General features: G+C 38.8%; 3 protein-coding genes across 9 annotated transcripts; 1 reads left to right on the plus strand and 2 right to left on the minus strand.

Annotated features, from left to right (window-relative positions):
* The first annotated feature begins 24,158 nt into the window (after window positions 1–24,158).
* Window positions 24,159–27,535, plus strand: LOC107813596 (heat shock cognate protein 80). The gene is made up of 3 exons (XM_016638883.2): window positions 24,159–24,402; window positions 25,288–25,429; window positions 25,509–27,535. Exons 1-3 carry the CDS (start codon window positions 24,280–24,282, stop codon window positions 27,341–27,343), a joined length of 2,100 nt encoding a protein of 699 aa, XP_016494369.1. The 5' UTR covers window positions 24,159–24,279; the 3' UTR covers window positions 27,344–27,535.
* A 4,331-nt stretch (window positions 27,536–31,866) lies between these two features.
* On the minus strand, window positions 31,867–37,385 carry LOC107813595 (calcineurin B-like protein 3). The gene is given in 10 exon segments (NM_001325910.1): window positions 31,867–31,935; window positions 32,025–32,137; window positions 32,807–32,887; window positions 33,582–33,634; window positions 33,704–33,812; window positions 34,842–34,901; window positions 35,074–35,156; window positions 35,682–35,815; window positions 35,915–35,996; window positions 37,329–37,385. Coding segments are annotated over 8 exon segments (660 nt in total). The 5' UTR covers window positions 35,785–35,815; window positions 35,915–35,996; window positions 37,329–37,385; the 3' UTR covers window positions 31,867–31,877.
* A 5,211-nt stretch (window positions 37,386–42,596) lies between these two features.
* On the minus strand, window positions 42,597–50,811 carry LOC107813593 (uncharacterized). Of its 7 annotated transcripts, XM_016638874.2 has the most exons (7): window positions 49,289–50,595; window positions 46,204–46,307; window positions 46,064–46,108; window positions 45,796–45,837; window positions 43,442–43,539; window positions 43,188–43,264; window positions 42,597–43,072 (listed from the first exon to the last, which is right to left on the minus strand). In XM_016638874.2, exons 1-6 carry the CDS (start codon window positions 49,323–49,325, stop codon window positions 43,234–43,236), a joined length of 357 nt encoding a protein of 118 aa, XP_016494360.1. In that variant the 5' UTR covers window positions 49,326–50,595; the 3' UTR covers window positions 42,597–43,072; window positions 43,188–43,233. The 7 variants fall into 7 exon arrangements, with proteins under 7 accessions (XP_016494360.1, XP_016494363.1, XP_016494362.1 ...); XM_016638877.2 differs by lacking the exons at window positions 43,188–43,264; window positions 49,289–50,595 and adding an exon at window positions 50,663–50,811 and having other exon boundaries at window positions 42,704–43,072; XM_016638876.2 differs by lacking the exons at window positions 43,188–43,264; window positions 49,289–50,595 and adding an exon at window positions 50,612–50,722 and having other exon boundaries at window positions 42,704–43,072.
* Between the last annotated feature and the right edge of the window lie 21,278 nt (window positions 50,812–72,089).

Raw genomic sequence — 72,089 nt, forward strand, 5'->3', positions numbered from 1 at the left:
ATTTCCCATATTGATTGGGTACCCCACCATAATCAAAGCCACCAAAACTGCCCGGTGAAGAGGGAGAGAGTTTTCATGAGTCGTGGGGTCCAACCTACTGCATACAAATGTTTCCCACCCCCTTGCCTCGAAATTCCAACTACGTCTCAAAATCTTGACGCCCGCAGTCAACCAATCGGGGGTGGTACTCGGGATTTCCAAGTACTGTGTCAACCAGGGACGAACCTCCTCGCCCAGTTCCATCTTTGCCATGTATAGGGTCTCATCCTCTTCATCAAAGCCAAGGTAGTCATTTATTGTTTTCCCATCAAACAACACCTTCTGATTTCGCACCTTGGTCACTTTTGTGCCCTTTTTGATGTGGGCAACATTGGTGTAGAATTCCTTGACCAAGTGCTTGTTGGCATCTACACATTCACCCAAAAAGTACTCCCAGTTAATTCTTTCCCTAAACTACCTCCTCACATTGGGGTCGTGAGGCAGTAGATATCTATCAACAAAACTCCGCTCCAGGATTAACTTCCTAATCAGATACCATTCTCGAAATTTATGATACGCTACCTCGCTCACGAACCGGTCTTGACATGCCTCCGGTTTCCTAGTTCTAGCAACACCGCCAACCTGAGGTTCACCCCCTTCTCCAACTACTTCTTCACCTCCTACTTCCTCATCATCACCTACTGCACCCTCTCTGGATAATGAAGTTGTGGGAGAGGTGGAGTATTCATCCCCACCGCCTTCAGATGACCCAAAAGACACATTTACTGATGCTTGGGTAGCGAGTGAAGTGGGAGGAGTGTCTCGTAGTCTATGCCTCTTCATCCAGTCAGGGATTTATTCTGGGATTGAGTCTGAAGATATCTCCCGGGAGGGCTCGTACTCACTCCCCGACATGTCAATGGCCCTATCAGCAGCTTTAATCATCTTCCTCATGTTTTTCATGTTTTGTCGGGCTTGAACAGTCAATCTTACCATTTTCTGTTTCCCACCCCGGGAGGATTCTCCTCTGCCTGGTTGTTTAGAACCTTTACCTCATTGTTTCACCATTGTCTGCAGACACAATCCAATAAGCTTGTTAGTATCAATAAAAGCAGTTAAGAAATAGAGTTGCAGAACAGGAAGGAAAAGTTGCAGGCAGTTCTCAGAAGTCACACAGTGCGGGCCGCACAAAATGGTGTGCGGCCGCACAAAATGGTGTGCGGCCGCACAGGGGTCAATGCGGACCACACAGAAAGGCCATGCGGTCTGCACAGAGGTGGGTTCAGACTAACCACTCTTTGTATCTAGGCAACGGACCGCACAAAATGTAGTGCGGCCGCACAGGGACCAATATGGACTGCACAAAATGTAGTGCGGTCGTAGTCCCCAAAGTTCAGCTTTCAAGACCTTCATCAATGCGGTCCGCACAAAATATTACTACGGACCGCATAAAGGCACCACGGATCGCACAGAAACAACCGTGGTTTGCACTAAGTGCCCCAGCTATGGCACTAAGTTAGCGTTCAAGGTATTTTTGATTTTAAGCCCAAAATTGCACCTAAGTAATGTCCCTAAGTGATTGCCCATTGATTTTAACTACCTATGTCTATTTTAATCAAAAGATTAACTACCCTAACTTAATCTATGAAAGAAAATAAAGGAAGAAAAGAATAATAGCCAAGTAAAACAAAAAGAAAAAAAAATAACAAAATTTAAAGCAATTAAATTGATATTTAGTTACCAGATGTGAGATGAGATGAAGATTAACAAGTCCAAGCTATGAATGACGAGTAACAGGCAAGATGAACAGTGCTTTTAATATTTCTGAGTGTAAAGGATCGAAAAGTGTAACTGTTAGGCCTCAGGTACTATTTATAGAAAAAGTCCTGGGCCCAGCTTACCTACCCTAGTGCAGACCGCACAAAATGGACCGCGGTCCGCACTACATAGCCTTTTTCAAGTTTACACAGGCAACCCACTACGATCCTCACAAAATGCCATGCGGCCGCAGTGGTCCACCGCGAACCGCACAAAATGTAGTGCGGCCGCATAACAAAGTTCAGAGGCCTGAACACTTTTTCCACTATGACCTGCACTGCACCAACACAATCCTGTAACATCTCACAACCAGTTAGTCCAAAAATAAATCCTATCGTACAATGAAAATCAAAATAAAATAAGAAGAAAAACACATGGGTTGCCTCCCAAGAAGCGCCTAGACAAACATTTAGGGCAAGTTCTAGACTCATTGGCACGGGACTTGGAATTGCAAATCAATACCTCACCACACAAGCTATAGGATTGCTAAGGAAACAGAGTCGGAGGCCCACAACAACCTTAGCTAATATTTGAGCAACACAAATGGTTCTGAGAAACCACTCGATGATTGTTTAGCCAAAAAAAGAGTCTCAAGGTCACAACTATCACCATCCTATACACACAAATTTGTTTTTAACTATAAGGTCAAAGGTAAATGTGTTAAGCCCAAGTGAAGCTTTTCCTGAGGCACCATTGCTCAGTAACTACTATTTACACAAAAACAAAAAGAAAAACAGACTCAAACCCTTAAGAAGGTTGTCATGCCATCCATCATCGGGAAGAGCCACCCAGTTCACATAAACTCCACCTTTGGAAAGAACCGTGGCCTTAAGAAAATCAAAGGCCTATTGATCACACAAAATTATAAAATAAGAAGCTACGAACTGAAAAAGAAGCTATTAAATGAGATAAGAAACTATACTATTAAGGTAAATTGCAAAAGAAGTTATGAAGTGAAATGTGGAAAGTAAACTGAATATGTACAAAAGGGAATTTAGATGAATATACATAAGATGGAATGAATATATACATGAGAGAGTAACTTTATATACACACCAAGATAGAAAAATAACGAAAAAGTGAATTAAAGGGTAAAGTTATATACATACCAAAAGTGAAAAATAAGCATAAAGAAAGAAAATAGTGTCATATTTACAAACCAACTACCAAATCAAAGTAGGGTCACCCCCTCAAATGAAAGATAGCATTGTCGTCAATGCTAACTAACCAAAAATAAGCTCAAAAGGAAAGATAGAGAGTGAAGAAAACTCCCTGTGGATCCTCCGTCTGCATGAGGTCCTATGGTAGCACGGGGTCCTGTGACTGGATGAGGTCCTGTGGTTGGGAACCTGAATCATCTGTCTCGGGGGACTGTGGCTGGACAGAAGCAATACCCTCTGTCTCCTCAAGCTCAATCTTCATATCATCCACCTAGGGAATCATTCTCCTCCTTTTTGGAGCTCTCTCAATCCCCTGCTCCAGAACCTGCTCTGTTTGAGCTGCTGGAGACTGATCATGCAATAGTAGCTCCAAAGACAAGTGGTCAGCTGCCTTCATCTTCTCCACTTCACCCTCTATTCCTTAACCGACTCCTTCGAGGCCCGCGTCTTCTTAAGCTTCTTTGTGTACTTGCTCAACTCCTTAAGTGTTTTCCCTTGATTAACAAGAGCATCCATTATCAGCTTTTGGTTATCAAGGAGCTCCTTCTAGTTGTCCAGAAGCTCCTTGAGAGTCTCCTCTACCGAAGCTGGCACCTGTGGCTGTGAGGGAACTGACTGGGCTGCCACTGAACTAGATAGCACAGACAACTTAGAAGTTGTTGCCTGCATCCAGTTGTTGATACTGTAGAGTGTTTGGCTCAATCTGTGGGCAGTCAATAGGTATGCTGAAGAGGATGGAATATCTGGAGGAGTGGAAGTAGATGGTCCGGGGGCAGGCTCTGGTATGGCAGTGGGAGGCTGAAAATAAGAGACTACTACTACTGGCTCTTCAGACTGGCCAGCAGAAGTAGTGACTTTGCCCTTGGATTCTTTAGCTTTGGGGTTTTCCGGACCCTTGAGGCTGTACCATGAAAAGAGCATCTTCGGTTTCACCATCACATTAAAGTTTCTTTTCTCCACTTCCTGATCTTCCAAGTACATGGTAAGGAAGTTCAGGAAAGGGTATGATTTGTCACCCTTATTGACCACCCTAGTGATCACCCTAGACATGACATTTCCGACATTGATCGGGAACCCCACCATAATAGCCGCCACTAATATCACCCGGGAAACCGGCATGGTGCTTTCATGGGTAGTGGGGATCTAGTCTGCTGCATACAAAAGTCTCCTACCTCTTCACCTCAAAGTTTAGGGTTTTCCTCAAGATAGGAACCCTTGTTTTCAACCATGCTGGGGTGGTGTCCGGGATAGCCAGGTATGATGCCAACCACGGGCGGGCTGCCTCATCAAGCGTCACCTTCTCCAAGTACAATGTTTCATCTTCCTCATTAAAGCCCAGGTATTAATTTATTATCTTCCCATCAAACTTCACTTTCAAGTTCTGCACTTTAGTCACTTTTGTATCCTTCTTGATGTGGGAGGCATTAGCGTAGAACTCCTTGACTAAGTGCTCATTTGCATCTGACACCCTACTAGTGAAGTAATCCCACCCTACTCGTGCATTGAATTGCTGCTTTATGTTGGGGTTATGAGGTAGAAGATCTCTCTCTATGAACTGGCACTCATGAATAAGTGACCTTAGAGGCCACCATTCCCCGAACTTGTGATAAGACAGCTCACTGACGAGCCACTTTTGCCACACCTCGGGGTTTCTAGTTCTTTCCACACCCTCGATTTGGGGCTCACCCCCTCCCTCTTCATTTGGTGCCCCAATATCTACATCCTGTCTAGGTGATGAATGCGTAGGTGAGATTGAAGCTGAACTATCACTGCTCTCTGTTGAGCCCTCAGACGATTCAAAAGAAATATGAACTGAAGCACGAGCAGTATGAGAGTTTGGAGGTGTAGGTACATCTCTCAACCTGTGCCTCTTCGGGAAGTCAGGTATATATTTGGGCACTGAATCATCCTCTAATGTATCTCGGGAGGGCAAGTACTCACTTTCCTCAGAATGGGAAGCAACTCTTTCTGCAGCTCTGATGTTTTTTCTGGTTTCCCCAATTGCTTTCCAAACCGCTGGGGTCAATTTAATATGCCTCGTCCCCTACCCTGGGAGGACTCTGCTCTACCCTTTTGTTTGTCACTACGTCCTCTAAATTTAACCATTGTCTGCAAGTACAATCAACTGAAATTTGTTAGTGCAAATATTAGAAGAAGCAGTGCAGAATATCAGTTGACAATGTAAGAACAAGGCAGCTGACCGTGGATCGCAAAAAATGTATTGCGGTCGTGAAAGTGTGGGACTCAGACTACTCACTCTTTGATTCAATAGCACCGCGGACCACAAAAAAAGGAGTGCGGCCACGGTAAGTGCACCGCGGACCGCAAAAAATCAACCACGACTGTAGACCCTCAAATGTACTTTTTTGAACTTTATCATCGCGAACCGCGGAAAAACCATCGCGACCGCGGAGAGGCACCACTATCAGCGGAAAATGCCACCGCTGACCGCGGTTATCAGGACTTAAAAATCTCACAAAACAAAGATGATCGCGGACCGTGGAAAAACAACTGCGGACCGCGGAGGTCAAATTAAGGCTCGGCTCCTATGGTTTCTAATTTTTCATGCATTTTAGCATTAACAACACAGTGTCAATCCCACTAGGTAGTTAATAAACATTTCTAACTAATTGAAACATAATCTAATTAACACTATGGAACCCTAAGTCAAAATTAAACGAAAAAGGAAGAAGAAAAAGTAAGAACTATCAATTTAAAAGAAAATAAGAACAAAATTAAAGACTAAGGGTTGATTGGAATTACCAGATGTAAAATGTGAAACAAATGAAGCTCAGTTATTGTGTTTGTGCAAATTAGGTCGTGGATGAACAATGTGTTGTGTTGTTTCAGAGTAAAATGGGCGAAAAGTGTAAAAGGTTCTAGGACTGCCTATTTATAGAAACGAGCCAGGGCCTACACAGTCTTACCTACCACAGCCGCGGTAAATGCACCACGGACCACGGTTGTGAAGTTCAGAAGGGTTGTTGCTTTGAGACCACCACAGACTGCGAAAAATGCTCCGCAACAACGGTAAGCCACCACTAACCGCGAAAAATGCACCGCGCCAGCGGTTGAAACTTCAGAGAACCTCCATTTTGGACCTTTTAGAACCACTGACCGCGATCAACTTCTGCCTCCGCGGTAAGTCCATCACGACCGCAAAAAATAGAGCGCGACAACGGTCCAAACTTCAGAGAGTGCCAATGTTTTCCAGATTAGTCCTATACTGTATCCAACATCCCTATACACATCTCACAACCCGTTAGTCTAAAAACAAATCCTACACTAAGAAGAAAATCAAAGAAAAACAAGAAGAAAAACACATGGGTTGCCTCCCAAGAAGCGCATGATTTAACATCGTGGCACGATGCAGGTTACCATCAATCACTTGAGATGGATCATTGCCACCACGTGGCTGTCATCAAACTTGCCAAGATAGTGCTTGACTCTGTGCCCATTAACTCTGAAGATCTCTCCATTTTTGTTTTTCAAATCAAGAGCACCAAACGGAGTCACAAGCACCACCTCAAAAGGTCCACTCCATTTTGATTTAAGCTTTTCCGGGAACAGTCGTAACCGGGAATTGAACAAGAGAACCAAATCACCCACTTTGAACTCCTTGCCACGAGCATACTTGTCATGAAGGTGCTTTATCTTATTCTTATACAAGGACGAACTGGAGTAGGCATGAAACCGGAACTCATCAAGCTCATTAAGCTGCTCCACCCGAAGATTTGCTGCCACATCCCATTCAAGATTTAACTTCCTCAAAGCCCACATGGCCTTGTTCTCTAACTCAACCTGTATATGGAAAGCTTTCCCAAACACCAACCAGTACAGAGACATATCAATCGGAGTCTTGTAAGCAGTCCTATAAGCCCTCAGATCATCATCCAATTTCTTTGACCAATCGGTCCTATTTGCATTGACCGTCTTTGACAATATGCTTTTGATCTCCCTGTTAGAGACCTTAACTTGCCCACTAGCTTGAGAATGTAAAGGGTAGAGACCTTGTGATTGACACCATACTTTGCAAGCAAAGTGTCAAATGCCTTATTGCAAAAATGAGACCTCCGTCACTAATGATTTCTCTAGGAGTGCCAAACCAAGTAAAGATACTCTTCTTGAGAAAAGCCACAACACTTCGGGCCTCATTATTGGGTAAAGCCATGGCCCCAACCTACTTTGAAATATAATCAACGACCACCAAAATGTACGTGTTACCATAAGAACTTACAAACGGACCCATGAAATCAATTTCCCACACATCAAATAAGTCAACCTCAAGAATGGTGATGAGAGGCATCTCATCCTTCTTTGAAATTCCACCTGCTCTTTGACACTCATCACATTTCTTCACAAGTTCACTTGCATCCTTGTACAATGTCGGCCAATAAAAAACCACAACTAAGCACTTTTGAAGTTGTCCTCGCCCAACCATGATGACCACCATAGGGAGAGGAATGACAAGCATCTAGAATACTCATTTGCTCCTCCTCCGGAACACATCTCTGGATCACACCATCATTGCAGATTTTGAACAAGTAAGGCTCATCCCAATAGTAGTCCAAGTTATTCCGTTTAATCTTCTTCATTTGGTTAGAAGAGAGCTCATATGAAATAATACCGGTTACAAGGAAATTAGCAACATCCGCAAACCAAGGCATGCTATTCATAGACACAGAGAGGAGTTGCTCATCAGGGAATAAATCATTAATCTCGAGGCCATCACGGAGCCTCCCCTCCTCCTCCAAGCGGGACAAGTGGTTCGCCACTTGGTTTTCACACCCTTTCCGGTGCACAATCTCAAGATCAAACTCTTGAAGTAATAAGAGCCATCTCATCAACCGAGCTTTGGAATCCTTCTTCGTCATCAAATAGCGGAGTGCTGCATGGTCGATATGAACTATCACCTTGGCACCCATGAGATAAGGCCTAAACTTCTCCATTGCGAACACAATTGCCAAAAACTCTTTTTCTATCACCGTGTAATTCACTTGAGCATCATTTATTGTTTTGCTTGCATAATACACTGGGTGAAACATCTTATTCACTCTTTGACCTAAGACAGCTCCTACCGCAACATCGCTTGCATCACACATGAGCTCAAAAGGTAAGCTCCTATTGGATGTGGTAATAATGGGAGTGGTTGTCAATTTGTACTTTAGGAGTTCAAAAGCTTTCATACATTCCTCATTGAACACGAACTTGGCATCCTTTTCCAATAACTTGCACAAGGGATTCACTGCCTTAGAAAAGTTTTTGATGAATCTTTGGTAGAACCCCGCATGCCCAAGAAAACTCCTAACCCCCTTGACTGAAGTAGGAGGAGGAATCTTTAAGATCACTTCAACTTTAGCCTTGTCTACTTCTATTCCATGCTTTGAGATCTTATGGCCGAGTACAATTCCCTCCTCGACCAAAAAGTGGCATTTTTCCCAGTTGAGCACAAGATTGGTCTCTTCACACCGGGCCAACACTTTGTCAAAATTCTTCAAACATTCATCAAATGAGTCACCCACAACACTGAAGTCATCCAAGAACACCTCCAAAATATCCTCCATCATGTCGGTAAATATGGCCATCATACATCGCTGGAATGTAGCTGGTGCATAACACAACCCAAATGGCATCCTAGAAAAGGCAAAGGTACCATACAGACACGTGAAGGTGGTTTTCTCCTGATCTTCCAGAGAATTCAAAATCTGATTGTACCCAGAGTACCCATCCAAGAAATAGTAGAAGACACACCCAACAAGTCTATCTAGCATTTGGTCAAGAAAGGGCAATGGAAAGTGATCCTTGCGGGTCACTTTATTTAGCTTACGGTAGTCCATGCACACCCTCCATCCGGTGACAGTCCTGGTGGAAATCAACTAATTTTGCGCATTAGTAACCACAGTCATACCACCTTTCTTCGGTGCACATTGCACTGGCGAAGTCCAAGAACTATCCGAGATGGGGTACACAACCCCTGCGTCCAATCACTTAATCACCTCTTTTTTGACAACCTCTTACATAGCCTCATTCAACCTCCTTTGATGTTCCACGAAGGGCTTGGCATCATCTTCAAGAATAATCTTGTGCATGCAAAAGGTGGGGCTTATCCCCTGGATATCAGCTAGAGTCTATCCAATTGCTTTCTTCCTTTTTTGGAGCACCGCCAATATGGCATCTACCTGTATATTAGTAGGACAAGAGGAAAGGATAACTGGAAAAGTTGAACTAGGGCCTAAGAATTCATACTTGAGGTGTGGAGGCAAAGGCTTCAACTCCAACACAGGAGGCTCCTCGATTGAGGGCTTTGTTGGTGGAGTTTTTCTATTCTCAATATCCAAAGAGAGCTTTCGAGGCTCATAAGAGTAAGAGCTTATTCCATGCAATGCATTGACACACTCCACCCGTCCTTCATCCTCATTAACATCAAGGTTCAACAATACCGCTTCTAGAGGGTCCTCCACATTGATCGTTGCACTAGTATCATCAACTATCACTTCCGTGACAAGATCCACAAAAGAGCACACTTCAGTACTGTTGGGCTGCTTCATTGACTTGCACACATAAAAGACCACCTTTTCATCACCCACCCGGAAGGTGAGTTCCCCATCTTCCACATCAACTAAGGCCTTCCCAGTTGCAAGGAAATGTCTTCCCAATATGATCGGAACCTCATAATCAACCTTACAGTCCAAGATCATAAAGTCAGCGGGCAAAATGAACTTGTCCACCCAAACAAATACATCATCTATAATACCAAGAAGCCTCTTCATAATTCTATCCGCCATTTGCAACCTCATTGAAGTATCCCTCAGTTGACCAATACCCAAAGTTTTGAACACGGAGTAAGGCATCAAATTGATACTTGCACCCAAATCGCACTGCCTTTGCAAAATCTGCGCTCCCAATGGTACATGGGATGGTGCAAGCGCCGGGATCTTCAAGATTTGGAGCCATCGAGTGCACAATTGCACTTACTTGGTGAGTCATTTTGATGGTCTCATAGTCCATGGATCTCTTTTTAGTCACCAATTCTTTCATGAACTTGGTGTAACCCGGCATTTGCTCAAGAGCTTCCACCAAAGGGACATTGATTGATAAGCTCTTCATTATGCCAATAAATTTCCTAAATTGGTTCTCATTCTTTTGTTTCGCAAGCCTTTGAGGGTAAGGTGGAGGAGGCCTTGGCAAGGGAGCCTTAGCCTTGGGCACTACCATTTTCGGTATGTCTATTACATGTTCCCTAGACGGGTTCACATCATGTTGGGTCTCCACCTCATCATCATGAACATCAATCTTCACTTTTGCATTCACATTCTCTTCTCTCACTTGCTCATCAACTAAAGGAACATCATCATCTTGCACTTGAATCTCATCACTCACAATTTCCTTTTACTTGGAGGTATTCACCTCACCACCTCGACCACTTCTAGTAATCACCGCCATTGCATGACCGGTGTTGTTCCCACCCTTTGGGTTTACTACCGTATCACTAGGTAGATCCCCCTTAGGGTGAGTATTCAAAGACTGTGAAATCTGGCCAAGTTGAACCTCCAAATTCCGGATTGAAGTATTGTAGGATGCCAATTGGGCATCAGAGTCGGTGTTCTTCTTCATTATTTGTTCAAACATCATCTCGATCCTTCCCATCTCATTGTTTGATGAGCTAGGACCTTGGGATGGAAATGGAGGTGGGTTGTTTGGTTGTTGATACATTGGAGGCCTTTGAAAGCCTTGCCCCCGATTCCCTTGATTGCCATTGTTCCAACCCCCTTGGTTGTTGTTTCCTCCCCAATTGTTGTTGTTGCCACTCCAATTGCCCTGATTGTTCTGGTTGCCCCAATTTTGATTGTTGTTCCCTCAGTTGCTATTGCCTTGTTGGTTTTGATTCCCCCAATTTCCTTGGGATCTCTATCGTTGTTGTTGGTTAGGAGCATTACCCCTCTGTCCTTGGTAATTGTTCATATACTGAACTTCTTTATTTTGCTTATCATAGCCCTCATCTTGATTGAAACCACCACTAACTTGGTCATATTGATACGGACTACCTTGACCTTGTTGACCTCTTTGTCGACTCTTGTTGACCAACATGTTGACACCTTCCATAGCATTTACTTGTCTATGAGCTTGAACTTGTTGCAATTGAGCTTTTGCCAACTGGTTCATTGTAGTGGTTAACTCTTCTATTGCCTGAACATGATCATGGAGCTCTTTGTTCAAGTGGATGACAGTGGGGTCACCCTTTGGCACATTGGCTTAACTTTGCCAAGCTGAAGAAGTATCTACTATCTCATCCAATATCCCACACGCTTGATCATAAGGTGTGTTCATAAAATTTCCTCCTGCTAACTGGTTCACTACATACTGATTGGTCGTGTCAATGCCACGGTAGAATGTCTGTTGAATCATTGCTTCGGTCATGTCATTGTTCCGACATTCTTTCACCATTGTCCGATATCTCTCCTAGATCTCATGAAGTGGTTCATTAGGTTCCTGTTTGAAGGCCAAAATTGTCACTACCCAAACCGATATGCCATGACAAGCACCCGGTACCTTACTCAACCGAGTACCAACATAACGTATCTTTTCGTATCATACTATCATAGGTAAATGAGCCATAGAGGATATTGTGAGATAAGTAGAATAAGACATGGAGAAATACTCAACATTGGATGATCCAACATGTAATCCAAACTTATACATTTGACATACGGGCCTATAAGGCCGGCATGATCCTTTATATACTCAAAACATAGGCCGACAAGGTCATACAAGAATCTATATACATGACGTCTGTCTACAAGCCTCTAAGAATATATAATATCGTAAAGGTCGGGACAGAGCCCCACTATACCAAGCAATACACATCTAAATTATACTGACCAAACAAGCAACTCCGGAGAAAATGGAGTGCACCAACATCTTTCGCTAAGTTGATCGCCTACTTGGAGGACTCTCGACCTGTCCACCGGGACCTGCGGGCATGAAACGCAGCGCCCCCAAGCAAAAGGAATGTCAGTATAAATAATGTACCGAGTATGTAAGGAATGAAAATCAGTAGATAATAGACATGAGAGAAACATGGAGTAAAAGACTCAACATGTAAATCTGAATAGCTCTGTGAAATCCTTTAATATTTAAAATGTCATGCATATACGTATAAATGTCATGTCATGCATATGTACATGTGTTCATAATATCATCAAGCCTCTGAGGGCATCCCATCATATCATCTCGGCCATTGTGGGCAAAATCATCAACGTATACCAGCTGATCGGGTGGTGGTGCGTATATAACGCTGTAACCTTTTCCCATATCCCATATCCATATAATATACATATATACACGTATATAATTCCATCTGGTCATGGTTCAATGTATATGTATAAATGCATGATTGTGCATGTATAAATGCATGAAATGCATATGAAATATATTAATAAAATCTCTCGGTACGTCATAAGACCATTATGCCTCTGATTAATATCATGAAATATAAACATTATCAACTTACGTATTTTCTGAGACCCACGAACAATTGATAGAATAAAAGGACACAGGGGAATCAAGAACATAAGCATCTCTAGCATTTCTATGAATAGAGTCATTTATGGAAGTTGTGCATTTTCTCGTTTTGTTTGTATCGTATGGATCATGCCAAAAAGAAAGAAGGAATAACCTTAACATACCTAAGTCGATTCTCTTGACAATCCCTCTAACACACGTTAATTGCAACAAAACACTTGACGACAAGATCGGAGTAGGAAAAAAATCCGTATGAAATTCTTGGAAAAGATTGCACCGTACTTCGTTAGAATTGTAAATTTTCACGCTTTGAATTGTTAAAGATGCTATGAAATGTCATGTTTTGAAAGAAATATTGAAGCAATGATAAGGAATTATCTTGGTTGAATTTTTTGAGTCTCATCCGTAAGCTAGCATCCAAAATGAAGCTTGGCACTTTAAAGTGAAGTCTTCAAAAATGTTAGTTGGTAGGCCCCACTAATTTTTATGACTTACCCTCTTAATCTTCCAAATGTGCCATGTTGCTTATTAATTCAATAGTCATTCTTGTAGCTCTTATTGGCTGCCACGTTAAGGGCTTCAACCTTATCCATAGATTTTTAATTAAAATCCCACTTGTATGGTACTAGTCCATAAATACTGGGTATTATAGCTCGGACCGTATTTTATCCCAAATTGACAAACTTCGACGAAATCATTTTCTTCGATTCACTTATCCTCTCACCTTCATGAATTTACTTATCACTTATTTAAAATAGCTCAATACTTATAATCCCAAAATAATCTCATTCCCAAAATCATGTTAATTAACTTACGACGAGCTTTAACGTACGAAAAGACGGGATGTAATATCTCATCTCCGAGCTTTCATCAATTTTTTATGGCGTACTTTCACGTACAAAATAAATATGTGGTGCAACAAAAATCTCATCTCTCAAAGTCGCCATATGCCCCGGCGAGAAAACTTGGCTATAAACTTGTCCGCCAACTCATCCCACGTAGTGATGAAATAGTTGGGAAGCCTTTCAAACCAGTCCAAAGCTTTCCCTCTAAGTGAGAAAGGGAACAATCTCAACTGAAGTGCATCCTCTAACACATTTGTTTGCTTGCTACCTCAATAGGTATCCACAAAGCCTTTAAGATGTTTATAAGCATTCTGATGGGGAGCACCTGTGAAATACCCTTGCTGCTCCAACAAAGTCAACATTACATTTGTAATTTGAAAATTGCCCGCCCGGATCCGGGGTGGACAATTACACTAGCATATCCTTCGTTTGGAGGCACCCGAGAAGCCGCTCTTAGAGGTGGCGAGGGAGGGTCTGGAACATTATCATTAGCCTGACAGCCTCTCCTTTGAGCTTGAGGCACTATAGCTACCTCATCATCAATATTGTTATCTACCTCCTTCTCCGGAATAGCATTTCCAAGAGGGTCATTGTTATTGTTCGCCATTTTGTACCAGAATTGGTACACACACAAATTAGTATACAGAAGGAAAGAAAAACAATGCACAAAACTATTTAGATAGATAGCCAAAACCGTTAGCTCCCCGGCAACGACTCCAAAAAGTGATCGGGTCCAACCCTACACCACTACAAAGTGGTAAGAGCGGTCGATGCAGCTTTTACCCGATAAGGTCGGGATCGAATCGACAGGGAGCTAGAATGTTGTTTGGAGTTGGATTCCTATTTAATCTAGCAGTGTGTAGTGATCTTGATTACACTTCCAATCATTCATGTTTGTTTGTTACTTCTAAGTTTTATACTAATGATGCACGAAATTAAGCTAAGTAGATATTTTTGTCGGGTTTTCTAAATGGGTAAAGAAGCACTAGGGAAGTGACTTACTCCTAGGTGAGTATCTAACGGGATCTAGAAATTAGGGCAATAATGTTATAGTTGGGATCGTGATATAGCCAATGCACGAAGCTAGTCACTCTACACCTCTCGGTAGTAAGAATGACTTTGCCCAAATTGGCTTTCTCAAGTCCAATTGGGTGTTCAATTTGTGCAAGCAATATTGGCTCAAGTTGGATAGTACTATCTTTAGGTTTAATCCTTTAATTGGGGTTATCAATCTCTTGAATACACCTCAATTCCTTGTTGGCCTGAAAGTCCTAGACTTAGTCTCTCTTTCTCAAGAAGAGCCTAAGTCAAAAAGGCACAAATTAGTATTTGCAACCACTAATTCAACATAGAAAGCATAAATCAGGCCAAATATCAACCACCCATAAACATCTAAGCCCTAAAATAAAAGATCCATTAAATACCCACACTAGGGTTGAGCCACAACCCTAGCTAATGAGTTAGCTACTTATAATTGAAGAAGAAATTATAGATTGAGATAACGAATAATCCATAAATTGTAATTACAAGATAAGAAACTAAGATTAATTGGTAAACTAGCTACAAAGTTACTCAAAATAGGTAAAAGTCGCCGTTCACATGCTCACTACTGATAAGATGACCTAAAAATCTGAAAAAGTAGTATTTATACACAGCTAAATTTTTCAGACAAAAATGTCCCTTACGGAGGTACCACTGACAGCGAAAAATGGACTGCTGCAGTGGTGAGGTTACCGCGGCCGCGTAAAATCAACCGCGGACCGCGGTCTTCAACTTTAGCTCAATCTCTAGGCTCTCTGAATCCATTCTCCACGGACCGCAGTAAAAAAACCATTGTCGCGGTAGAGGTACCGCGGTCACATAAAATCACTGCGGATTGTGGTAGCTTACAATCCCAGAAAATCATCTCTCTGAACCTTGACATTACGGACCGCGATAAGAGGAGCGTGATCACGGTGAGTCTTCTGCATCCGCGGTGGATTTTTCGTTGTAGCGCTACTTTGACTTGGCTCTGAACTTGTGCAGGTTTCACTCCTTTTTGAGTTGGTTATGACATCTTTGTCTCTTCTTAACCAAATACTGCAAACAAGTACAACAAGTTAGCTTTTGGAATACTTGTACACGTTTTTAATCCAAAACTCAAGCAAAAATGAGCATAAAATAGACTAGAATCCCTAGTTATCACCATCTCGGCATGCTCATCACGAGCCGTTACTAAATCGGCCTGAAGCTTCTCACTAAGATGCTTGTAGGTATCACATTTCTCAGTGAGGTCCTAGACCTCGCCTCGTGGTGAGTTAATTCCTCCCAGTATCGTAGGAAAGCCTCGTGATGCAGCACCAAAGCCTGCAAGCATAAGGCAAGATGTTATGGTTATTTACAACTTTAAAAGTTAGAATATATAGAAGAAAGATACGCAAAATTACCCGATTTAATACATGTTGGGATTCATTGAATAGGCAGGGGGTATCTACCTTATCCATCACTGGTTGATCCTCTTCGGTTACCAACCACCGAAGATAACTAGCAACCCCCACGGGGAAAGAGAAAACCCGAGCATCCTCCAGGACAGAGAAAGCTATTGACCGTCTTTGGTCAGGATTAACACTTGGAGCCGAGAATCGATCCACTAGTTTTGGGCTCGATGAAGACTCGGCGGCACCGGGTAGCAGTACCTTCCTTGGCACTGGCAGGTCACCAAGCCCGATTACGTCTTCCAAACAGCTGACTCAAATCCATACAAGAAGCCGCGGATATCAGTTGCCTCATAAGGCCCCTCGTAAGAACAACTTTCTAACATACCGGCCTCGCAAATCATGGCATCTGAAATCTGAAGGGACCCGGTAATGTCGATGGCCCCAAGTTCATCTCTTGGGACACTTTCCTCTGCTCGAGAAGCGTCACCTCTGGTCTCTCTCTAGAACCCTCTAGCTTGGGGCTGGACAACCTCTACCTTTTCTAGTTCGGGAGCTTCGGCTAAGACTCCCCCATAGACCTCTTCGCGTGGGCATAGTCTGATTTCGGCATCCGCCGGTTTAGAGGGCCCTTGTACCACCACACCTACCCACACACGGTCCACCAACTAGGATTTCTCTTCTTCTTATTCTTCTTCTTCGGAGTCGTCCCTTAATCGGCAGGTTGAGTCCGAGGACATAGCACCGGTGTTTCCCGGGGCCTGCACGACCTCTTTTTTGATTTCTTCTTTTCCGAGCCCGGGGAACTTGGAGCCTCTTTCCTTTTCTTCTCTTTGGTCTGCTTCGAAGTAGGTGGTTGGGGAAGGACTTCTTTGCCACCAGATAGGGGCCTCATTGCAACATCCTTCCCGAGGCCTACAAAGGAAAAAAGATGAGTAAGCTCGAGAAGAAGCCCGAACGATAACCATTCTAAGAAAGAAACTTACCATGATTGCGGGCCTCCCATTAGCCCTTTGATAACTCCATCCAAGAACACTCAGAGTATGGTCTTTGTGACACTAGGCCCTCGACCCATTGCTTGAGTTCGGGAATGACTTCCGGCACCTGGGCCACAGCTGAAACACCAAGAACATCAATAAGGAAGAAGATAAGAGGAAGAATAACAAGATTAAGCATTCAAGGCGAAGTACTACTTACGATTTGTGTTCCATTTCTCAGGAAATGATATGTCTTCGGGAAGGATCAGGTCCGAAGTCTTTATTCGAACAAATTGGCCCATCCAACCACAGGCCCCAACCTCGTCTATACTCGAGAACGAGTCATTGCTGGCCCCACGAGCAAGCTTGATCAACCCTTCTCGATAGACTCAGGGACTGTAAAGGCGCATAAGGTGATCGAGGGTGAAGGGACATCCCTCAATTTTACTTACGAAAAATCGAATGAGAATTACTATTTTCCAGAAGGAAGGGTGGATTTGGCCAAGGGTCACGTCGTACTTCTTGCAGAAGGCAACGATGATAGGATCTGAGGGATCCAACGTGAAAGGGTAAGTGTAAACACTTAGAAAACCCTCTACATGGGTAGTGATTGATTCCTCAGGCGAAGGTACCACCACATGCTTATCAACCCAGTTACAATCATCCTTAACCTTGGTAAGGAGATCATCGATGATTGTACATATGTACCTCAAGACCGGTTTGCATCGACCCAGTACCAAGGAGGTCTTTTCAATCTTAAAATCAGCAAAAGTAGGGCACCCTACCGGAATGAAATTCTCAAGGGTATATTCCACCACAGCTCTGTCACTAGCGGGCTGTGATGAAAAGGCGACCTCCTTTTGCGATACAGTTTTAGAAGTTTTTTCCGTTGTAGAGAAGAAGAAAAGGGAATTAGGATGGTATGTGGTTTGCTAAAAGTTCAAGAAATTTGGGTACAAGAATTGCAAAGCAAAGAGATTTTTTAAGAGAAGCAAGAATATGAGAAGCTTTGAATGTTGTAAAGTCTGAATAGAGGAAGGTTACAGTACTTATAGCTTGCCGGTGACGGTTCAGAACTCATGGTGGCTGACCAGCAACTGACATGCATATACCTTGGTAACTGGATCAACAAGACATTTCAAGTTACTACATACATCATGATCGGGTGTATCATTGACGTCCATTGCTTACGTCATGGCCCATTGAGACGGAGCTCAAAAATTCATATCATTTCTCTTTATCTTCTTTTCGAGAAACGAGGGGACTATTTGTATACGGTCAAAACTAGGCTTTCCCTTTGTATGACTAATCGAGACCGGAACATGATGGGCCAAGGTTCAACCTCGTGTTATATCGAATCATGGTGCAAAGTTAGATCGCCGAGCTCGTGACCCAGAGACCGATCAAGATCGAGATCGAGATCGGCCAAGATCGAGACCGAGCAAGACAGAGATCTAGGGATATTGAGGGAATCTTACCGAGCCAAATAACGAAAAGCCAAAATATCTACAATCGGGCGAGGATCACGGCGGAAATCCTGGCATGTATCAAGAAGAGGCCGATCAATTAGCTAATCATGATATTTCTTACCTCATATAGAATTATATCAAGAGTAGGACTCCCCTACTATATAAAGGGGTTCTGATCATTTGTAAAAGATATCATTCTTACACAATACAAAGCAATATACTGTCATTTTCTAGCTTTCATTATCTTATTACTCTGTTCAGAAGTCAGTTGAAACATCTTTTGGTTCAAGGGTGACTGAACTCGAGGGCCAAGGCTATTCAATTTGTATAGTTTGCATTTATTCTTTCATCATCAATTTCAATATTAATTTATTCTTCTTAATTTGTACTAAGTGATATCACGTATCCTTAAAACCGCGTATAAATTCAATTGTTATCTGATTTTAGAGTAAATATATATATAGATATAAGTTTGTTGTATGATTTACAGAAGTGATTAATAGTCATGTTTCATTGTGAATCTTTTTATATATAGATTCTTAAATAGATAATAGATTGTATCTTTAGTTTTGTCAAATTAACAAAAAAATATCACCTCTATTTGGTTTGTTTTATAAGAACAAGAGAAAACACAAAAAAGCTGATATGTTTATTGAATCAAAGCAACCTTTAAATACAAGAGTGAAAAACTAATTCCCTAAACTAACTACCCTGGAAGAGGAGGACTAAACTACTTGCTAAACAAACTCCTTGGTGAAAAACTAATTCCCTAAACTAACTACCCTGGAAGAGGAGGACTAAACTACTTGCTAAACAAACTCCTTGAATAAGGAGATTTATTTGAGAAAATAAAGGACTAACAAAATCCTAACTACTAGCTAAAGAATTGGTCAAAGCAGTAAAGTAGTTGGTGGTTAACTTATGCTCTAATACGCCCCCCTCAAGTTAGGTAGTGTGTAACTATGCCTAGCTTGAATAAGTGTCTGTCAAAGGCTGGCTTTGGTAGCGGTTTGGTGAGAGTATCCGCGAGCTGATATGCAATATAAATATGAATAATGCGAACTTGATTCTGTTGGACTTGCTTGTGAACAAAGTGAAAGTCCACCACAATGTGTTTCATGCGGCTATGGAAGACTGGATTTTCGCACAAATAAGTTGCACCAAAATTGTCACAGTAAATGGTTGGTGCTTGTGGAAGTGAAACATGTAGTTCATTTAGCAAATTCGTCACCCAATTTGTTTCAGCAAGTGCACTTGCAACCACTCGATACTCTGCTTCAGTTGATGAGCGAGCAATTGTTTTGTGTTTCCTGGATGACCAACTCACATGATTTTGGCCAAAAACAGTATGTAACCAGTAGTAGAGACTCGATCACTCACATCTCCAGCCTAATCCGCATCAGAATATATGTGTAGCTTGAAATCATTATCTCTTTGAATGGGAAGGCCAAACTGAATCGTTCCTTGAAGATACCTGAGTACTCGTTTGAGTGCTTTCCAGAGTATTTCAGATGGAAAGTGCATAAATTGAGACAATTTGTTCAAAGAGAAACTTATGTTTGGACGAGTGAATGACAAGTACTATAGTTTTCCAAGAACTCTCCTATAGCGAGTGGCCTCATTTTGTTGAAGTACTTCACTGGAACTCATTGAAGTTTTTGCGGAATTGCAGTCTTTCATATTTTCTTCAGAGTGGATTTCACTGATGTAATTGGATTGTGATAGAGTAATTCCATCTGCAACACAAAGCACCTCAACTCCAAGAAAAAAGTTAAGGTTTCCGAGATCCTTAATGGAATAACAGCCAGCAATACAATATATAGCCTAATTTACATATGAGCTATGGCTCTTGGTGATGATGATATCGTCGACATAAACCAGCACATACAACACATTGCTCGACACTTTGCGAATGAAAAGTGATGCATTAGATTCGGACTTGCCAAATCCCAAATAAGGAAGAAACGTTTTAAGTTCATTGTACCAAGCCCAAGGAGCTTGCTTGAGTCTGAATATAGCTTTTTTTAGGCGACATATATGTGAGAGGAACTGCTCATCTTCAAAACCCGGAGGTTGGACCATGTAGACTTCTTCTTCTAGGTGACCCTACAAGAACGCGTTATTGACATCATGCTAATGTATGGGCCAATTTTGCTGGACAACAATCGAAAGCACCAATCGCATAGTAGTCGGTTTGATACCGGACTAAATGTAGCGTGAAAGTCAATTCCAGGGCGTTGTGTAAACCCCTTTGAAACAAGACGAGCCTTGTAGAGATCGATTGTCCCATCAATTTTTCTCTTTAACATGTATAACCACTTGCAAGAAACAATATTTTTATGGGGTCATGTGGTACCAATTCCCATGTCTGATTATTCAATAATGCATCAAATTCACTTTTCATTGCTCTCTGCCGCTCTAGTTGTTTGTTAGCTTGTTTAAAACTAGTAGGGGTGATGATAGGGGATAAGTAGGCCATGAAGTCAAGAATTGTTTTCGGTTTGTGAATTTTGTTTTGTGAACGAGTCATAACACGATTTGGAGGAGGGAGAGAAGGTTGTTGTGGTTTTGTGACTGGAAGTGGTTCGAGGGAAGGTTGTGAGGGTTGTGGAGTTGAGGCAGTGGTACGAGCAATAGTGGTTTGGCCAGTAGATGTCATTTTGGTCATTCTACGACTGTATACAATTGGAAAAGATGGTAATTGAGGTTGTGGGACTGAGGTGAATGGTTGTTGAGAATATATAGGTGTTGAGGAAGGGGGCGGTGATAACGTACGTAGTGATTGTGGATGAGAGGAGACATTTGAATTTCTTGGAATAAATGTTGGGGATGGAAATGGGGGATAAGATTGGGTATCATCAAGATCAGGAGGAACAACAGAATTTGTAGGAGGAGAAGTATAAGACGTACATGTAGTTGCAAATTCTGTTGGAGCACAGACAGAAGATACAATATCTTTGTGAGCACTGGTTTCTATATTTGGGATAAGTATAGGGTTGGGTAATTCACTCATTATGAGAGAAGAAAAAATAGGAGATTTTGTTGGGTTAGTTTCAGTTAGGTTTTCCCATGCAAGAGTTTTAAAATTTAAGAAAATATTTGAAAAGATATTCTGAAAAGAATAATTATTTTCAAAAAATTTTACATCTCGAGATAAATATATTTTGAAAGATTTCGGATCAAAACATTGATGACAATAATAATTTAAATAATAACCTAAATAAATATAAGGTATTGACCGTGGCTCTAATTTATTTTTTGAATAGGGTTTGAGCTAGGGATAACAGAAACACCCGAAATTTTTTAAAGCATTATAATCTGGACCATTACCAAACAATATTTGAAAAGGTGATTTATTTTGTAAAAGTGAGGTTGGCAAGCAATTTATAAGATAAACCGCATGTTGACAAGCAAAAGACCAGAGAGTCGATGGAAGCGAAGCTTTATGAAGTAAAGTTCTTGCCGTTTCAATAATATGTCTGTGACGTTTTTCGGTAAGAGAGATTCTTTGAGGGGTGTATGGGGGGAGATAAAAGATGTTCAATACCCTAAGAACTTAGGTATGGATCAAGATTTTTATATTCGCCACCACCATCTGTACAGATAGAATGAATTTTTGTATTGAAACGACGTTCCATTAATGCTTTATTACTTTTGAAAAGGTGTTTAAATTCACTTTTATTTTTTAATGTATATAGCCAAGTATATTTGGTGTATTAATCAACAAAAATGCAGTAGTATGATTTTTTATCAATCGATAAAATCGGAGAAGGACCCCATAAATCACTAAATATTATTTGAACCGATTTGGTACTTGATAAAGTAAGATTCTGAAAAGGATGACGATGAGCCTTATTCAATGAACAAGAATTACAAACTAAAAATTTGTCTCGCGAGCAAGGTAGCGAGAATTTATTCAAAATAAAATTTAAAACTCTTGCACGTGGATGACCCAATCGATGATGCCAGGTGAAGATGGATGTGTTGATGGAGGTCAAATGCACTTTAGTAGAATATATGGAAGGTGAGGTTGGCCACTCATAGAGACCGTCTCTACTCCGACCGCGCACGAATGGATTCTGCGTTTCCAGATCCTTCACAGAAAAATGAAATGGAAAGAATTCAATAGAGGTTAGGTTATCTTGATAAAATTTAGAAACGACGAGTAAGTTACGTTTAATGCTAGGAGCACAGAGAGTATTAGAGAGTTTAAAAGCATTATTTGATGCATGCAATTGAGTTAAACCAGTGTGAGTTATTGGTATTTTGTTACCATTACCCATGGAGACCTGCTCCATGCAATTGTATTCCTGCAAGTTGTGAGGATTATTAGTTATGTGGTGAGATGCTCCAAAGTCGAGAATCCAGGGATTTGCTGATGCGTGCATTCCCGAAATATAGTTAGCCTTGGCCTCAAAATAATTGTGAGATCTGGATCTGCATACACTTGCAACATGACCTGGGTAGTTGCACAACTGACAGCGAACACCATCATAAGAGTTGTTGGTGTTCAAATATCGCCCCTGATATGTGAATTAAAGCGATTGTTGTATCGCCATTGTTGGTTGCCGCCATTGTTATTGTTGGAGTGACGATTGTTGCGATTGTTCGAATTTCCAGATTTGTTGAATGTAGCAGCATCAGTACTCTGGCTAGGAGCTTTCTTTGACTCTTCATGTCTAAGGAAAAGCTCATGATCAAAAAGCTTCTCATGGAGTTCTTCATACTTAATAGTGGAGTCACGAGTACGATTGCAACAGAAATATCACAAAACTCTGGTCCTAGACCACTCAGGATCTTAACAATGAGTTTAGAGTTTGTGACAGGGGCACCAGCAGTAGAGAGTTCGTCAGCCATGGATCGAATATTTTGCAAACATTCAGTGACTAGTTGGGAGTCTTTTGTGAGTCGCGCAAGTTGATGGTGAAGATTGAAAATTCTTGTTTGGGACTTGTTAGCATGTGCAATGTACAATGCATCCCAGGTTTTTTTTTTTGCTGAATCAGCAGCTGCAACAACAGTGACAATTGTTGGATCAACAAATACCATAAGTGCATTTTGAATGAGTTGGTCTTGACGAAACCAAAGAGCAAATACAGGATTAGCACTAAGGACTGTGCCAGTTGTGATAGTGCGAGATGGAGCAGGAGTTGACCCATCTAGATGACCATAAAGATCATGACCATGCATAAGCATGGAAAATTGCGCCTTCCAAGTTGCAAAGATTTGGCTACCTTATAATTTTATTGGTAATCGTGACACGGGATTAAATTGGACGACCATCACACCACTATTATTATCAGCATTAACAACTCCAGTAGTGTTGGCCATTTGTGGAGGACGGGTTGGAGAGAAAAAAGATAGGATCTTACTCGTTAGAATTTGTTGAGGCTCTTGATACCATATAAGAACAAGAGAAACACAAAAAAGCTCATATGTTTATTGAATCAAAGCAACGAGCGAAAAACTAACTCCTACGAAAGAGGATGATTAACTACTTGCTAAATAAACTCCTTGACTAAGAAGATTTATTTGAGAAAATAAATGACTAACAAAATCCTAACTACTAACTAAAGAATTGGTCAAAGCAGTAAAGTAGCCAATGGTTAACTTATGGTCTAATATGATTTGAATATTTAACAAACCGATATTGATGTTTGATTTCAAGTTAAATGAGTATCTAACTAAATCGAATTATGAACGCTCCTAATTTCAAAGGTAGCCAATTAGGTAGGTGCAACAAGTCACTACATAAGTTATCACTTTGTGTAGAATATATTTTGGATAAGTAAATTGAAAGTCGTGATTAAAGTTAGTACCGTTTGGCTCGGGACCGCCTCAGCCCGGCCGGCCTCAAGCCCAGGCCCGTTTGGCCCTGCCCGGATGCCGGACCACAATATAGCCTTACTCCAACTCCCATACCGAAACGGCAAAATTTTAAAAAGAGCCATAGAAGGATCTAGAAACCCTAAATATGGTTCTATATAAACTCGCTACAAAATGATAATAAATCCTCACTTGCTTTCGAGTACTCTCTGTGTTCACTTCGCCTGCAATTTCTTCGTAGTAGCAAACAGCCGGAGAGATCTACGACGATGGCGGATACAGAGACGTTTGCATTCCAAGCTGAGATCAATCAGCTTCTCAGTCTTATTATCAACACTTTCTACAGCAACAAGGAGATCTTTCTCCGTGAACTCATTAGTAATTCTTCCGATGTGAGTCTCTCCCTAACTCTCACAGTTTTGTGTTTCTTTCTTCTCTCTGTGTTGGCTTTGAATTTTGACTAGTGTAGAGCCTTGCTTTGTGATTCGTTTCATATATCAGTCGTATGCCTATTTATTGTATGACATCAATTTGAAAGCACCTGATATAATGTTTTTGGTAATTCTGAAAACTGTATCATTAAACCCTATGTTTTTACTTAGCTGATAAGAGTGAGCTCTATTTAACTTTAATATTTGTGATTTTATCTAGTATTTGCTTAGATTAGGGAATACGCGAACTTGCTCGGTCTCTGTCCTACAAGTCTCAAGTTTAAACTTTATGTCCACATTGTAGATATTATGATGGTGTTAGTATATGTTCTTGTATATAATTATTTGAAGGATAATAGTATATGACGGCATTCTGAGGATCAGCGATGACTAGCTAGTAGGGAATTTTGTGATAATTCTTTTTGTAAAGAAATTTGTGATGATTCTTCTTATAAGCAAAATTTTGCGATTAATTTTTGTCAGTATTAGTTTAGTTTTAGACAGAATTGTTATACATGGTCCACCTAATTCTGAAATGTGATCTGCTGGCACTTTGAGATTTTTTTCGTTATAATGAGTCATATAGCTGGACCATAAATATAATAGTGTCATCACTATAGTTATTTATAATAGAGGCAGTTCTTAGAGTACTGCTTTATGATGGAGAAGCTTCTTAATTAAGCAACTGAGTTTTATTCTCCTGATAAAAAGATCAGCATTTTGTTGCATTCATTTGTTATCTGTATGCCATTATGTTGTAGAGTATGAATTGTTTGTTGTTATACTTGGTGTTTAAATGTACAGAAATATCTGATTATTATTTTTATTTTGGGATTGTTAATTTAGGCTCTGGACAAGATCCGTTTTGAGAGCTTGACTGACAAGAGCAAGCTAGATGCTCAACCTGAGCTCTTCATCCATATTATTCCAGACAAGACCAACAATTCACTGACTATCATTGACAGTGGTATTGGCATGACAAAGGCTGGTAAGTTAGAACATACTATTGTGTAGAAGTTTGTGATTTTAGTTGTATTTCTAGACACTGATGTGTGTTCTATTTGTAGATCTGGTGAACAACCTGGGTACAATTGCGAGGTCAGGAACTAAGGAATTCATGGAAGCTCTTGCAGCTGGTGCTGATGTTAGCATGATTGGGCAATTTGGTGTTGGTTTCTACTCTGCTTACTTGGTAGCTGAGAAGGTTATTGTGACCACAAAGCACAATGATGATGAGCAATATGTCTGGGAATCTCAAGCTGGTGGTTCTTTCACTGTTACCAGGGATACATCCGGTGAGAACCTTGGTAGGGGTACAAAAATTACCCTCTTTCTCAAGGAGGATCAACTTGAATACCTTGAAGAACGTAGGCTCAAGGACCTGATTAAGAAGCACTCTGAGTTCATCAGCTACCCAATCTCTTTGTGGGTTGAGAAGACCATAGAAAAGGAAATCTCTGATGATGAGGAGGAAGAGGAGAAGAAAGATGAGGAAGGTAAGGTAGAGGAGGTTGACGAAGAAAAAGAGAAGGAAGAAAAGAAAAAGAAGAAGGTTAAAGAAGTTTCTAATGAGTGGTCATTGGTGAACAAGCAGAAGCCCATTTGGATGAGGAAGCCTGACGAGATCACAAAGGAAGAGTATGCCGCTTTCTATAAGAGCTTGACTAACGACTGGGAGGAGCATTTGGCTGTGAAGCACTTCTCTGTCGAGGGCCAATTGGAGTTCAAGGCCATCCTTTTTGTTCCAAAAAGAGCTCCTTTTGATCTCTTCGACACAAGGAAGAAGCCCAATAATATCAAGCTGTATGTGCGTCGTGTGTTCATTATGGACAACTGTGAGGAGTTGATTCCTGAATATTTGAGCTTTGTGAAGGGTATTGTGGATTCTGAGGACCTTCCTCTTAACATCTCCAGAGAGATGTTGCAGCAGAACAAGATCCTGAAGGTTATTCGCAAGAATTTGGTGAAGAAGTGCGTGGAGCTTTTCTTCGAAATTGCTGAGAACAAGGAAGACTATAACAAGTTTTATGAGGCCTTCTCAAAGAACCTCAAGCTTGGCATCCATGAGGATTCCCAAAACAGGTCTAAGTTTGCTGAACTGCTGCGGTACCATTCCACCAAGAGCGGTGATGAGATGACCAGTTTGAAGGACTATGTGACCAGAATGAAGGAAGGCCAGAATGATATTTACTACATTACTGGTGAGAGCAAGAAGGCTGTTGAGAACTCACCCTTCCTTGAGAAACTGAAGAAGAAGGGCTATGAGGTTCTTTACATGGTTGATGCCATTGATGAGTATTCAATTGGTCAGCTGAAGGAATTTGAGGGCAAAAAGCTTGTTTCTGCTACCAAGGAAGGTCTCAAGCTCGATGAGAGTGAAGATGAGAAGAAAAAGCAGGAAGAATTGAAAGAGAAGTTTGAGGGACTGTGCAAGGTCATCAAGGATGTGCTAGGAGACAAGGTAGAGAAAGTGGTTGTCTCTGACCGTGTTGTGGACTCTCCCTGCTGCTTAGTCACTGGGGAGTATGGCTGGACTGCTAATATGGAGAGAATCATGAAGGCACAAGCACTTAGGGACTCTAGCATGGCTGGATACATGTCTAGCAAGAAGACCATGGAGATCAACCCAGAGAATGCTATTATGGAAGAGCTGAGGAAGAGGGCTGATGCAGACAAGAATGACAAGTCTGTGAAGGACTTGGTTCTCTTGCTGTTTGAGACTGCCCTCCTCACCTCGGGTTTCAGCCTTGAGGAACCTAACACCTTTGGCAACAGAATTCACAGGATGCTGAAGCTTGGGCTGAGCATTGATGAGGATTCTGGAGATGCAGATGTTGACATGCCGGCTTTGGAGGATCCTGAAGCTGATGCTGAGGGTAGCAAGATGGAGGAGGTTGACTAAGTGCATAGTAGCTTGACTGATGTTCTATGGTTCCCCTAGTATTTCCCTATTTTTTGTTTTACCCCATCAACGAACAGTATGTATTAGTTCTTAGTGCCATTTTTTGAGAATGGCAGTTCAATGTAGGGTATAATTTATTGGCTCTTTTGGTTTGGCATTTGTGGTTAATATAGTTTTTTTCTTGTTGTCAAACCTTTGCTTCCTGTGAAATATTTACATCAACAAGGTGGAGAGACCATTAGAGTTGGTTGCTCCGACCTTTCTGAATCCCTTTTTCGAGTGGCTGCTTTACCAATTTTACCAGTCTGCGACCAAACATCACTTATCGAGTGGTTGATTTCCCAATTTTACCGGTCTGCGACCAAACGTCAGTTCTGAACCTACGAAAGAATAGCCGTTGGGTGTTGTGTTACTATATAAGGATATATACAGAATGAATTAAAATTTATATCAGTGGTTGCGTTGTATATTTATTGCTATTATATAAGTGGTTGATAGAAGCCTTATTTTCAGAAATTAGCAGCAACCGTCTGTCTTTTTTTCAAAATCAATACTCGCTATTGTGGTGGGAGGTTTAGGCTAGACCCCAACCTGTATATTAACAAAAAGTGGTGGAGTGCAGGATGGGGACTTATAATCTCATCCCGTACCACGATACCATTTGCTATAATTAGCATGCCTTGTACATACAAGAGGATGTAACACACCTTGTAGGTTAGGATTAAGAACCATTTACAAAAGCTGTACGACGAAACGGTTCTTTCTAGGCTTGATTCTAAAATTAATCAGTTGGTCTCTATCTGTCTTCAAGGTTGCTCTCCCCTTCCCAGGTAGGATGTTAGCCTCCATGAAGAAAGTAATGATCTTCTTTGTAAGCTCCAATTAGCAAGATAATCAGCTGTGCAATTGGCTTCTCTAAAGCAATGAGAAAAATAGAAGTTGCCTTCCTGGTACCAGCTCCAAAATTTGCTCCATAATGTGAGAGATTTGCCATGGGATGGAAGAAAGGTTGTTGATAGCATTGATTAAAATCTATGAATCAGATTCAATTAAAATCTCCTTGTAACCCTTATGTAGACACCATTTAATTCCCATGGGAATGGCTTTTGCTTCAGCCATATTATTTGTGCAAACACCAAAAAAGCTAGAGAAAGCCATCACCAAATCTCCTCTTTGATCTCTCAAAATACCACCTCCTCCTGCTAGGCCTGGATTTTTTTTACCGCATCCATCTGTGTTGAGTTTGAGGTATCCATTAGGTGGTTTTCGCCATTTGACAGGGATAACATTGAGAGCTGGCTTAATCTTTTTCCAGAATACAGCATAGATGCTTCCAGTTATTAAACTTAGGAAGAGTAGCAAAATTGCTGGTGATAAGAGTTGTCATATAGGATTGAATCTGGTAGATTAGCCTTTGAATGGAGCTACTTCCTTCACCATATCTACCTGCACACCTCCTTTTCCAGATCTCCCAACAGATAATGCTCGGTAAGCATTGCAAGATAAATTCTAGAATTTTATAGTTACTCTTAGTGAGCCACCACTTAAATAAGAGTTTGCCTTAAATCACCAACCAAGGAAACTCCAAATGAATTTCCAAATACACTCCAGGCAGCTAAAGTACCATCACTTTCCACAAAGATATGATTAATGGTTTCAACTTTTGGGATTCTGCAACATGAGCAACTAAAAGGTCCAATAAAACCAAATTTGCTGGTGATATCATCGGTAGGTAGTCTTCCATTTAACAGTCTCATCACGAAGAATGAAATTTTAAAAGGAAGCTTCTTGTGCTAAATTTTGGCATATGTAAAAGCTCCGGTATTAGTAATGGTCCAAGTAGGTTTGGTCTTTTTTAGTTTGTGTAGGAGGAGGTAAAGATATAATATTTCTAATGATATCTTCAGGTAGAACTTCTCTTAGTTTAATCATATTCCAGGATTCCTCCTAGATAAAGGATGATACTTTCTCCTTTCCTTTGCTATGGCCATTAATCAAATTGGCCAATGGGGCTTGATCCAACCATTTATCCCACCAAATTGAAGCATCCCCATTTCTCAATCTCCACATGATATGTTTCTTTGTATCCTCTTTTATGTGTAAAAATAGCACGGGCTAGCCAGTTTTGGGACTAGTCATTCATAAATAGCCAGCGTTTGCAAAATCGTTGAAAAATAGTCACTATTTTGCTGCAACACGGAAAATTCCAGCATAATATACCGGAGATCGGTGTACCTGTGTATGAACTTCCACCATATTATGCTGGAACTCGAACACGCAGAAAGTTGCAGTATAATATACTGGAGTATTTTTTCGATTTTGAACAATGTTTTCGTTCAGATTTATCTTTACATGAAAAGTAGCTAAATTTCGATTACTTTTGAAACTGTGGCTATTTTTGAATTTCTCCCCTTTTATGTCTATCAATTAGTGGTGAAACCATAAATTTTCGCAAGGGGTGTTTAAGTTTGAAAGAAGTGAAAAAAAAATTCGACAAAGGGTATTCAGTATGTTATGTATCTCTAAAAATCTAATATTTTATTTATATACACAATGTAATTTTTCAAATAATGTGGCTTCGCCCCTGCTATCAACCTTCTCCAGATTTGTGAGTGACTGGATTTCCATGTAGCTACAATAAGGTGGAGTTTGTTACAATACTTAGCTTCCATAAATTCTCTCCGTAGTGAGTCTTTAGTCCTTAAATTCCACCAAGCTTTTGAAGCAAGAGATTTGTTGATGTTATGAATTGATCTAAAACCTGCACCACCCTCATTCTTGTCCCAGCATAATGAAGCCCATGAGAACCAATGGTGTTTGCTATCTCCCTCAGAGTTTCCCCAGAAGAAGTTAGAGTATTGTTTCTCAATTATCTGCAGAGTGGTCTTAGGTGGATTGATAGCAGCAAGGATATGCATAGGAATAGAATAAAGTACTGCTTTAATTAGAACTGCTTTACCTCCAAATGACATGAGTTTGCCATTCCAACCTTGAACTCTTTTCCCTACTTCGGCTTACGCTCATTCATTAAAGTATTCTACTTTTTTTCTCCCTAGTACATAGGAGCACCAAAATAGGTGAAAGAAAAATCCAAATTTTACTATTGATGTTGGTGAAATATTCTGTTCAGAGTACAATTTGCCATAGCTCTACAAATATTTGTCCTCTTTTTGTTTTTACCACTATTTTCTCACCCTTGACATTCCAGTCGACTAGATGTTAAAGGCGACTTTGGCTAAATATAATAAGCTTAACTGGTCGGCAAGACTGGTGGAAGTGATTGGAATTTGGCGATTTATTAAAGAATCGTACTTGGTTTTAATGTTTACGTCTCCATTGTATTCTCGCTAGTTTTTTCATCAGTTGCTAGTCGTAATAGTTAATTTTCCGAGTCAACGTACGCCAGTTTTATATTTGTAACTTTTGTGAAAATAGAGGATCAAAAGCAAGAATAATTCGTCAGCCATCCACGAGAATCTTTACCTCAGAGAAGTAAAACAGTTAAACTATCACTGTTACCAATTTCAAGAAATTAATTTCCTACATTAACTAACTGGAAAACCATCGGCATAGGTGGTCTTTGAATCACCCGACTGAATATCACTCAGGTATGAATCATCTGACAGAAAATCACCTTGGTGTGGATTATCTGAGTTAGTTGTTACCGGGTCAACTTTTTTCTTTCTGTTTTTACACTGCACGGCAGTCACACAACAATGACTCAGCCCTCTTTCTTTTCCCTCACGTTTTGGCTTAACACTTGGATTATGACAGCATATAGAAATCAGACAAGGCACACGGGTATAAGAATTTTTTCCCAAGTTTGTATTAAACTCGTGCTACAAAGAAGCACATAAAAACAACCTTACAAAAAAACAACCTTACAAAAAGGAGTCAAAGGCAGCCAACACTTTGCCTTGACAAGTCTGCTTATCCTAACATATATAAGCAACGATGTTGGCACACAACCCTATCCAAAACATAGCTGACATCCCCATCTGCAAGGGAATTTGAATACCGAGAAATTTACTGTTTTCGATTTTCAAAATTTTTAAGTAATAGATAATGGTGACACTTCACTTTAAAACCAGATTTAATTCACCAATTAAAATTTAAACTCTTGAGTTTTAACATATTGCACATTCTATATCCTACAACCTTTACCATAAATCAAACCACTGAGAACCTTGAGACCCAGGCTTTTGTTGGCAAATTTTCAAGCGATTTGCCCTCTGCATAAGCCAGATATCCACACTGCAATTTCCAGCTTGTGGATTGCAAGGTCTGACCAAGACAAGGAACCAATAACAAGCACAGGTAGCTGGGAACTTGACATTAATCCATAGGCATAAAATACAAAAGCACTACTCAAAAAGAATAAGAAATCCTGAAAATGTCGAATTTTAAAATGGAGAAAAATGAAAGAGCAAAACAATGTCATATACCCATATAGCCAGCCAACTGCAGTTCCCAAAGAAACAAAAGAAAAAGCAATATACTACTTCGGTAAACAACTCTCCTTCTCAGGCCCAAATCAGGTGTCCTCAACTCTTGAATGAAAGACAAAGCTCGGAAATGTTGTTGTAATGTCCCTGTGTATCGGAGGAAGATATATGAGCCAATAAATATTATGGAGTAAAAACTACTAGATAAACATGTTAATATTCCATGTGTCACCTACTTGAGATATTGGAGGGTCATATTCTTCAAAAGTGAAGGATGTCGCAAGACTAAATTTCTCCATTCCTCCTTATCAATCTTTCCGTCATGCTTAGTATCAGCTTCTTCAAAAGTCTGGCAAGAGAGGGAGACCTTAGTTGTTCAAAGCTCATCATAAAATACTTAGTGGGACGATGAAACATAAACAAGAGTCTGTCGCAGTTCAATCGCAAACAAGTAATTAATTGAAATATTGAATGTAGAAAACAGAAGTCAAATAAATGAGTAATCTTGTAAGATAGAATAAAAACAGATCCTAAACTAGTTTCAGCACACACGGAGAGTAGTATCACTGTCATCATCGGGTGTACACTTTTTACACGATCAAATGCATATGGTTACTGAAAACCCTATTTCTCTGAAATGATAGTGGGTGATGACAAGACCTACAAACTACGAGCAGCACTACTGGATCGAGTACAAGTCGTCCGGCAACGAACCATCCAGATATTAAAAAGAATTGGCTTATAAAAAAAAAATGCTATCAGGTTATGGTAGCCTCTGGGGATTGAGAGCGTAAGATTTGCCTTACGTCCAAGTTAACATCATCCTTGAGAAGAAGTCCGGACATCATCCTAGAAGAAGATAAAATCCCGACAGATATAAACTATAACAATGTAGATAGAAAAGCAGAAGACCAAGAGGTGAGGCACTATTTTTAAGTACGACGTATACAGCACATCTGGAAAAGGAAAGATGCTTCAGATATATACAAAAACAATACTTTCTAGGTTGACGACGCACCTTGTCAATTATGCTCTCTATTACATCATCTGAAAGGTTCATACCAGACTCAGCAAGAGTAGCAACAACCATTTGCTTCACCTGCACTTAGAACACACGAACAAGCAATGTTGGTTAATTAAGCTCGCAATGAGACATCAATAAGGTTCCTAAAGTAGAGCAACTAAAACTGGAGCATTTTATAAATTAGAAGAGAATATGAGACATTCAACTTACTATGGTGACCAGTATTTGAAAAGGCTAAAATGAAAGGTAAAGCCTATGCCTTAATGAGTAAAACGAACAGCTAACGGAAGTTTTTTCCGATATACAAATAAAATAAAATACAGAAAAAGAAAAATGGAAAAATAGAAAAGTAGATCAGATTGAGGGGAAATTTGTGTTGAAAAAATGGAAAGGAGGCAGAAAGATGACTACCAAACTGCTGACATGCTCAACATTAGGCTATGGCCGCACAATTAAATTTTCTTATCATATAATTACAAGAGATAAATCATATGGGTTTAATTTATATGGGTTTAAGATAAACCAAATTATCCAATATTAATCTGAATGCGGAGCAAAAAAGACTAGAAACTTGAGTCCCCCAAGGCAAACACTGCAGAAGATGCTGTAGAAAAGGTACACGCCTCAGCCTAAAAGCCTTGAAGGAAAACCCCTTCACCCACCTGGGCAGAGGGCATGTAATGCCTTGCCTTGCCTCAACAGGCCCTTCAACTACACCTTTTAACATTTGGGACAACTAATCATTTAAGTTTGTGAGGATTATGAATACCTCTTGTCTCTCAATGAAACCTTGTTGCTTGAGATCATATAGCTGAAAAGAAACTGCAATAGTAGTATACCATTAGAAGCAGCATAGACAAACTGAAACTAATATGTAAACATAAAACGTACACTCAATCTTATCATCAATAGGTGCATTTGGATGGAAAACAGAGAGCGCACGAGCAAATTCCTCAAAACCCAAGATTCCATTGTGCTTTGTGTCAAACAAGTCAAACACCTGCAATTAGATATGTCAGAGTAGGTAGAAATAAAGATGATACCCTCTGCTGCGTCTTTTCATTAACCTTTGGACCCATAATAAAAGTGTTGGTGCAAAAAAGTGACGAGGTTCCTGGAGCTTATGAGATAAATTAGAAGCTAAGCACATTTTATAAGGAAAAAAAAAGAAAGAAAAACTCAAGAAATGCAATAATCATATATAAAACAAGTATAACCAACAAAAATATCCAAAATTCAAAATCTAGAATTCCTAAAGACGTTCATGAAATCACAACTGAACCATGTTCATATACAATCCTATTCATCCTTATGATTGATTGAGCTATCTACAGATTCACCAGTATATAGCTTATCTCTTCAACTTCTTTTACGTACTAGTAATGATTGTCTAGTAGATATTGAAGGGCTTGTTGACCTCTTCTTTATTCTATGTGAACTTGGACTGCTCCTCAAACTAGAAAAGTCATCTCAACTGCACTTACCTCAATAACATATCCCTAATTCAGTTCAGATATGCCATGAAATACTTATCCATACTCATGGAATTCCAATTTGTCATTCATTAGCTCCACCCATCTAGTAGGCAAAGGCAAAAGAAGAACAAACACAATACAGAACAACTAAATAAGAACCTGGCTAGGTTTACTACGGCAGCAGAGGTCACCTACTTATAAGCCAAGTTTTTTGGCAATGCCTCATTTTCCCATTTCAGACTTAGGCACCTTCGCATGGTACAGTACTACAGACCTAGTGTGAGGCACCTTCGCATGGTATAGTACTACAGACCTAGTGCTTTGCAAAACTCTGGATAGTAAAGCGTACAATGATAGAAGAAATTGATATCACTTCACTAAACAAAATACTTGTGAATCGCCGATCTGTTAGATGATAACAGCTTCACCTGTGTAGCAATAGCAATACACAAACAGTATATCTAATTTCCGGGGGGGAACATTGTCCGCTCTTATCAAATTCAATTAAATCAGGATCATAATTAAAGATCTAATAGCAGCTAAGGGGAACATACCCTGTCAGCAAACAAGCTTTCTTTTTTATTTGTCTTGAATAGTGCCAATTGAAACTCTTCCTGCAGGATAAGATACAAACTCAAAATCCAAAGAACAGCTGAAGATTAATATATATTAAGCATCCATGCCAGAAGAGACCATGCAGTAGATAGCTTTTTTCAATGACAATAGACTGTTAGAACACTGATGCTAGTTTCCCAGGTTGTTGTCAGGAAAGCATGCGACACACACCTTGTTGATTAGACCATCATCAATTACTGCACTGCTAATCTTCTTAAAGAGCTCATAAAGAGCTTCAATCTCACTGACGCTAACTGCAACGATAAAAAAGATTACGTAGGCTCAGTTATAGTACTTGTACTAGTGGAACAAGTCATGTGAAATTAACAATCTATGGGTTTAGGAAATGTGTTACCAAGATTCTAGTTTCAAATCCTTTACAGCAAGAATAACATGGCAAATTCTGATTATAGATAAATTAGTATTCCGGATGGTATTTGAATGGATACAGAGTTTCAGATGTTAGAACACCAACGTGTTACAATTTGAACAGTTAAATGAATGAAAATTCTTAAAAGTTGTGGAAATTCAATGAGAATGGATGGTATCAAACATTTTGGGACGTCCCAATATGGGAGGAGTGTCTTTACATTGGGTCGGAGGAGTATATGTTATTCTTTATCATAGAGCCGCAATAAGCTCTAAAATGCAGGTACAAATTATCCCAATTGAGCCATCAAGAAACAGAAAAACTCCGAACCAGAAAATTTGTTATTGCCATAATCATTCTATGTATTCCCAAGGCAAAAAATGATAACAACAATGTCCAAGTAGCATACAAACTGTCTCTCGTGCAAGGATCTCAGGATCTTCGAGGCCCCCTGATTGCCTAAAATCAAGATCACAACACCTCGAAAGGTAAGAACCTAAGCACTGCAGCATGGTAAAGCCTCTGCTTCAAAACACTCCATATCTGTTTGACAAAATTGGCAGAGTAAAGGAGTCAAAAATCCAGTTTAATTGGGTCATTTTTATCAGAAAAATATCTATCGGACGTGAACACAAAACTAACCTTTTGACCATTCTCTGTTATGTCAAGGTATGAACCTAAAATACTGAAAGTTTCTGAAAGCGGTCTATATGGAGCTATATATCTGCCAGGGAAACCACGTGAATACACAAATAAGTTCCATAAAAATCCATTCAAAGTGATAAAAGAACACTAAAAGACGCCCTAATTCCATCAACAAGGTCAAATCTTTCAACTTAAATATCATTAGCCTCTTCTCATGCAATATTATTAATTCCACCAATTATATTTATTATTACAGCACCCAAGGGTGTAGCGTACTGTCAATGAAGTAGTGGAAAACTATGAAGTCTCAGGTTCAAATCCCAGTAGACAGAGTTACCTCGTACCTGTTCCGGTGGGAGGAAGGAGGTAACCGGCGGAATTAATCGAGGTGCGTGTAAGCTAGCTCGGACACAACCGTTATCAAAAAAAATATTTATTATTACAACTTAGTTTGTGTCTTAACTTCAATTTAGATGAGATCACTTTGCACTGATTGCAACATCCGAAGAAACAATAAAATGACATCTTTAGCAAGTAACATTAGAAACCTACAAGTTGACTTTCTTCAAAGTAACCTACACACACACACGAGATAAGTTGAATCAAATGATAATTAAAGAATTGAAACATTTCTTCTTCTGTAATCCCTAAGTAAGTAGTCAGTTCATCAACTTAAGATTATAACATGTTAGAATTTCTTAGGAACTTAACAGTTAACAATGATACTGACCCCAAGTAAATACAAAGATAAAAGATTTATCTTTTTGATAAGTTAGAAAATACAAGGAAAACAAAAAAATAAAAACAGAATCCAACTATTCGACTCCGGAAGTCAACTTCTCTTGGCTGAGAATTGGGGTGGTAAGTCATTCGTTCAAGCAATACATTCAACCTTAATTAATTAGTAGTAAAAGAGAGCTTGCAATAACAACTTGGCTAACTTGTTGACACAAAAATTGTACAGGCTCAGTGAACGATGGCAGTGGCGGAGCTAGGTTGAAGGAATTGAACCCCCTTCGTTCAAAAATTATACGTGCAAATATGGCAAAAAAACAAATCTTTTGGTTATATATAAACTGTTGTATCCCCTTGATATAAATAAATTGTAATGAAGAGACAAAGGGGTTCAAAGTTTGCTCCTTTGGAATCCTCTTGTATAAATTCCTTTCAAAATTGAAACTTTGTATCTAAAGTTAAATTTAGCTTAATTGTCAATCCTTAACTTAGGGGAACAACCTGGTTTGAGAAATCCAATATCGAATCGCATGTAAATCTAATTTAAATAAAAAAAAATTCAACAAATCAATCAAACACGTTTTATTCTGTTAGCGAAGCAGATCTATTAATAATTACATAAAAACTGAAAACATGCGAAATAGAAGGGAAACAATGAAAATGAAAAATGACTTACGTAAACGGAGATTCAGATGATGATGCAGAATCTGAAGGAAGGAGGCAATAAGGCAGAGGAGAAGAAAAGGCTCCTTAGCCTTTTTTTATTTCGTTTTTTCTTTTGCTGTCTCGTAAATAAATTGTGTCCTTGTCAAAGAGTAATTATGGGTATGAGACCTTCAGCTTGATGGTGGCCCAATATTCATATGGGCCCACCCATGTTCTCCAGCTGTCAAATAGAAGTACTACTTAAGTTTACCACAAACATTTTAGGAGTCTGATTCGTAAACAAATTATACTGAAATCATATATATGAAAATTAAATAATAATGATAATAAAATTATCGAATGAATATACTTCTTACTTATTAGATATTCGATTTATTTGACAAAAAATTAAATGTATAGTCATGGTTCACATGTTACTGGTTCACGGCAATCATCTGATACTACGCCTCCAGCTTATAGTTCTCAAGTGGCTATCATATTCCTGTTTATGTGTGTACATCTATTGAAGATTCTATTGTGATTGGTCAGGTTTATCAGTCTTGTATGGTTACTATTAATGGGTATGATACGATAGTTAATCTCTTGTTGTGAATATGATAGATTTTTTAGGCGATTCATGGCATGGATTGGTTATTCCTATATCATGCTATCTCAGATTGTCATGTCAAGACTGTGAGGTGAGCAATGCTAGGATTGCCTAGGTTAGGAGAGGGTCACTTGGTCAATCTACAAGTAGGGTGATCTCATTCTTGAAGTCTCAGCATATAGTTGAGAAGGGATGTCTGGCATCTTTGGCTTTTATTCGGGATACTAGTGCAAAGGTTCCTTCCAATGATCCGATACTAAGGGTGAGAGAGTTTTTACATGTGTTCCCTACCGATCTATTGGGTATTACCACCGGATAGGGATATTAATTTTGATATTGACTTGGTGCCTGACACTTAGCCCATATCTATTCCATCATACTATATGGCTGCATTTGAGTTGAAGGAGCAGTTACAAAATTTGCTTAATAAGGCATTTATTAAACAAGTGTTTCTCTTTGGGGTGCACTGTATTGTTTGTGAAAAAGAATAATGGTACTATAAGGATGTACATTAATTATAGGCAATTAAAGAAGGTTATCATTAGAATAAGTATTCATTGCCTCGTATTGAATTTGTTTGATCAGCTTCAAGGTGCTAAGGTGTTCTATAAGATTGACTTGAGATCAAGGTATCATCAAGTAAAGATTAGGATTTCGGGTATCCCTAAGATAGGTTTTACAACTCGTTATGGTCATTATAAGTTTTTGGTAATGTTATTTGGTTTGATTAATGCTCTAGCGATTTTCATAGATTTGATGAACTGGGTGTTCAAACTTATTTGGTTTCTTTTGTGTGGTTGCGTTCATTGATGATATCTTGGTTTATGCTTGGAGTACGGAGGAATATGAGAAGCATTTGAGGATTGTGCTTTAGACTTGGGAGGAAAAGAAGCTTTATGCTAAGTTCTCCAAGTGTAAATTTTGGGTGAATTCAATTGCATTCTTAGGTCAAGTAGTGTTAGGTGATGATATTAAGGTTGATCATAAAAAGATTGAGCCGGATGAGAATTGGCTTAGACCTATTATAGCTATGAAAATTCGAGTTTCTTGTGTTTGGTGGACTATTACTAACATTTTGTTGAAGGATTTTCATTGCAGCCTCATTGACTAAGTAGTCTCAGAAAGGTGCTCCTTTTAAATGGTCCATTGAGTGTGAGGAGAGCTGTCATAAGCTCAAAACTACTTTGACTACAACCTAATTATTGGTATTGCACATAGATTCAGGGCATATCGTGATGCTTTGTGTATTGGTCTTAGTGGAGTATTGATGCAGGATGGTAGAGTGATTGCTTATGCGTTACGACAATTGAAACCTCATGATAAATACTATCTGGTTCATGATTTGGAATTGACAAATATAATGCATGCACTCAAGATTTAGAAGTATTACTTTTACGGTGTGTCATGTAATTTTCATACCGACCATCGTAGTCTACAACACTTGTTCAAGCATAATGATTTGAATTGAGGCAGCAGAGATGACTTGATTTACTTAAAGATTATGATATCACTATCTTGTATCATCCGGGCAAGTCGAATATGGTAGCGGATGACTTGAGTAAAAAGCAGAAAGTATGGATAGTTTGACATTCATTTAAGCTGAAGAGAGGCATGTGGCTATGGATGTTCAGGCCTTGTCCAATAAATTTGTGAGATTGGATATTTCTAAACCTTCTAGAGTTGTTGCATAGTCGTACTTGTTTGAGTGCATTAAAGCTCGCAAGTATAGTGATCCATATTTGCAAGTGCTTAAGGATACGATCCAGCAAAGTGGTTCCAAAGATGTTTTCATTGGAGATGATGGTGTTATGTGACTCCAGAGTCAATATATTTGCACGATGTGCCTATTTCTATTTTTTGTAACCGAGGTACTCAGTTTACATCTCACTTTTGGAGAGCAGCACAATGAGAGTTGGGTACATAGGTTGAGCTTAACATAACTTTTCATCCATAGACTGATGATCAGTCCGCGCGAACTATTCAAACTCTTGAGTACATATTAAGAGCTTGTATGATTGACTTTGGAGATCATTTGGTGGCAACAAGTTAGCTGCAGCTAATTTATTTTGTATAGGCCAATATTAGGTGCATTTATTCCAGCAACAATGATTGCGGTCCTGTATTGTTTTGATCACAACGTAGTATCTCAACTTGCTCAGCAACATGAAGCCATCTTCCTACCATTATGATCTGTTGTTACTGGATTTTATGGTATTAATTTGCCCTATCACCAATTGGTCTTATATTTTATTGAATGTGTAGAAGTTATATAACCTATTGTTAGAAGTTACATAACCTATTGTTATTGTTTCAAGATTCATATGTGGTCTTCTAGGAATCCCCCGTGCAAATGGAGTCATTCCACAATCTCCAATGCATACAATGCAAAGAGTTTGGCCACACTTGTGTGCCGAAATAGATTACAACATCAGGTGTTTGAATGTATGCGAGAGAAAGAGAACCACCTAACCTTTAACTTGCCTTCCTTGTTGTGCAGTTGCTTCATAATCGAATAGTTGCAAAAGCACGGAAATTTGTATGACTGAGAATAGAGGTGTTCATCGGTCGATACGGTACGGTATTTAGATATTTTGGTTTGGTATTTCAGTATTCGGTTTCTTAAAATAGTATACCAATACAATGCCAAATTAAATTCGGTATGGTTCGGCTTTTTTCCTTTCCGTTTCGGTTTATTCGGTTTGGTACTTCAGTTTATCCGGCTTGAATGTTAACTGTAATATTCTTAATTAAAGTACTTACAAATACAAATATAAAAACGTTCTAGCTCACCTGACTGTTGACAAAATTTTTATTTAAAACCAGCAAGTATAAACTGAGAGAAAAAAGGTACATAAAAGAATAAATATGATCGTTGAAAATATATTGTTACTTACTTAGAGGTAATTGCTGAACTTAGAGAATACAATAAAGTAATACAAATTAATGCTATAACAATACACGAGTAACAAAGTAAGAAACACCTAAAATCGTAGAAACATTACGTACTGAAGACCTCAACATGAATGTCAAAAAAAGTATTGTGTAACTTATAGTATGTTATAATCAATAATATATATAATATGTAATTTACTATATATTTCGGTACGGTATTGGTATTTCGGTATTATTTTATTTATATCAAATACCGTACCTAATACCAAAAATTTTAAAAACATAAACCAAATACCATACCAAACACCAAAATACCGAATACCAAATACCAAAATTTTCGATTTCGATACGGCAATTCGGTATTTACCATATTATGCACAACCCTAACTGGGAATGAGAACTTGGCTGAAGTATATACGTATTCAACAATGCAGAGTCCATTGGTTTACCAAGACAAGAACCATCATCTCGGATATGATTTAGTTCATTTCAGTTCTTTCATTCAATGCAACTATTTTCCTTTCCTATATCTTGTAAGTTGTAGGAATCTCCATTCATAGTGAAATTCATGAATTTGGGATGATCCAAAGGTTGAGCAACTTGGTCTACCATAGTAAGAGGATGTGTGGCCGCGATGCCTCTTCTCAAAATGATTCGAACCTTAGTCCTTTGGGGCTACTTTGGCTTCATGGCCATTGGAAGCTTACCATGAAATCGGTTCTGGGAACACCATCTTATAGCTTTTCACGGCTCCAAGCAGTGGCTGAGCCAGAATTTTCACTAAGGATATCAAAATATAAAGAAGTAAACACACGAAGAAGTCAAGGGGAGTCAACATATAGTAATATATGTATATAAAATAAAAATTACCAAAATATACAGTGTAATTTTCCGGACGACTGACACCCCTTTGGATAAGGTGGCTCCGCCGCAGAAGATACAAGTAACTCCATCATCCTTTTCAGACTTGATTAATATACTTCACTTTGTATTTGAAAGCAAAAGAAAATGCATGCATCATTATTGAAGGTTTAATTTTGAGGATTTCTTATTATTTAGCAGGAAAATGAAGGTTTATTATTTGCTGATGATGGGGAGATTTTGGATGGAAACGATGACAAGAGGTGGAAGTGAGATTATACGTATATGTAGTTCGAAGGTTATAAGCTGCAATGCCATATATACCAGCCACAGATTCTGTTAGCATTCAAAGCCCAAGGCCTCAAATTCTAACATGGTATACGTACGGTACAGTCTTCGTGTTATTAAGGGGGAAGACCTCGTCTTGCTCAGAGGAGGCTGCTTCGGTTCCACAACTAGGGAAGCAAGACGATCAACTACTCACAGTTTCAACTAAAACTAGCTCAAATTACTAGTAAAAATTACTTATCAAGTTGAATTACAGCGTATGTTTTTATATTAAAAGTGTATACAAGTTCAGTCTATCAAGTATCAAGTACTAGTGCATAAAGAAAACAAGAAAGTAAAGGAAAAGAAAAGAGAGAACTTCTCCTGGGACAAGTTGAAAGAATAAATTGCTCAAGATTAGCCAACTTTAGAGGGGAAATTATCAGATAATGCCACAAACTTTCTGGTTCTCGATCTGATTTTTGTTCCCCCGAAACTCACTCTTTGGTCAAAAGCAGAGCTGCTCTACAATTTACAATGCATTTGTCATTTTCACCATTTACATCCCAAAGGTGGTTCACTATATGATTTTCAGGGTCAATTAACTTATTTACGGAAGAAAAAATAATGCAAATAAATTCATCACTTGAACATTTTTATTGAGTTATACACTAGTATTAAAAGATTAAGGCCTTTTCATCTCAAAAGTACCACAAATACTTCTCAAAATTCCTGGCCAAACTGTAGTAAAGTTGACCTTCAAAGGTGAAGAAAAAACAGAATGGAAAAATCGAACCTCAAACTGAAAGGTGACAAGTTTACAACAGAGGGAATATGTTTTAATTATTCCAGGGCTCTAATCAATCAAGAACATGGAAAAATGTATTCTCGGGATAATCAGAAATGACGCCACGTTCTTCAGATTACAATGAGCCTCATCACAAGCTCAACTTCTGGTAAAACTTTTAGCATTGCTGTATGGTCTGCATTAATTATGCTAATAAAACATCGGGCTAATAACAAACTTTCAGTCTGGTCCTAAAAGTCAATTTGCTTGGAACAGGCAATTTCAAGAACTCTGGCTGAATTTCCGGCCAGTCATCTTCTCAGATTCATGCAACATGTGGTTTATGAGCCCCCTCGCAGCACTACAATACCAAAAGAAAGACAATGGCCTCACTAAGAGCAATCCTTAGAGGGATGCAATGTGAATTAAGGAAAAAAAATTTAAAAGAAGTCAAAGATAAACAAAAGAAAATGCACCAAGTAGGTAGAATCAGGATGTGGTGTAGGTTCTTGGGAAAGTGTACTAGAGTGCCAATGTACTTCTCTCTCTAATCCTACAAGATATTTAGAAGAAGAGTACCAGAAAACCACAGCAGAAGAGACCAAGAAAGCTAAGACTGCTTTCAATCAGAAGGGGGTACGTGAGTGAACTCTAAAATAAAATCCTTATAAAACGCCCGCAAGTTAGGTAGACATTCATTTTATGGGGAAAAAGGGCAGAATGAACTCACTCATCCTTCAATTTCTGAATTCTATCCGGATCAGTCTCGTGCATATGCTTTTTGAACTGCTGTCTCACCATACCAACAAGAAGCTCTGTGTTATGTTGCTGCAAGTTCGCAACAGTTGCTATGTAAGTAGCTAGTTCTCAAAAGATAAACAGAAAATAAGCTATTAGGAGTAATATTTATATCTTTTTGTTGTTGCAAAAAGAAAAGTAATGGCAACACCAGATTTGGATAAAGCATCTCAGCAAAGGAATCCTTTATCATAAGCAAGAATGACAATTCCATTTGACAGGGAAAAAAAACAAAAAGAAGAAAAGGATCAAGCCTAGCGCTGGCCCTATATTCCCAGTGCTTCAACTCACTTTTGTTTTTTTGTATATCTGCTTCTTGTAAGTAGCTCCTTGTAGTCTTGCATCTTTTTGATGCCTTTTAATGCAACAATTTATTTCATCAAAAAAAAAAATATTCCCAGTGCTTCAAGTTTTCTAGGATTTTTCACAAAATAAGTCTTTCTCACGCCTGATGTCCAGTTAAAAGACCAGCTCTATACAAATATTTAACGAGTTATACTCCTTTCGTTTAAACCACCCCCCCCCCCCCAGGCGGGGAGGGAGGAGTGGTTGGTTGGTAAAATGTTCAGGCATTGCTCAAAAGCTTAATGAAATTCATTTACAAGGGAGATGAGAAATTCAAATCATAGAGTAGCCGACATGAGAAGGTGCAACCTGCATATCTTCATCGCTGAGGTCAGTAAAACGCTTCTCAGACATCAACGGAAGACAAAAAGGAGCTTATCTTTTCCTTTATAAATTTTTATTGATGATGCTCAGTCTAACAGGTAATTAGTGAATGACATGAATACAGATTTTCTCTCCCCTTCCAGTCAATAATAGACTGAGTTGCTCCGACATGGCAGTTTAGGTGCCGCACCCGTGTCTACACGACACCAGTATGGGTGTGGGTATGGGATCCGTACCGGATCTGGTCAAACAATTTTGAGTACTTTGACCACGAGAGACGGAAAAATTCAAGACGAGATACAATTTGATTCCCGAAATCAAAACCAAAACTAGGGTAAATTTGAAGAAAATAGCATACCTTATCTATTAAATCATTCATTTACTCATCTACAACTTGAGAATAAAAAGAAATCCATTTTACAAGCTATACGTAAGTATTCCACAGAATTTCTCATAATTTAGAGATACTTTTTTATTTTTGGATTATTTTTAGTAGGATCCTCGCATCCATATCCGTACTAGGATCCGTATCCCCAAATCTTAGAATTACATCTCGAAGGATCCGACCTCTAGATCCGCACTCGTGTCAGACGCCCGCACCCGTGTTCGAGCAACTTAGATAATAGATTGGGCTGCTTTCCTCTAGAGATGAAGAAAAATGATAAGGAGAACTCATCTTAGTACGACAACAACAACATACCCAATATCCCACACCGTGGGGTCTAGGAAAGGTAGTGTGTACACAGAGGATAGAGAGGTTGTTTCCAATAGACAAAACTAATCTTAGTAAAAGAATGAAAACTAAAAGTAATGCAAACCCAGCCAGGAGACTACTGGAAGCATAAAGATAAGTGAGTTTAATCCTAGGAAAAGCTTTAGCCACAGGAACATCCAAGTATTCAACTCAGCCCCCACTTTTCTCTTTCTTATCTTTAAGAAAATTGGTAATCTTAAAGAAACCACCAACGGAAACATGAAGGGATATTGTAGGCTCCCCAAAAAATAAGTACCACACTCGAAACAGGCATGTTATCAAGGATGAAATAACCAGTCAAACCCTTGGATGATCAAGAACAGGATAAGTCTAACAGAAGAGCAGGGAAATGTTTAAAATCATTTGTCTCCCTTTGGCAACAAAAAAAATTATTTGTCACTGGTGTACAGATTTGCAATATAAATGAATCTATCATACATATGCCAAGGCATAAAGGAATCCCCTGACAATCACAAATGAATTTGGTCATGTTGGAATAACTCCTCTACTTGTTGGGACTGAGGCGTAGTTGTTGTATCTCCTCCTCCCAAACAGTAAACCTCCCAACCAGCATAATCGTGACTACTCCTTTTGCCCCACAAAAAAGGTTTTAGCTTATGGACACGAGTGTAGTCCTTTTTGGGGTTCTCTTGCTCTAAAGCATGTCATCTCCAGGACGACAATTGAAGTAAATGTCAAACTAGAGAATATAAATTCACAGGTGAAATTCAGATCTCCACCTAATAAATTTGTGGAGATAAAAGGCAACTGAAATCGCTCAGAGCAACCACATTGTCACAACATCCCTTCCTGACCATAAACATTGAGAATAAATCGAAGGATTTAAAGAACAGTGGGTGCACCTCTTGTTGTGAGTAAGGGCAATGTGTTATGGAGTTAATAACCTGGATGGAGGTGAATAAATTAATCGCCTTCACATAATCTCCACCATAGTTCACATAAATAGACTGTGCTTAATATCAACCAACTTATCACGCATCTGAATTTTTAGGACCACAAAAAAAGATGATCAAAACTAAAAGAGTGGGCTAAAGTAAAATGAGAAATGTTTAAGACAACCAACACCACAAATAATATAATTTCAGACCAACATACAGAAGAATAACATACCTTGCTACCAATATATTTTGCTCGTCGGAGACACTCACGATAAAGCTAAGAGACAAAGAAACAAATGCGGCATAAATCACTTGAAAGAAAGTTTTGCGGCTGTCATATAATCAAATAGCTGACCAGTAAATGGTACTAACTCGGATAGCATTGTTGGCTAGTTCAGGAGGCAATGCTGTTTGGAGAGACGGCATTGCGCAACTCGCTTCAAACTGTAGCAACGGAAAAGTAGAGACAAAAGAACCTGTTTGGATGAGAGGATTAGGATCTCAATATGAATTCAAATATTGAAATCTTTGTTTGGACACTTTAAACGTTAACCAATTTGCAAAACCTTAAAGTTTATTTTTGTGAAAAGAATATCCTTCAGCATAAAAACAACAGTCCCACAATACGAATGACATTTTAAACATTTCATGATATGAGCATATCAATTTCTCAAATTTCTAAATTATTTTTCCAAAGTAAGCTCCAAATTCATCCACCAAATAATCGGCCCGGAGGGTGGGGGGTGGGGGGCAGCGAGTGATCATCTTCAAATGGGAGCCAAGTTTAGGTAACTACTACATCACTTTGGACTTTGTGTTTTCTTTTATAATGATAAATATAAGGGTGCAAAAGCAGTAGGAACTATTAGCTATCAACAAAAATCCTATCAACACCCATAAATTCTTCAAAACTACAAAGTAGAGCACTAAACTAATGCTGAATACACAAAAAAGAAAAACCTAATGCTGAATGCAGAATTCAGAAAGTAATGAGTTTCAAGTAAAAAAAGACATTGTGGGTAGATTATTAGATAGATTTTGAAATCCACTAGCCTAAGACATCCATGCAAAGGACCTCATTTCAACAATGTTAATCAATCAATCAACTAAACTTCAATCCTAAATTAATTAAAGCCGGCTATATAAGTCCTCTATATCCACTATTTAGAAGGTTCACCATAGTCAAGACACCTAACATAGCCCTCTATGTTTTATTTGCGTGTTAGACCAGCTATATTTTTTAAAACTTGCATAGGAACAATTGAAAGAGAACCTTGGAGTAATAGTAAAGTTGTTTCCATATGACCTATAGGTCATGGGTTCGAGCAGTGAAAGCAGTCATTAATGCTTGCATTAGGGTAGACTGCCTACATCACAACCCTTGGGGTGCGACCCTTCCCCAGACCCTGCATGAACACGGAATGTCTCGTGCACCGGGCTGCCTTTTATTTTTATTTTTTTTAACATAGGAACGGTTACCTGTTTCAACAGTGAACCAAACCAAATCCAAAGAAAGCCAGAATGACTAAGATTTTAGTAGATACGATAATGGAAGGTGATTGTGAAGAACAATAAACACATTTCTGAGAACCCAATTCTAAGGGAACATACACGCGCCTCCAAAACTGGGTTATGGATTCATTTGATTTTAGCATTGGAAATTAGACAAGTTCTGGCAGATAGTGAGAAGAGAGGAGAGAAAAGAAATAGAAGAAACTTATACTGGCTTTGTTGGAAGAGAAACAACAACGACTACTAGTCAGTGGAGTTGCCGGATTAGAGAAGCGACAACTGGCAAGGAGCAACTCTCGATAATCTCAATTCTTACAGTGAAGAGTCCGAAGACTTTGGTTGGGATATTCATAGTTTGGGAGAGAATATAAGCAATCACACTGATCAAAATAGTCATTATCTATAGGGGGCTGGACTATTTTTGTAATTAATGTATACTCCTTAACAGGAATAGTCCTTTATATATGCAAAAAGGTAACTTTAGTCTACGACCTTAATCCGACAGTTTCTTCCAGAAAATCAGTTAAGTTTAAATGAGATATTCCATGAATGATTACTGGAGTTTGAAAATTTATAAGTTCAAAACCCATGATTTGTTACTGGACAAAAAGAAACATGCACACACAGACACAAGTAGTTGAAGAAGACAACAAAATTGATCTGCCAAAACCAAACCTTAAATCAGAAACACTAGCCGAAACTTGTTCAGCGCCGAGCTCCGGTTTCTGCATCAACGGGGAGTGAAATGGAGCGGACAGCTTAATTTGAAGTTTAGGGTTCAGGTCTTTCAAGGACGGACTAATAGCAGTCAAGCTTCTAAATTAAGATTATTTTGGGAAGTGATTTTTTCTAAAATTACTTTTCTTAAAATTATTTTTGTACTAGTGAACTTGTCTAGCTTTGCGCGAATATAAAAGACCTTATTATTATAAAATAATATTTTCTAATATTCAAATACTTAAAATAACAAAAATATATTATATACACCTAATTTTTTAATTTCCTATTCTTTTACATCATGTCTGATTCCACAAAGCAAAAGCGAAAGATGAAGGAGAGAATTTCAATTATTTGTTTTTTTAACATAATATATTCATAATTTACTACTATGTTAGTTGTTTAGCATGAGCGTAATGAAATAAAATAGATACATTTTCAGCTTTATCTAATTTTGATGTAATGATAGAAATTGAAGTGAGTTCTTCTTTTTCTTCCTTCAGTTTTCTTTATTCTTTGTCTCCATTATTCTCACTTCTTCATACCCTTACTTATTCGAAGGTATTGCTCTAAACATAGGTGATATCCTGTTTCTCCAAAAATTTGATTAAACATTCTAAAAAAACTACTCCATCTTAGAAATTTCATGTTTACCAACTACAACTTTTACCACTGTCTTCGATATAACTCTGACAGATTTTTTCTTGCATGTGTGTGTGTGTGGGGGGGGGGGGGAAGAAGAATGCATGGCATAAGAGAATAAAATATTAAAGTATGAAGAGAAAAACATAAAACGCTAATATATTCATGAAGTACAAAATCTCATGCTATGACTTACATGTAAAAACACATGAAGATACCCACACTTTATGTGCAGTAGACTCCAACGTCTCTGCACCATCACTTCGGCCACCTTCATTGGCCACGTTGTATTAAAGTCGCCACTATTTTTTATCCGTCTGAGATCTATACTCATTTACATCCGTCAGATCTAATATCTCGCAATCTTCCTTTTATCTTTCTACTTTCCTATTGCTCTTGTTAAAGCATCTTTCTCAAAAGTTGAGATGACTATTTTTCTATTCTCCTTATCACTTATTTGTAAGGGTGAAAATGAATTTATATGCATCTCAATATATGACCATGTAATTCAAGCATAAACTCTGCAAATTGAAAGAAGCTAAATTATGATTTAAACTTAACAAACCACTCCTGATAGAGCATATACCTGTGATCTCCCATAAGGAAGAAGTTGAAAGTGTCATTTGTTTATTTTTTCACTGAACGTCTCTTCTCACGCAATCAGTTAAATGAAGATTGTATTTTGTGGGATTAACAGCTAATCTGACATGGTCAATGTATTGTATTACACCTAGGTATTTGTTGATAAACGAAGAACTTGTATTTAATATGAGTAAGCGCAACTTAAAAGGACCTGATATAGTCAATGTGCATAATGAAGAAAAAGAACCACAAGCCTTGAAATAGAATTTCATCGTTAAGCATTAGCATGAATTTTATATACAGGCACATTTTGGGGTGAAGGGAAACAGAAGAGGAGAAATGCAGGCGAGCAGTCAAATCCAAAGTTCTCACACCAGTTATATTTAACCAGTACATTATACAAACAACAACAACAACCCAGTATAATCCCACTTAGTGGGGTCTGGGGAGGGTAGTGTGTACGGAGACCTTACCTCTACCCTGGGGTAGAGAGGCTGTTTCCAAATAGATCCCGGCATCCTTCCCTCAAAGAACTTCCCACCTTGCTCTTGGGGAGACTCGAACTCACAACCTCTTGGTTGGAAGTGGAGGTTGCTTATACAAACAATATCAATTTTATATGTGAAAGCAATGCGCGCAACTGCTGAACGACCAGTCAAACAAAGATTAAGAATTATTTCTTGGCTTAAAAGAGTTGTCATGTGACTCTTAAACAACAACAACAAATCCAGTTTGATCCCAACAGTGGGGTCTGGGAGGGTAGTATGTACGCAGACCTTACCCCTATCTAATGCAGGTAGAGAGGTTGTTTCCAATAGACCCTCGGCTCAGGATGTCATGGGACTCTTACTATGACCAAAATTCTATATACACAAGCTGGTGTGTAATTACACAACATGATTCCTAGGATTCCTATTCAGAGAATGTGCAGATACATCTACGTCGCTAATTTGCAATAACAGACTTGATAGACAGATATAAGAAATTGGCGACAATTTGCATATATATAGTGGCTTCAATTTGCACATACATGACCGCTGCACTAAAAGATGCAAAGTTCAGTGCTACAACGACTAAAAATCAGACAGAAATCCTGAATACTGTATATAAAGATAATTGAACACCAACCAAACATAAAAGAAACACAATTCCCAAAACCAGAAAGAGGAGAAAGAAGAGGAAGTCGACCTAAAGACTAAAGTTAAGCAAGAATCAGTAATTCAACACAGAGATACAGTAAGAAAACAAAATATGAGAGAAAAAATTTAATGAAATCAGAAGAGGAAATCAAATTAAAAAATATTGAAGAGGAAAAGAAGAATTTTACCTTTGTGATGGGGAGGAAGAAGAGGAAAAGCAAAAGGAGTTGGATATTTACCTCGAAAGGAAAAACTGGAAGAGAAGAAGCCCTAAATCGTACTTCAATTAAGAGGATTAATGACGTTCCGGGAAAAAAGGAATAGATTAAGGGTGTGTTTGGTAACTTTTGAAATGGTAACCGTTGATTATTGCTAAATGATACTACGTGTTATAAAATAAAGACTTTAAAGTAAAGACAAGTATAGAGAGAAACTGTTATATTATTCGAATTCAAACTGATGTACATAATGAACTGAAATCTATTCTATTTATAGAAGAAAGGAAACTGTTGTGTAAGCTGCTACTATACCAGATATAGATAATCTTTTACTGAGAGCAATGTTTATCTATAACGGAGTACTGAAAGGATAATCTTATTATACCCGATATGGATAATCTTCTACTGGGGTAATGTTTATCCATAATTGGGTACTGAAAGGATAAGCTTATTATATCCGCTATGGATAATCTTCTACCGGGGTAATGTTTATCCATAACTGGGTACTGAAAGGATAAGCTTATTATACTCGGTATGGATAATCTTCTACCGAGGGTAATGTTTATCTATAACCGGGTACCAAAGTGATAAGCTTCTTCAGGAAGCTTATTTCCAATAGAGTACTTAAATAGATAAACATATTTATGGTGGAGTCTCATATGGATAAGCTTCTTCATGAAGCTTATTTATAACGGAGTACTAAATGAACAACCATAATATAATATATTTATAACACTCCCCCTTGGATGTTCATTATAAGATAATGTGCCTCATTAAAACCTTACTAGGAAAAACCACCTGGGAAAAAAATCATAGTGATGGAAAAAGAGTACACATATTTAGTAATACGCATTGCTAGGTGTCTCATTAAAAACCTTATAAGGAAAACCCCATGGGAAAAAACCTTAGTAAGGGAAAAAGAGTGCATCGCGTATTTTACTCCCCCTGATGAAAACCTTGTTTCAAATATTTGAGTCTCCGCATTCCAATCTTGTATACCATCTTCTCAAAAGTTGAAGTTGGCAAAGATTTAGTGAATAAATCTGCTGGATTATCACTTGAATGGATTTATTGCACATCAATGTCACCACTTTTCTGAAGATCGTGTGTGTAGAATAATTTTGGTGAAATGTGCTTCGTTCTATCTCCTTTTATAAATCCTCCCTTCAATTGGGCTATGCATGCAGCATTGTCTTCGTATAAAATTGTGGGTCTTTTCTCACATTCCAAACCATATTTTTCTCGAATAAAATGAATTATTGATCTCAACCATACGCATTCCCTACTTGTTTCATGAATAGCTATTATCTCAGCGTGATTTGAAGAAGTAACAACAATAGATTGCTTTGTGGAGCGCCATGATATGACAATACCTTCATATGTAAATACGTAGCCGGTTTGAGATCGAGATTTATGGGGATCAGATAAATAACCTGCATCTGCATAACCAACAAGATCTGCACTACCTTTGTTAGCATAAAACAAACCCATATCAAGAGTTCCCTTTAAATATCGCAATATATGCTTAATCCCGTTCCAATGTCTTCGTGTAAGATAAGAACTATATCTTGCTAGTAAATTAACGGAAAATGCTATGTCAGGCCTTATAGCATTAGCAAGATACATTAGTGCACCAATTGCACTGAGATAGGGTACTTCGGGACCAAAGAGTTCCTTGTCCTCTTCTGGAGGTCGGAACAAATCCTTATTCACTTCAAGTGATCGAACAACTATTGGTGTACTCAATGAGTGCGCTTTGTCCATGTAAAAGCGTTTTAAGACCCTTTATGTATAGGCAGATTGATGGACAAAGATCCCGTTTGCTAAATGTTCAATTTGCAGACCAAGACAAAGTTTTGTCTTTCCAAGATCTTTCATCTCAAATTCTTTCTTAAGATATTCAATTGCCTTTTGGAGCTCTTTTGGAGTTCCAACAAGATTTATGTCATCAATATAAACAGCAAGTATAACAAATTCTGATGCCATTTTCTTTATAAAATACATGGACAAATAACATTATTTATGTAACCTTCTTTCAGCAAATATTCACTAAGGCGATTATACCACATGCGCCCAGATTGCTTTAAACCGTACAAAGATCTTTGTAATTTGATTGAATACATTTCCTGAGACTTTGCTTCAGGCATTTTAAATCCTTCAGGGATTTTCATATAAATTTCATTATCAAGTGAGCCATACATATAGGATGTAACTACATCCATTAGATGTATCTCAAGCTTTTCATGTAGTGCTAAACTGATGAGATATCGAAATGTTATGGCATCCATAACAGGTGAATATGTTTCATCAAAATCGACTCCCAGTCGTTGTGAGAATCCTTATGCAACAAGGCGAGCTTTGTATCTTTCAACTTCATTTTTATCATTCCTTTTTTGCACAAAAACTCATTTATTACCAAATGGTTTTATACCAGCAAGTGTTTGGACTACTGGTCCAAAGACCTCTCTTTTAGCAAATGACTTCAATTCCGATTGAATTGCCTCTTGCCATTTTGGCCAATCAGATCTTTGTTGACATTCTTCGACAGATCGAGGTTCAAGATCCTCACTATCTTGCATAATATTAAGTGCAACATTATATGCAAAAATATTATCCACCACTATTTCAGATCGATTTAAATTAATTCCATCACCGATCGAACTTATTAAAAGTTCCTCACTCATATGAGCTTCGGGTTCATTGATTTCTTCAGGAATCTCATAACTAATCAGATTTTGGGTCTCTTCAGGAGATCCCTTCATAATATCCTTTTGATCATTTGTCGATTTTCTTTTTCGAGGATTTCGATCCTTAGAACCCAAAGGCCTACCACGCTTCAGGCGTGCTTTAGGTTCACTAGCTCTCATGCTAGTGGATGGTCCTACTGGGACATCAATTCGGATAGGCACATTATTTGTTGGGATATGTGACTTAGTTATCCTTTTCAAATCAGTAAATCCGTCTGCATTTGATTTGCTATATTCTGTAAATGGATGATCTTCTGGACCTCCTGATTACATATAGGGGTACGTGGATCAAAGTGAGATAATGATGAAACTTTCCACACAATTTCTTTTTTGATTTCCTTTTTCTCTCCCCCTAATTGTGGGAAATTTGTTTCATCAAACCGACAATCTGCAAATCGAGTAGTAAATAAATCTCCTGTCAATGGTTCAAGATAGCGAATAATAGATGGTGATTCAAACCCAACATATATTCTTATCCTTCTCTGTGGTCCCATCTTACTACGTTGTGGTGGTGCTACTGGCACATATACAGCACATCCGAAAATTCGTAGATGGGCAATATTTGGTTCATGACCAAAAACTAATTGTGACGGAGAATATTTATTATAATGTGTCGGTCTGAGACGGATAAGTGATGTTGCATGCAAGATAGCATGGCCCCAAGCAGTAGTGGGCAATTTTGTTTTCATAAGTAGTGGTCTTGCTATCAATTGCAGGCGTTTAATAAATGATTCTGCAAGGCCATTTTGAGTATGAACATAAGTTACAGGATATTCAATTTTTATCCTAACTGATAGACAATAATCATCAAAAGCTTGAGATAAGAATTCTCCAGCATTATCAAGGCGAATGACCTTTATAGGATAATCTGGGAATTGTGCCCTTAATCGAATTATTTGGGCTAATAGCTTTGCAAACACCAGGTTGCGAGATGATAGTAGGCACACATGAGACCATCTTGAAGATGCATCTATTAGAACCATAAAATATCTAAACAACCCACTTGGTGGGTGAATAGGTCCACATATATCCCCATGTATACACTCTAAAAAGGCAGGGGATTCAATACCAACCTTTATTGGTGATGGTTTAGTGATCATTTTTCCTTGATAACAAGCATCACAAGAAAATTCGTCATTTGTAAGAATCTTCAGGTTCTTTAATGGATGCCCACTCGAATTTTCAGTAATTTGTCTCATCATTATTGATCCGGGATGGCCCAAACGGTCATGCCAAAGCACAAAAGTATTTGAATCCGTAAACTTCTGGTTTACGATAGAGTGTGCTTCAATTGTACTAATTTTTAAATAGTATAAGCCAGAAGATAAAGTTAGTAACTTTTCTACAATGCATTTCTGGCCAGAAATATTCTTTGTATTACAAAGAATATTTCATCTATTGTCTCAACATGATACCCATTTCGGCGGATATCTATAAAACTCAACAAGTTTCTTCGGGACTTGGAGGAGAATAATGCATTGTCTATAATAAGTTTTGTTCCCTTAGACAGAAATATTATGGCTCTTCCGGAGCCTTCAATCAAATTTATATTACCAGAAATTGTTGAAACATTTGCTTTTTCCTTATGCAAATAAGAAAAGTATTTCTGATCGTTGAATATGACATGAGTTGTTCCACTATCAATAACACAAATATCTTCATGATTTGTCTTTGATCCAAACATAATTTGAGGATTATCCATATTCTCTAATACTTCCAAAGTATTTGCTCGAGTTGGCAGAGTCTCGTGCTGATAACGTGTTATAAAATAAAGATTGTAAAGTAAAGACAAGTATAGAGAGAGACTGATATATTATTCGAATTCAAACTGATGTACATAATGAACTGAAATCTCTTCTATTTATAGAAGAAAGGAAGCTACTGTGTAAGCTGCTACCATACCGGATATGGATAATCTTCTACTGAGAGCAATGTTTATTCATAACGGAGTACTGAAAGGATAAGCTTATTATACCCGATATGGATAATCTTCTACCGGGGGTAATGTTTATCCATAACTGGGTACTGAAAGAATAAGCTTATTATACCCGGTATGGATAATCTTCTACCGAGGGTAAAGTTTATCCATAACCGGGTACCAAAGTGATAAGCTTCCTCAGGAAGCTTATTTCCAATAGAGTACTTAAATAGATAAACATATTTACGGTGGATTCCCATATGGATAAGCTTCTTCAAGAAACTTATTTACAACGGAGTACTAAATGAACATCCATAATATAATATATTTATAACACTACATTTTTTTTTGCATTAGGTAAAATCTATATCTTCTATATTTATATATATATATACTAGTAGTAGTAGTTGCGCAGTCAATATTGAAAAATATTAATTAAATTAAACTGTAATCGGATTTGTTTGAACAAATTAGATAGTATTGCTTTAATAAATTTCAATTATCATCTTATTTGTCAATATAATATACCCAATAATATAATCGCTATTAAATTAAAGAGACTTATATAGTCATTCAATAACTTTTTTATTCTATATTTTTCTTTATTCTATTATCGAATATTTAGTATTTTTACATTGTCAATAAAAAAATTTATTAGCATATTAATTTATTTAATATTTTTGTCTATTACTTTCTTTTTGTAATATAATAGAAAATATATATATTGTTACTCTTGAAATATTTAATGAGGCTTATATAGGCATAAAATAATTTTTTTGTTATGTATTTTTCTTTATTATAGTATCCAATATTTAGTATTATTGCATTGTTAATAGAAACTTTTATTAACATATTATTTTATTTAAATTTTTGTATGCTACTTTCTTTTTATAATATAATGGAAGATATATTTTTTATTTTTTATTTTATTGTATTATTCTAAATAATATTTTCTAAATAAATAAATTTTATATTTTTAAAAGAAAAAAATAACAAAGAAATTTTAAATTGGCAATTTTTATTTTTTATAATTTTATTTTTTTATTTTAAAATAATTTTAAAACTCCAATTTAAAAATACTCTCCAATTTGAGTGGAGAGTTTTTTTTAAAAAAATCTTTTTTATTATAAAATATTTTATTTTATTATTTTATAGATATTTAAATTAATAAATAATAACCAATAATTAATTATTAACTACTTATGCCATGTGACTTTTTTCTAGGCTGCCACTCGGCTTAAGGAGAAGGTTGTATGCAAAATTTTCTAAGTGTGAATTTTAGCTTGAATCTGTCACATTCTTGGGTCATGTCATCTCCAGTGAAGGAATTAAGGTTGATCCTCAGAAGATCGTAGCTGTGAAGAATTGGCTTAGACCCACAACTCCAACAGAGACTCGCAATTTCTTAGGCTTAGCTGGGTATTACAGGGAATTTGTAGAGGGGTTCTCTACTCTTGTCTCTCCATTGACTAAATTGACGTAGAAGACAGTTAAGTTCCAGTGGTCAGAGGCTTGTGAAAAGAGTTTCCAAGAGTTGAAAACAAGATTGACTACGACACCGGTGTTGACCTTACCAGAGGGTACATATGGGTTCGTGGTGTATTATGATGCTTCAAGTATCAGACTTGGATGTGTATTGATGCAACATGGCAAGGTGATCGTTTATGCTTCGAGGCAACTCAAGAATCATGAGAAGAACTATCCAACACATGACTTAGACAGTTAAGTTCCAGTGGTCGGAGGCTTGTGAAAAGATTTTCCAAGAGTTGAAATCAAGATTGACTACAAACACCGGTGTTGACCTTACCAGAGGGTACAAATGGGTTCGTGGTGTATTGTGATGCTTCAAGGATCGGACTTGGATGTGTATTGATGCAACATGGCAAGGTGATCGTTTATGCTTCGAGGCAACTCAAGAATCACGAGAAGAACTATCCAACACATGACTTAGAATTCGCAACGGCAGTATTTGCACTTAAGATTTGGCTTCATTATTTGTATGGGGTCCATGTTGATACCCAATTTTTTCCTCATATATTTCAAATATGCGTATATACTTTTAAAATAGTGCATGAACATCATCAAGTATTTTTCCTAATTTTTCATAATTTTTTAAAAAAATTAATCAATTTATTCCCATATTTTATTGTACAAATAATCATTAATTGCATCACAAATCATTTTTATGATGATTTTATCATCTAACTTCATCATTTATATCCATATTAAGCTTTAAATATTTTTGATGTATTTATTATAATTATATTTGGATCTTTAGGCTAAAATTGTATATTTTGCAATAATAGCCTTATATACTTATGATTACTTTATTTATGCAAAAAATAACTTTTTATGCTTTTATAATAATAAATAATTATTGTAACCATTTTAATGCACAAATAATATTTTTACAAATTATTTTACTAATTTAATTGGGTGTTTAAATAATAGCCCCTCTTCCTTAATCATTTTCAGACCTAACCCAATTACCCCACCCAACTACTCAAAATCCTAGCCCAGTCCACCCCAACCCAGCCAAACCAAATAACCCCCTAACCCAATACCCGTTTTATACCCGACCTAAACCTTTTTTCTTCAATTCCGGCCATTAATCTCTTAATATCAATGGCTCATATTCATCACACCCCTTTTAATTTACCTACCCTAACCCTAACTCCCCATTCCCTCCAAGCCGCCACCCTCAAACTCTCTCCTTTCTTCTACTCTAAAACCCTAGGTGTCGTCACCCATAATCTCTCTTCGATTCCAATCGGATATGGAATCCCTTGACGATTTTCTTACCTTATCGGTCGTGTCTCACTATTGGCTACTCGATTATGGTATTTTTCAGTAGCTTGCCTAAATGGCAAGCTAATCTCTCTATTTTCGAACCAAATTCTGTTTGAATCTTCCCTTTTTCTGATCTGTGTTCGTCTTCCCTCTCTCTATGTACGAATCTCTGAGATTTTCTCTATTCTCATTTACCCTAAATATTAGGGTTTAGATCTTTTATAGATCTATTTATATTTTTATCATTTTTATTTAAAATACCTTTTTTATGTTCTTGTATGTCTATTTTGTGATATTTCATTAAAAACCTTGCCTCATTTATTTTGTCCTAAAATCAGGGCTCAGATATGGGTAAGATCTGTTTTGATTGATTATTTCGACCTTCCGTATATTTGCCTTCTATTTTTTATGATGTTGTTTGTCTAAATTATTTGCCCTAGATTAGGGTTCAAACTGTTAAAGGTTCTTGTATTTCTGATTTCTTTCTCAGTATCTGTCTATGTACATTCTGACTAACTTTATTTTAGGGTTTCGATTATTATTCTATTTTTTATTTTACTGATCCTGTGGTTACTTGCTTTAGTTAAACATGTTTAATTATCAACTTGCCTTAATGGTATTCCGAACTTTCCCTTAAATAATACGATTGATTGTTTCCATTTTTGCATGCCCTAGTCTAAGGCTATATAAACCCCTCTCTTTTCCCCTTTAGGATAGACTGAAATCAATATACTCTCACTGAAAACTTAGGTTTTGGCTCTGTATTCTCTTTGCTCTCTTGTTTGCTTCTAGTTTTGGCCGACTGAAAGCCAAGGCCAAGTAATTCTGGACTCTCGACTATTGTAGTGTATTTCTTATTTTCTTGCCTAACTGGTGAGTGACTATCCTTTTATCATTTCATTTCTATGTATCCATGAACTGTGTTTATGATCCAGCATGTTTAAAGTCCATTCTAAACATGATTCTACCACTTTTATGTTCCTATGGTTTCTTTTAATCCTATAACCAATATTGTTAGTTCTGAGATTAGTTATCTTTGAATAATATGAATTCTCTTAGAGGTTAACTTAATGTCTTTTAACTTGTTTCATGTACGATGTCCTGAACTTAGCATCTTTAGGATAATACTAGTATGTTCATCAGTTAGTCGGTCCTGAGTCTTTACAAACTTGTATTGTTATTAAATCTTTCTCTGTCATTCATGTGCCCTGATAACTTGCCTTCTAATGTGTTTTGCATCCGTTTGGATTCATGTGATTATCTGACTGTTTGCCTTAATGTATTGTCTAAATATTTTTGTGATCGAACGACTTGTCCTTAATGATAGCATGTTCACTTAGCCTAATTAGACCTTTCAGGCTTTACCTTATTAGATATTGTGCATGAACAACTTTGAAAATCTTGCCAATTTGTCTTCTCAATGCAATTCTGCCTATATTCTATATTTTTAAACTCTGTCATGATGGCTTTTTCTAAAATCAAACCTATTTTAAAATCTGTCCTTTACCATTGTCTCTTTTTATATGCTGTTACTTTTAAACTCCTATTCTTAGGTCCTTTAGATTCTATCCTTCACCTTCTCAGTGTGAGCACTGCTCGAAGTTCATGTGAGACTCTTGTGAACTCTGACACACTGGGGTTTGGTTCCTAACTTCCTTTGAACTATTTATGAGCATTTGGTCCTCTAGTGTGAGCATTGCCCTGGGCCCTTGAAGCCCTTGGGAACTTTGACACGCTAGAGATCTGGATTCTATGTGTAATTGTTCTGTACATGTGAAAGTGAGCCTTGGAGCTGCTATTGGTTTGAAGGCCTGAGTTGCCCCCCATGTATTTGGGCCTGTTGTAGGCTCTCTATAGCTTATTTCATTATTATGTAATTCATTCATTAATCTGGTCTGTAATAATTTTGTAACAAATAACTCTGGGGTATTTAGTAAAATCGGGAAGGGTTTCTTATTTTCATTTGCTAAATCGGGTAGAAATCCTTCCTATAGGATCTCATTTGTGTTGTTTCATATCATGCTTTTAAATCCTATATCATGTTTGCATACTAGAAATCCTGCCTATAGGATTGATGTTATGAATGGTTGAGAATCATGTCTTTAGGTGTATCAACTTGTCCAATAAACGTGTGTTAGCAATCATGCCTATAGGATCAATATTTGGCTTAATTGTTTTCTGGCTCAATGTGTATAAATTCCTGCTCATATATTGTTCAATGCTAGAAATCATGTCTATAGGATTAAAATTAGCTCAATGCTAGAAATCATGTATATGGGATTAAAACCAGTTCAAACCTAGAAATCATGTCTATAGGGTAATAATCATCATACTCGTAGAAATCATGCCTATAGGATTCTATTAACTGATTCGGAATTCGATTATCACTGTCAATCACTTAGACAACATGCCTATAGTATTTAATAATAATTTCGGACTTATGATTGTGATTTACTGTTATTCATTAACGCTTCGATTTTGTACTGAATTAAATTCAATAGGCAAATATACGTAGGCCCTAACACTCACATTAAGAACTGTCTCTGCATAGTACTGCTATAGGACTCCAAATTAATAAAGCCTGCTAAATCAGTTGCGTGCATTTTCTGTTTACATGCAAGAGGTTAACGTGAGCCCATACATGTCTTTATTTGAAAAGTCCTAATTGTTTTGCTTATCGCCTAGTATTTTACAATTTTGAGAACCTTAGGCCTAGTCTAGAACTTTCCTAAATAAAGGTCCCAATACCTCCAGGATCTTAGGAAAGAGACGGGTAGTGCACGCATAGAACACAAGTTAGAATCAATTAGAGTGCTTTAGGTAAAAACTCAAAGATAGTAATTGAGTAGCAGGAGATGATAGTATGTGCTCGCTGAATAATATGAGTAACACCTCCTCTTTGGGGAAGTTACGAAATATTATTTATTTTGTACGGGGTGATCCTATAGGCTAAAAAATTTAGGACCCCCATCCTTATTAACAATTTATTCGCTTCCTTAGACTAATTCACATAATTTAAGTTCGGCCAGGATCCACCGTTGTGGACCTCGAGGAGTGCCTAACACCTTCCCCTCAAGATAATTTGAGCCTTTACCCGATCTCCGGTGATGCAAATTGGTATAATATGAGTCATTTGCTATAGATGCCCTAACGTACCTTAATCTGTTAGGTGGTGACTCTAACAACAAATTTCTTTTCCCTACTCTTTCAAAAGGTGTTGTCAAAATGTCAAAACCCGATTTTGCAAGAAAAAGAGGGCGCGACAGCATGGCGACTCTGCTGGGGATATCTTTACGCTCTTACCATATCGACTTGTTTTGTGAATTAGTCTTTCTCAATAAGCATGTCTTTATTATTCTGTTAATACTTGCGCACTCATTTCCCTTTCCACTCTATATGAACTTATTTTCCTTCCTTCATTCAATTATGATTACTAAATTTTGTCCTTTTTGTTTTATTGCTTTTTACTATGAAAACTAACTCTTCTCCTTGTTTTCTTTCTTAAATGCCTTTACAATTATTAAATACCGTTTTTTATCATTCTCATCGTGCAAATACTTGACAACGTATTATTTTCTTTTTTGCATAACACATACTCAACATCATGTTTCAATCGTGCGTAATTAATACCATAGCAACACTTTATGAGTGTCTGTGCTCTTCTTGTATCACCCTGTTGAATTTGGAAAGGCTTATTTGCGATAAAACTAGTCGATCAGCGGTACAATCGACGGTTCCATGCCTTTTTCCCTCAAGTTGTCTGCTTGGGGGTACCAGTCTAGACTTCTATAGAAACCTTACTTTGACAATAACCGTACATGCATCATGATCAAACCTAGCCTAGGTTAATATGTTGTCCGCATAATAACTTTCTAAGAAAAACCTTGTCCAAAGTCCATTGGAGTTTCTTTAATCCCAACGGGCACAACCACGATATGTGCATTATTTGGAGAGATAAATGCCGACATGCTAATCATTAATATATAAGTAGCCGAATTTAGAGGGGGAAAGGGTCTAACTTTGTTTATTTTGCAGAGAATGAGGCACGAAGTCTCCAGGTTCGGCATAATCCAAAATATACCAACGTTATTGCTGGATTGGTAGGAAAACCTTTCACCAAGCGACAAAAATTATGTAAAAGGAGTTCTTGGAAACTTACCCTCCTTATTGGACATCCAGCCAAACAACATGCTGATCGAGGCTGCTACTATGTTCTGGGATGGAGAAAGGGTTGTATTCCATTTTGGCAAATATAGAAATGACTCCTCTTTTGGAGGAAATAGGAGGATTCACTGGATTACCTTGGGATAGTCCCGGTTTACTAGTACCAGAAAATCGCACTCCTAGGGGGTTCCTGAAAATGATGGGTCTGAGAAAGAATGACGACTTGGTGTCACAAGGGCATTTTCTGTCCGCCGAAAACACTGCCCACTATGCAGCAGTCAAGTCTCAACTTGCCTCAGCCTTACTCCAATTTTCTTTCGCTTTCGAGGTTTAACACTTAAAATATTTTTAAGGCAACATAAATAAGTAAAGGCACAAATAGATTTACGGGAACTCTTTCCCAAACTTTTATAATATATGAATTACAAAAGAAACTCTCGAGTTTGGAAAGGTGCTGCTACCCTTGGTAGAGACCAACTCACAAATTTGCCAACTCTTGCACAAACTGCCCTATAAAAGCCCCTGCCTAAGGCATTTCTTGCTGCTCACTCTTGGCAAGGCAATGACACATATTTTGCCATGCTCAAGCCTTGACATAGACAACCCTATGGCTACATCTTGTTCATTTTTCCTCCCTAGGTACTTAGACCCTTTTTGGGGCTACTAACACACATACATATAGTGTAGTCAACCTAAAATAGTTTCCTTATTTCAGTTGACACCCCCAACTGATAGGTCATGATCACCCATGATAAAAAACGTGCATGTCATGTTAAACATGCCTAAAAACGTGCATAGACTTAGCCCCATTATCAGCAACTCTTTGGACAAGGCAGTTGTAACCGCCCAACTGCACAACATGTGCATATCACACTTGATAATCGCTCTATGTGCGCTGCATATGCACGTTTTTGGCCAGCTGCTGCACGCCCAAGGCTGGCATTGCGCCCAGCCTTGCCCTTTGACACTACTCCGCCCCAATGCCATAATCACAACTTGTTGCCCATGACTTAGCCGCATGCCCACCCACTGCCACAGCCGCTTGTTCATGTCAAGTCGCCCCTACTTGATCAAGTCTGCCCTTTGCCAATACCAATCTGATTTTAGCATCAAGTCACCAAGCCATGATGCCATTCCTTTGCTAAGTCGTTTGCCTACAAATTACTTAGGTTCCAACCCGCTCACCTAAGCTAAGACAACACCAAGTTGCCAATGCCACCGCCTTGGCACTAAGTTGCCTCGTCTTAGCACCTAGGTCTTTCCCGCTTTGCCTTGTCAAGCTTCCGTCCAGCCCGCCTAGTTCCATCAAGGGCTTGGCCTTTGCTTGCACATAGTCCACTCATGCTTTAGTGTAGTCCGTCATACCTTAGCCCTCAAATAGTAGTGTAGTCCGTCACACTTTCTCTTGCTATGGTTTGTTTTCATTGACAATGCTCGCATTGTCCCGCATGTTGATTTCCCTCCCGCACATAGTCCAATGGAAAGGCCATCATGCTAAATCCTTGCCACTGCCATGCTGCTTACTGATCAACTTTGACAAGGGTCTAACAAACCACCCCAACCAGTTGAATTCGTTGCCCTCGTCGAATAATTCCCAGCACATGTTCACCATTTGCAAAGACATCACAAGTTCAGCACCCTTTTGAGAATTACGTTGTTTTTACCCTCAAGTGCAACATTTTTCCTCATTTGTTTTCCCTGCCCGTCATTCCTACAGCAAATCTAGCATGCAACTGACTTGATTTGAAAGAACCCACCACTGATTTTGGCACCCCTCAACTCGAAATTTCTGCATCACTGTCTTCCTTGCCTTTTTTGAATTTTCTAAGCACGAACAGTCCCTCCCACGAACAAGCACACTAACCTACTGTCTTGAAGTATTGTCCATGGTCATCTTGCCCTCGTCACAAACCTGCTCCTCTTTGATACCAGTTGTCACAGAGGCATTTTCTGTCTATCGAAAACATTGCCCACTGTGCGGCAGTCAAATCTCAACTTGATTCAGCCTTACTCCAATTTTCTTTTGCTTTCGAGGTTTAACACTTAGAATATTTTCAAGGCAACATAAATAAGTAAAGGCACAAACAGATTTATGGAAACTCTTTCCCAACCTTTTATAATATATGAATTACAAAGGAAACTCTCGAGTTTGGCAAGGTGCTGCTACCGTTGGTAGACACCAACTCACAAAATTGCCGACTCTTGCACAAACTGCCCTATAAAAGCCCCTGCCTAAGGCATTTCGTGCTGCTCAATCTTGGCAAGGCAATGACACATAATTTGCCATGATCAAGCCTTGACATAGATAACCCTATGCCTACATCTTGCTCATTTTCCCTCCCTAGGTACTTAGCCCCTTTTTGGGGCTGCTAACACACATACATATAGTATAGTCAACCCAAAACAATTTTCCTATTTCAGTTGACAACCCCAACTGATAGGACATGATCACCCATGATAAAAAATGTTCATGTCATGCTAAAACATGCCTAAAAACGTGCATAGACTTAGCCCCATTATCAGTAACTCTTTGGACAAGGAAGTTGTAACCGTCCAACTGCATAGCATGTGCACAACACACTTGATAACCGCTCCATGTGTGCTGTATGTGCGCATTTTTGTCCAGTTGCTACACGCCCAAGGCTAGCATTGCACCCAGCCTTGCCCTTTGACACTGCTTCGCCCCAATGCCATAGTCACAAATTGTCGCCCATGACTTAGCCGCACATACGCTCACTGCCACAGCTGTTTGTTCATGTCAAGTCGCCCCTGCTTAATCAAGTCTTCCCTTTGCCAATGCCAAGCTGATTTTAGCATCAAGTCACCAAGCCATGATGACATTCCTTTGCTAAGTCGTTTGCCTACAAATTCCTTAGGTGCCAGCCCGCTCACCTTATCCAAGGCAACACCAAATTGCCACTGCGTTGGCACTAAACTACCTCGTCTTAGCACCTAGGTTTTTTCTGCTTTGCCTTGTCAAGCTTCCGTACAGCCCACCTGGTTCTATAAAGGCCTTGGCCTTTGCTTGCACGCAGTCCACTCATGCTTTAGTATAGTCCGTCACACCTTAGCCCTCAAATAGTAGTATATCCGTCACACTTGCTCTTGCAATAGTTAGTTGCCATTGATAATTCCCGCATTGTCCTTGTATGTTGATTTCCCTCCCGCACATAGGCCAATGTCAAGGCTATCATGCCAAATCATTGCCACTGCCGCGCCGCTTGCCGATTAGCTTTGTCAAGGGTCTAACATTTGGCATGCCTGAAGAAGTCCTACATACCCTTCGACTTCCTCTATGAACGATACAGACACAACAAATCTTATCGTATCTTTTATGATGAATTCTCCATCACTTCCCTAGGTTGGACTCATAGTAGGGTTTTCATATTCATCATCTACTTTCTGGGTATGATAGTGTTTCCAAGCCAAGGGGATGAGATTCACACCAGGTTGGCCGTGGTAACCAAAACTTTAATAGAGGGAATCAAAGGACAAAAATATACTATTGTTCTGATGATTGTAGCAGAAATATACCGGGCTCTGGATCGTCGCAAGAAAGGGTTCAAACATTTTGAGGGTTGTAACTTGCTGCTGCAGATTTGGTTGTTAGAACATCTTCTGAGAGGCCAATACTGCCAAGAGTTTTCACGGAGACCATGGAATGATCACATAGCTTTCCACCATTCGAAAAGAATGATCTTTATCCCAAAGAGATTTGCACAACCAGATAATGCTACAGAATGGGTACAGTTTTTCAGCAATTTGACCGAGGACAAGGTTCATTGGATGTTCGAGTGGTTCCCTACTAGCGAATTCATCATCAAATCTAGGGATGTTCCGCATTTGGTGTTGATTGGGTTAAGGGGCATATATCCCTATGTTCCTATCAGGGTCATGAGACAAGCTGATAGAAAACAAGTCATACCACGAGTCTCCAAAATGAGTCATTACAAAGCAGATTTTTAGGATGATGCTATTACATACAAATGTGAGGCCCATCACATATGGCATTTGAAGATTATCGTGGAAAAGGATACCATCGATCCAAATCAATATCACACTGGTCATGTGTACTTCTACCCATCATGGTTGGAAGATAGCATAGCAGGAAGAGTCGAGCCAAGTGTCGGTCAAGGAAACACGGTCATAGATGAAGCTGCTAAAGCACAAGTGAAGTATAAGAGGCTACGCAAAAGAGTCCTTAAGTCTGAGGCCAGGCATTTGGAACAACACAAGATAGACATGGAGTCAATTAATGAGTGGAGGGAAATGACTACAAGGTCGACAGAAAGGTTGGAATATTTGGAGCAGGGTTTAATGGAACTGGAAGGGAAGATGAGGAAAAGGGTCGTAGACTATCAGAATGCAGAGGGAAACGAAGGAGGACACCTAGCAAGGGCGTATATGCTGCTAGACATGCGCGACATGGGGAATCATATTCCATTAGTGACTCATTTATTTATTGTCATTTTTAGGCCTACCTCGGGCACAACGAGGTTCCCAAATTAGGACGCGAATTTATGTTTCTGCAATACGTGTTTAAATACTGCAAATACTTTTTAGAATCCTTACTAATTTATTTATCTTTTTTTTCTTTATTTTGATTATTCCCATCCCCTAAGGTTGGTTCACATATACTGGCATCATCAGCATATCACACCAGATCTAGAGGCCCTCTACCTCTTCCTCCTCCAAGTAATCCGAAAAGCAAGGGAAAATCTAAGATGGATGATATGAGTGGTGTCAGGAAAGACAACTCTACACATGCTGAGAATGTGGAAACTTCAGATGGTCGGAGTACTCCGTCGCAAAATGATTTGGTCCTACAGTTGGAGCAAAAGATACTAGAATTGTAAGGGGAGCTGGAGCAGGTCCGCAACCTGGCAAACCTTTCGCTCACCCTATACGTCCCAGACATTAACCAACAAAATACTCAAAACCCAGTACCTCCTCAAAACACACCAAACTAACGTCTGCAAAATTCGTCCGCACCCCACCAATACGCAACGCCTCCCTAAAATCCTAATCCTCTACCAGTACCAACTCCTCCTCAACACTAGCATCTCCTGACTCAATACCCATAAACCACTTACCATACTCCTCAGAATACCCCACAACATATCCCCGATCCGCAAAATTCAACTAATGATCACCACTACACTCAAAACCCCTGCACTCACCAAAACAATCCCATATACGTGGAAACCTTACCCCACTCCACTCAACCAATCTCATACACTCTAGAATCCGCCAAGAAAGACCTGCTCAATAAGAACATGGCAGAGGAGCTTAAGAAGCTCACAAGCCGAGTCTAGGATGTTGTAGGAGGCAAAGGAATTGAGGGTCTGAATTATGAGGATCTATGCATTCAGCCAGACGTGGAACTGTCGGGAGGTTACAAACCTTCTAAGTTCGAGATGTTTGACGGAATGGTTGACCTCGAAGTACATTTGAGAACCTATTGTGACAAGCTCGTGGGGGTCGGGAAGGATAAAAGGATTCGCATGAAACTGTTCATGAGAAGTCTCACCGGAGACGCCCTATCTTGGTACATCATAAGTCAAAATCCCAAGAAATGGGTTATTTGGGTAAGCATGGCATCAGACTTCATGGATAGATTCAGGTTCAATACAGAAAATACACCGGATGTCTTCTACATATAGAACCTTAAGAAGAAATCGATGGAGACTTTCCGCGAGTATGCTACTCGATGGAGGTCGAAAGCTGCAAAGGTTAGGCCGACACTAGAATAAGAGAAGATGAACAAATTCTTCATCAGGGCCCACGATCCACAATACTATGAGAGGGTAATGGTCATCGAGAATCACAAGTTCTCCGACATCATCAAACTCAGAGAAAGGATTGAAGAAGGGGTTAGGAGCGGAATGGTGACAAATTTTGAGGCATTACAGGATACAAACAAAGCATTACAGTTAGGGGGGATATCAAAGAAGAAAGAAATAGGGGCAGTGATGGTAGCCCAAGGTCCAAAATCTCCACTCACATATCAAATACCTCCACCCACATACCAACCTTTACCTCCTAGATATCCCCAACCCGCTACCGCCTACCACACTTATAACACCCATCCAGCCTATTATCATTCACCTTCAACCCATAAAAACTATCAAAAATCCAGACCCAATTTTGATCGCAGGCCGCCCAAACAATACACCCATATTGCTGAGCCCATTGACTAGGTATACAAAAGACTAAAGGCTGCCAGATATGTCACCCATATTTCCGCTGTCGCCATGGAAAACTCCTCCCAATGGGTCAACCCAAACAAAACATGTACATACCATTCCGGCATGAAAGGACATACTATTGATGAATGCCACACGCTGAAAGACAAGATTCAAACCCTGATTGATACCAAAGTCATACAAGCAAAGGAAGCCGCACCCAATGTCTGCAACAACCCCCTCCTAGATCACAGGGGTGAATGAGTAAATGTGATAGAAACTGATGAAGAATGGGATCTTGAAGGGTCAGTTAGGCTTATTCGGGAAGGTAACGACCCTAAGAAACCTGTAAGTCACACTCACTCCTATTATGGTATAGATACAGCCATCGATCGAAGTTGAGGTAGTCGTATCAGCTCCGTTTGAAATCTAAGTGATAGCACCTGCAACTACACCTACTCCGTTTTAAGTAGAAGTAGCCATACCCTTCACTGTGATGGCGACATCCACACCACCCTTCAATTCCAATGTCGTACCTTGGGATTATGTTGCCTAAGCTAGGAGAAAAGGGAAAGCAAAAATGGAAGAGTCTGGTGCTGCACAAGGGATGACCAGAACTAGAAGAATCTATACACCTGAAAATTTGGGAGGAACAAGCAAAGAAGCTTTTGCCAAACAACCCTTAAAATTGGTCTAGATGACCTCTGGAGGAAAGTACAGGCAAGAGAATACTCTATTGTTGATCATCAGAACAAAACTCCCGCCCAGATATCCATCGTGTCGCTGCTAAAAAATTTTGAGGCGCATAGAAATGCTCTAATAAAAGTGTTGAATGAAGCGTACATGCCCAACAACATCACCAGCGGAGAAATGACCAACATGGTGGGGCAAGTGCTGGAGAGCCAAGAGATCACTTTTCACGAAGATGAGTTGCCGCCTGAGGGATTGAGCCACAACATGGCACTGCACATCACAGTGCAATGCTTGGATAAGTTTATCGCTAGGGTTTTAATAGACAGAGGGTCCAGCCTCAACATATACCCGCTGACAACTCTGAAAAGGTTGAGCAAAGGTTTGCATGAAATACGAGCAGGAACTATGAATGTGAAGGCATTTGATGGGTCACAAAGAGCCACGATTGAGGAAACCAATTTATGTTTGCGGATGGGTCCTACTTGGTTCGATGTCGAATTTCAGGTACTAGACATATCCGCCTCCTATAATCTGCTGTTGGGACGACTTTGGATACATGCCGCTGGGGCTGTTGCATCCACTTTGCACCAAGTTGTGAAATTTGAATGAAATCATCAATAGGTAATCATTCATGGATACGGGAGTAATCCCATCTACACCAATCAAACCATTCCGATCGTAGAAAACAGAAGGAAGTTGGATGGAGAAACTTATCACCACATTGAGCGTGTCAATGCAATTGAGAAATATAAATGGTGGAGAAGCAAAATAGAAAGCATACTGGCATGGTCAGGGTATGAACTCGGCAAAGGGCTTGGGAAGAAATTCCTGGGCATTACCAAACCAATACAGCTGAAACGCCATGGTACAACTTTTGGGCTTGGATATCCGCATACATGGAATAAATATGGTGATTGGTCACCACCATGGCGTGGTCCCTATTACCCTCTTGAGAAGCCAGTGTTGCATCTGAGTCAAACCTTTCATCAGGCCGATACAATATGGGGATCCGAAGAAGAAGAAGTTTTGGTTGGGCTAAGAAATCTGTTCTTATAAGACAAATATATGGATTGCAACGTGATAGTTGAGGAGGAGGAGGAAGAAGGCCTTATCATTCAGATGGTAGAGAAGGGAGCATTTCTTAGGAACTGGACCGCTATACCATCTAGGGCCAGACGAGTCCCGGGGTAGCATGGCTACTAATGTTATTTGAAAAACAAGTCTTTTGAGCATTTGTTTTAAAAACATCTTTCTTTCAGTATTTTGTTTCAGAAACATTGTTTTGAAGTCATCTAGATGATATTTTGTTTAACATTTCAGCATTTACCAAATAATTTGATGTTTTATTATCGTTATCTTTCATGTTTTTCTTCTACAAAATTACTATTTCTTACCTTGATGAACCAACAACTATGACATGTAATGAGACAACACAACATAAGGATAGTGACTCGGAAGAAGAAGATGTGATACCTGAGGAGTTATCAGAGAAGTTGAGAATTTTGAGAATAAGCCTAAGTCCAACCTAGATGAAACAGAGATATTCAATTTGGGAGATTTTGAAACCACCAAAGAAACTCGCATAAGTATTCACCTGTCACCGTCAGAGAAGGAAGAATACACTCGTTTCCTGAAAGAATATGAGGATATTTTTGTGCGGTCATATGATGACATGACCGGTCTGAGCACATCTATAGTGGCTCATAAATTGCCTACCAATCCAATGTGTCTACCAGTGAAGCAGAAACTCAGAAAGTTCAAACCAGACATGAGCTTAAAAATCAAGGAGGAAGTCACTACGCAGATCAAAGCCAAAGTCCTCAGGATAGTTGAGTACCCAACCTGGTTAGCCAACATTGTACCGGTTCCAAAGAAAGATGGGAAAGTCAGGGTATGTGTTGACTATTGGGATTTAAACATAGCAAGTCCCAAGGACGATTTTTCACTACCAAATATACACATTCTAATCAACAATTGCACCAAGCATGAACTCCAATCCTTTGTATATTTCTTCGCGGGTTATTATCAGATTTGGATGGACGAAGAGGACGCAGAGAAAACAGCTTTCATTATACCATGGGGAGTGTATTGCTGCAAAATGATGACATTCGGTCTGAAGAATGCTGGGGCCACCTATATGAGGGTCGTGATGACCATCTTCTATGATATGATACACAAGGAAATAGAGGTATATACTGACGACGTCATCATCAAATCCAAGAAAGCCGCAGATCACATAGCAGACTTGAGAAAGTTCTTTGACCGGTTATGGAAGTATAATTTAAAACTGAACCCCGCAAAATGTGCATTTGGAGTTCCTACTGGAAAATTGTTGGGATTCATCGTCAGCCGCCGAGGAATTGAGTTGGACCCATCAAAGGTTAAAGTTATCCAAGAATTACCACCACCGAAGAACAAGAAGGATATGATAAGTTTCCTGGGATGCCTCAATTACATCAGCCGCTTCATAGCACATTCCACGGTAATATGTGAACCAATTTTCAAAATACTGAAAAAGGATGCTGCAACCAGTTGGACCGAGGATTGTCAGAAGGCTTTTGACAAAATCAAGGAATACTTGTCCACACCGCCAGTCCTAGTCCCACCAGAACAGGTTAATCACTACTAATTTACCTCTCTATATTAGATTGTGCTTTCGGTTGTGTTTTGGGACAACATGATAGAACGAGAAGAAAGGAGCAAGCCATATATTACTTGAGTAAGAAGTTTACACCTTATAAAGCACGATACTCTCTGCTGGAACGCATTTGCCGTGCTCTAACTTGGATAGCTCAGAAATTGAGGCATTACTTCTTTGCCTATACCAGATACCTCATATCAAGGATCGATCCTCTGAAATACATCTTTCAGAAGCCTATCCCTACCGGGAAGCTGACCAAATGCCAAATATTGCTGAGTGAGTTTGATATCATCTATGCAACTTAGAAGGT

The sequence above is a fragment of the Nicotiana tabacum genome, chromosome 10 (genome assembly GCF_000715075.1).
Source record: "Nicotiana tabacum cultivar K326 chromosome 10, ASM71507v2, whole genome shotgun sequence".
NCBI lineage: Eukaryota > Viridiplantae > Streptophyta > Magnoliopsida > Solanales > Solanaceae > Nicotiana > Nicotiana tabacum.

Excerpts from the sequence above, each read along its gene's own strand:
- LOC107813596 (XM_016638883.2), top strand. The coding sequence starts at position 24,280 with ATGGCGGATACAGAGACGTTTGCATTCCAAGCTGAGATCAATCAGCTT. Across the intron at positions 24,403-25,287 it reads TCATTAGTAATTCTTCCGAT|GCTCTGGACAAGATCCGTTT; the intron begins GTGAGTCTCTCC and ends TTGTTAATTTAG. Across the intron at positions 25,430-25,508 it reads TATTGGCATGACAAAGGCTG|ATCTGGTGAACAACCTGGGT; the intron begins GTAAGTTAGAAC and ends TTCTATTTGTAG.
- LOC107813593 (XM_016638872.2), bottom strand. The coding sequence starts at position 49,325 with ATGACACTTTCAACTTCTTCCTTATGGGAGATCACAG. Across the intron at positions 46,308-49,288 it reads TTCCTTATGGGAGATCACAG|GTTCTTTTGTCTCTACTTTT; the intron begins GTATATGCTCTA and ends TCATCCAAACAG. Across the intron at positions 45,838-46,063 it reads CAAAATATATTGGTAGCAAG|GTTATTAACTCCATAACACA; the intron begins GTATGTTATTCT and ends ACCTCCATCCAG.